The sequence below is a fragment of the Anolis sagrei genome, chromosome 6 (genome assembly GCF_037176765.1).
Source record: "Anolis sagrei isolate rAnoSag1 chromosome 6, rAnoSag1.mat, whole genome shotgun sequence".
NCBI classification, from domain to species: Eukaryota; Metazoa; Chordata; class Lepidosauria; order Squamata; family Dactyloidae; genus Anolis; species Anolis sagrei.
Window position 1 is genome coordinate 1,892,056 of NC_090026.1, and position 72,089 is coordinate 1,964,144.

The 72,089-nt window shown below is 45.7% G+C and overlaps 1 protein-coding gene across 1 annotated transcript; it reads right to left on the minus strand.

Annotated features, from left to right (window-relative positions):
- Positions 1–6,329: 6,329 nt before the first annotated feature.
- AGFG2 (ArfGAP with FG repeats 2) lies at positions 6,330–53,999 on the minus strand. Its single transcript, XM_060779802.2, has 12 exons — positions 53,736–53,999; positions 35,945–36,038; positions 31,806–31,921; positions 31,535–31,667; positions 27,866–28,001; positions 21,223–21,348; positions 20,441–20,543; positions 18,758–18,822; positions 9,890–9,976; positions 9,496–9,645; positions 9,319–9,404; positions 6,330–6,615 (listed from the first exon to the last, which is right to left on the minus strand). Exons 1-12 carry the CDS (start codon positions 53,936–53,938, stop codon positions 6,553–6,555), a joined length of 1,362 nt encoding a protein of 453 aa, XP_060635785.2. The 5' UTR covers positions 53,939–53,999; the 3' UTR covers positions 6,330–6,552.
- Positions 54,000–72,089: the final 18,090 nt, after the last annotated feature.

Here is a 72,089-nt window from a genome sequence, read left to right on the forward strand (position 1 = left end):
CTATACTATATTATTTATTTATTTATTTCGGTTACTTCTACCCCGCCCTTCTCACCCCGGAGGGGACTCAGGGCAGCGTACAAAGGCACAATTCGATGCCGGCATCACATAACAGTAGTATAAAACAACATAGCAGCAATTAACAGTTAGCAACAGTTTCTGCATTACAACAATAAAACCAATAAAAACCCCTTACACCTAATTAAACGGTCAGCGTTCGCCATCTCATAGTCCAATTTCCAATTCCACTTTGTCAGTCCTGTCAGTCCTAGTTGTCTGGTTGTCCTTATCTAGTTGTCAGATTGCCCAAAGGCCTGGTCCCACAACCACGTCTTTACTTTCCTCCTGAAGGAGAGGAGGGATGTTGATGCCCTAATTTCTCCCGGGAGTAAGTTCCACAGGTGAGGGGCCACCACCGAGAAGGCCCTGCTCCTCGTCCCCACCAACCTCACTTGTGATAGCGGTGGGGTCAAGAGCAGGGCCTCCCCAGATGATCTCAAACTCCGGGGTGGGACGTAGAGGGAGATCCGTTCGGAAAGATACACTGGACCGGAACCGTATAGGATTTTATAGGTCAAAACCAGCACTTTGAATTGTGCTCGGAACTGGATCGGCAGCCAGTGGAGCTGACACAGCAGGGGGGTGGTGTGCTCCCTGTATGACACTCTGGTGATCAATCTGGCTGCCGCTCGCTGGACCAGTTGAAGTTTCCGAACAGTCTTCAAGGGCAACCCCACGTAGAGTGCGTTGCAGTAGTCTATTCGGGGTGTAACAAGAGTGTGGACCACCGTGGCCAGATCAGACTTCCCAAGGTACGGGCGCAGCTGGCGCACAAGTTTTAATTGTGCAAAAGCTCTCCCGGCCACTGCTGAGACCTGAAGTTCCAGGCTCAGCGATGAGTCCAGGATCACACCTGTGCCTTCAGGGGAGTGTAACCCCATCCAGCACAGGTTGTAACCCTATGCCCTGTTCGGCCTTACGACTGACCAGCAGGACCTCTGTCTTGTCTGGATTCAGTTTCAATTTGTTAGCTCTCATCCAGTCCGACACAGCGGCCAAGCACCGGTTCAAGGTCTGGACCGCCTCCTTGGTGACATCTTGGCTCCTTGAGCGACTTCAAACCTCACTTGCAGACCCATTTAGTGGTCTTTTTGCAACCCAGGGCACCCATTTAAGCCCCCTCCAGCCCCATTGAGGAATGCTGGGTGTTGCAGTCCAAGGTTCGAATGAAGTCAGAATCAGAATAGAATGCAGGCTTCCTTATGTTGTTGGACTGCAGTTCCCATCATCCTCAGTGAGGAATACTGGGTGTTGCAGTCCAGGATTGGAATGCAACCAGAGAACAAGAAGAAATGTGATGCAACCTGCTACCTTTCTCTCTTTCTCTTTCTTTCTCTGTCTGTCTGTCTGTCTGTCTGTCGTTCCAGGAGTTCCCTCACGGGCCACCTTTCGGGCATCCTGGCAGGGCTGGTGTTCTCCTTCTTCTGGGGCCAGGGCTGAAGCAACCCAACGCCATTCTGCTTCCTTTCCCCCCTCAAAAATAAAACAAAAACAATACTGAATGCTGAGCAGTGAGTGGTCTCTGTTGCAGTGAAGGTTGTCTGGGATCTCCCCATAGACTTGCCCCACCACAAGTGGTCAAACTGCATTAATTCAACAGGCCTGGGCAAACTTCGGCCTTCTAGGTGCTTTGGACTTCACCTCCCTATTAGGAATTGTGGGAGTTGAAGTCCAAAACATCTGGAGAGTTTGTCTAGGCCTGTATAAAACAGTCAGAATGCAGTAAATATGACAAAACACCGTTGTTTACTCAAGGAACCCCCTGGTGCACCGCTGAGCTGGTTGACCTTAAGGTCGCAAGTTCAAATCCAGGAAGCCGCGTGAACTTCAGCTGTCAGCCCCAGCTTCTGCCAACCTAGCAGTTTGAAAATATGCAAATGTGAGTAGATCAATAGGTACTGCTCCGGCGGGAAGGTAACAGCACTCCATGCAGTCATGCCATTAGCCACATGACCTAGGAGGTGTCTATGGACAATGCCAGCTCTTCAGTTTAGAAATGGAGATGAGCACCAACCCCATAGTTGGACACAAATGGACTTAATGTCAGGGGATAACCTTTACCTATTATTATTATTATTATTATTATTATTATTATTAGCATTAGCATTGTATTGTCAAAGGCTTTCATGGCCGGAATCACTGGGTTGTTGTAGGTTTTTTCGGGCTATATGGCCATGTTCTAGAGGCATTTTCTCCTGACGTTTTGCCTGCATCTATGGCAAGCATCCAGGAGAAATGCCTCTAGAACATGGCCATATAGCCTGAAAAAAACCTATAACAACCCAGCATTATTATTATTAATAATAATAATTATTATTATTTCTTTCCACATGGAGAATGGAAAACCTTTACCCTATTATTATTAACTCCTGTTGTTAGCCCCAGCTTCTGCCAACCTAGCAGTTCGAAAACATGCAAATGTGAGTAGATCAATAGGTACCGCTCCGGCGGGAAGGTAACGGTGTTCCATGAAGTCATGCCATTGGCCACATGACCTAGGAGGTGTCTATGGACAATGCCGGCTCTTCGACTTAGAAATGGAGATGAGTCCCAACCCCAGAGTTGGACACGACTGGACTTAATGTCAGGAGAAAAACTTTACCTATTATTATTATTAGCATTAGCATTGTATTGTCAAAGGCTTTCATGGCTGGAATCACCAGGTTGTTGTAAGTTTTTTCGGGCTATATGACCATGTTCTAGAGGCATTTTCTTCTGACGTTTCACCTGAAAACCACATAACACCAGTGTTGCGGCATTTGCATTGGCTTCCAACTGATTACCGTGGTCTATATAAGATGCTAGTTCTGACCTTTAAAATTCTTTACGGCCAGGGCCCATCGTATCTTAGGGACCGCCTCTCCTCCTCCCATCATCGGAGGTCGCAACGACCATCCCAGCGCGACTTACTCTATATACAGGGATGTGTTATTGCCCCAACTCTATTCTCCATCTTCATCGCTATGATACTTCACCTTGTTGATGGGAAGCTTCTCACCAGAGTGGAAATAATCTATCGGACAGATGGCAGGCTATTCAACCTCAGCAGACTGAAAGCCAAAACCAAGGTTACAACAACATGTTATAGAACTCCAGTATGCTGATGACAACGTCGTCTGTGCGCATTCAGAAGATCTACAAGCCACTCTAAACACCTTCACAGAAGCATACGAGAAGCTCGGCCTGTCACTGAACATTGAGAAAACCAAGGTGCTGTTCCAGCAGTCAGCAGCCCATCCCTCCCCAATGCCAGTAATACAGCTTAATGGTGTCACATTAGAAAATGTGGACCATTTCCGCTCCCTTGGCAGCCACCTCTCCACCAAAGTCAACATCGATGCTGAAATACAACACCGCCTGAGCTCTGCAAGTGCAGCATTTTCCAGAATGAAGCAGAGAGTGTTTGAGGACCGGGACATCCGTAGGGATACCAAGGTGCTTGTCTATAGAGCTATTGTCCTCCCAACCCTGATATATGCTTTTGAGACGTGGACTGTCTACAGACGTCACATGCAGCTCCTGGAACGATTCCATCAGCGCTGCCTCCGGAAAATCCTGCAAATCTCCTGGGAAGACAAGCGGACAAACGTCAGCGTGCTGGAAGAAGCAAAGACCACCAGCATTGAAGCGATGGTCCTCCAACATCAACTCCGCTGGGCCGGCCACGTTGTCCGGATGCCTGACCACCGTCTCCCAAAGCAGTTGCTCTACTCCGAACTTAAGAACGGAAAACGGAACGTTGGTGGACAGGAAAAGGGATTTAAAGGTGGGCTCAAAGCCAACCTTAAAAACTCTGGCATAGACACTGAGAACTGGGAAGCCCTGGCCCTTGAGCGCTCCAGCTGGAGGTCAGCTGTGACCAGCAGTGCTGCAGAATTCGAGGAGGCACGAGTGGAGGGTGAAAGAGAGAAACGTGCCAAGAGGAAGGCGCGTCAAGCCAACCCCGACCGGGACCGCCTTCCACCTGGAAACCGATGCCCTCACTGCGGGAGAAGATGCAGGTCAAGAATAGGGCTCCACAGCCACATACGGACCCACAAGGAAATCCATAATGGAAGACCATCTTACTCGTCCAACGAGGGATCGCCTAAGTAAGTAAGTAAGTAAGTAATACCGGGCCCTAGAGAAGTGCCCTTGGAAAGGACCAGGCGCAGGTGGGCTTTCTCTCTTTCTGCCCCTGCCTTGTGAAATTCCTTGCCGCGCTAGATGAGAGCCATGCGTGACTTAGGACCTTTTACTCTCGCACTTAAGACCTGGCTCTTTACTAGAGCTTTTGATCTATTTTAATTTTATCAATATCTATATGTATGTATTTTTATCCTTTACAATTTAGCTTGTAAATCGTCTAGAGCAGTGGTTCTCAACCTTCCTAATGCCGTGACCCCTTAATACAGTTCCTTATGTGGTGGTGACCCCCAACCATAATATTGTTTTTGTTGCTACTTCATAACAGTCATTTTACTACTGTTATATATCATAATGTAAATATCTGATATGCAGGGTGCATTTTCGTTCGCTGGACCAAACTGGGCACAAATACCCAATACACCCAAATGTGAATGCTAGTGGGGTTGGGGGAGGATTGATTTTGTCATTTGGGAGTTGTAGTTGCTGGGATTTATAGTTCACTTATAATCAAAGAGCATTCTGAACTCCACCAGCAATGGATTTGAACCAAACTTGGCTCCCATGACCAATGGAAAACACTGGAAGGTTTGATGGGCATTGACCTTGAGTTTGGGAGTTGTAGTTCACCTATATCCAGAGAGCACTGTGGACTCATGCCATGGTGGATCTGGATCAAACTTGGCATTAATACTCAATATGCCCAAATGTGAACACTGGTGGAGTCTAGGGATCTTGACATTTGGGAGTTGTAGTTGCTGGGATTTATAGTTCATTACAATCAAAGAACATTCTGAACTCCACCAACGATAGAATTGGCTCAAACTTCCCACATGGAATCCCCATGACCATCAGAAAATACTGTGTTTTCTTATGGTCTTTGGTGACCCCTCTGACACCCCCTCGCGACCCCCTCGGGGGTCCCGACCCCCAGGTTGAGAAACACTGGTCTAGAGCATCTTGGATGGAGGGCGATTAATAAGTAATTAAATGATGATGATGATGATTCCGGCCACAAAAGCCTTCGACAATATATCTCTAGCACCATTTTTTGTGGCGCTTCAATGAAACCCGAAGCCAGAAATGTTGTTTTTCTCTCTCGAAGCTGCGAAAGGATTCCTCGAGACCCCTTTTATTTCAGCAACAGACTCTTGTCTCGCCATAAACACCGGCCTGTTTTGCCATCAAGAGGCGGGAGAGTTTGCCCCGAAACACGACCCAAGAAGAAGACTCAACAGACCACAATTGTTGTTGTTGTTTTTTTTAAATAGATTTGTTCTCATATAGATTATTTATAGACATCTCGAGTGCAACAAGTTCTGTGTTTATATATATATATATATAATATTGTGAGTATATAGATAATATATATATGTGTGTGTGTGTTTTTAAAAAAACTTAGTCCATATTTCTCTTGAAAATAGAAACTCCAGTTTTGCTTTGTTTTTTTTCCTGAAGGGAAGCATCCCTTCTTGCCTTAAAGGGAGAGATTTTTCCACGCGGAAAAGAAAGAAAAAGGGGGGAAAACCCACTTATAATGAGACTTATACAGATCGAGACGGGAAGAAAGACCCGGCCAAGGAAAAGGAAAAGCCTTGGAAGCCATTCAAGAAGAAGGATGTGCAAAAAAGGAATCACCATAATAATAGTAACAATTAAAAAAAGCAAAATCAAGGGGAATCAATCACTCTGTGGTTCTGTGCTCCCAAAAAATACAAATCGAAGACACAATGATCGCTTCTCTTTTTTTCGCCACCCGTTTCCAGAAATTGCAAAAAATTGACCTTTTGCAAAAAATAACATGGTTTTGGTTTCTTTTAAAGTGACAATAGATCTGGGAAGGGGAAGGAAACAGCCTTGCAAAAGAAGGAAGTTTGGAGGGAGACTGGGGTTGTTTTGGTGGTCTGTGTCCCCATGATTTTGGACAGCAGGCATGGGCCAACTTTGGCCCTCCCTCCAGGTGTTTTGGACTTCAACTCCCACAATTCCTAACGGCCGGTAGGCCGTTAGGAATTGTGGGAGTTGAAGTCCAAAACACCTGGAGGGAGGGCCAAAGTTGGCCCATGCTTGCTTTTGGAAGGTGCATCTCTTTAAGTGCAGGCAAAGAGGAAGGCTGTGCAAATTCAATGTTGTTGCCTTCCTCCTTTTCTCCCAAGCATTTGCTTCTAGGATCCCTTCTCTCTGCCTCCTTCCCGTAACCTCCTCCTCACCATGCAACGCGCCCTCGTCCGTTTTAAAGCACTGTGGGGAGCGTCCCCCGCCCTGCCCGGGCCACGCAGACCAGCGGAAGGGCAGGGCGTCCTCTCCGAAATGCGTTCAAAGTGCGACAGGGGTGAAGGGGAGGATGCCTCTCTTTCTCCGCCGGCGCTATAAGAAGGGGTTGGTGTGGGGATGCTTCGCCAGGGAGAACGGCGAGGGCGACATCGGGGTCTGCGGAGGGAAAGAAGAGACAGTCAGCAAAGGAAGAATGCAGAGTGTTGCAGATATAGGATGGGAGACACCGGGCTTGCAAACAGTCCCTGCAAATGAGATCTCTATGCTGGATGATGATAATAATAATAATAATAATAATAATTATTATTATTATTATTATTATTATTATTATTATTATTATTATTGAGGTCAAAGACCTAGAGATTTTGAATTGGAAGAGACCCCAAGGGCCATCCAGTCCAACTCCAAACTGGAAGACACCCAATCCTGTTGCGGTTTATCAGTCTAAGCAGAAGCTACCCAGTAGTCTTCCCAGCCTCAGCCCTCTAGTTGAATCACACAGAGTCAGAGTAAAAGGAAAAACAAAATTTACTCTTCAGTAGTCAGAGATAAATATGCCGCATTATCACGGGGTGTCTGCGCCCTACACCACTGGAGAAATGACACTGCTTAGCCGGTATTGCACCTCCTGACATCCGCCGGGAAGTAGCAGCCAATAGTGAAAGGACCAAGGCAGAGACATCCCCAGCTCATCCTCTGTTTGGGTATCAGCCAGCACGTCAACAACTTAAATCAAGAAATAGTTTTCTAAGATGTACAGAGACACTCGCTGGAACACCTCAGCAAGCAAGAGTCCAAAAGGGGCAGGCTCAAACCCAGCACCTCAATCCGTGGGTGATACCAGATGAGAGACTCCCCCCTGGGCACACGGATGACTGGGCGACTTGGAAGGCACTGAACAGACTGCGCTCTGGCACCACGAGATGCAGAGCCAACCTTCAGAAATGGGGCTACAAAGTTGAATCCACGACATGCGAGTGCGGAGAAGAGCAAACCACTGACCACCTGCTGCAATGCACCCTGAGCCCAGCCACATGCACAATGGAGGACCTTCTTTGCGGCAACACCAGAGGCACTCCAAATGGCCAGCTACTGGTCAAAGGACATTTAATCAGCTACCAAGTTTGCAAAATTTGTGGGTTTTTTTATCTGTTTGTTTGTTTGTTTTGTTCTGTTAGAAATGTAATACAATGTTCTGCTTGCTTATGACATGATAAATAAATAAAATAGAGTAAAAGGAAAAACAAAATTTACTCTTGAGTATTCAGAGATAAATATGCAGCTTTACAAAATAACCAGCCTTGAAAATAAACTTAGTCCATTGCAGCAAAATAACTCACACCAAAGTCCAATGCATTAAAATCATGCATTCACTGCTTCTTCATTGGTGCAAGGAGTCTTGTAGTAAATTGTTCAGGATCTTCAGCAAGTCCTGTAGTATAGAAGTCTCTTCCTGATCATCTGATCACCCTCTCTGAATACACTAGGAAACACTCCTCATGATATACTCCATGCAGGGAGTGGCTCAAGCTTAATTGCTTAATTGTGCAGGTGTTCTTCCTCAACACGCACCCATACAGGCAATGATCCTTGTAAAAACTTAGCATACATATGGACATCCTGTAATAAATCCCTCCTGATAGATGGCCACCCAGCATGTGCATAATAATAATAATAATAATAATAATAGGGTTGTTGTAGGTATAATAATAATAATTACCATTATTATTATTATTATTATTAGTAGTAGTAGTAGTAGTAGTATCCAGCATAGATATCTCGTTTGCTGAGACATACTGTGGTTTTTTGTAATAATAATAATAATAATAATTATAATAATAATTATAATTATTATTATTAAACCTACAACAACCCTATTATTATTATTATTATTATTATTATTATTATTATTATTATTATTATTATGCACATGCTGGGTGGCCATCTATCAGGAGGGATTGGGTGTCTTCCAGGAGGGAGTTCGACTGGGTGGCCCTTGGGGTCTCTTCCAACTCTAGGATTGTATGATTCAAAATCTCCAGGTCTCTGACCTCAAGGGTTGCCATTCTGGCAAACTAGATCTGCATAAAGAACCACAGAACAGCCCCTTGGGGACCCTCCAAAGCTGTTCTGCATTGCCTCCCTCTTCTTTTGGGGGGAACCACCCAGCCCAACTCCCTCCTGGAAGACACCCAATCCCTCCTGATAGATGGCCACCCAGCATGTGCATAATAATAATACTATAATAATAATAACAGGGTTATTGGGGGGGGGGGCGGGAACTGGCTGGTCCTTGTGGTCTCTTCCAACTCTAGGATTGTATGACTCAAAATCTCCAGGTCTCTGATCTCAAGGGTTGCCATTCTGGCAAATTAGATCTGCATAAAGAACCACAGAACAGCCCCTTGGAGACCCTCCAAAGCTGTTCTGCATTGCCTCCCTCTGCTTTTGGGGGGAACCACCCAGCCCAACTCCCTCCTGGAAGACACCCAATCCCTCCTGATAGATGGCCACCCAGCATGTGCATAATAATAATAATAATAATAATAATAATAATAATAATAATAATAATGATAATAATAATAATTGGGCTGTTGGGGGGCACTGGCTGGTCCTTGTGGTCTCTTCCAACTCTAGGATTGTATGACTCAAAATCTCCAGGTCTCTGACCTCAAGGGTTGCCATTCTGGCAAACTAGATCTGCATAAAGAGCCGCAGAACAGCCCCTTGGAGACCCTCCAAAGCCCCTCTGCATGGCCATTCCTTGCTTTTGGGAGGAACAGGCAGGATTAGAGCCAAAATGACCTGCAAAGGGCCTCGAAAGGGGGACAGAGTAGGTGGAGACGAAGGGGTGCTCACCACAAAAGGATTGGTGGAGATGCCAACCGGCTGTCCGAGCGGCCTCTGTCCGGCTTTGGGCACGGCGAATCCGCTGAAAGGCGACCCTGAGAAGAGGACAGCGGGGTAAACCAATAGACAAGGGGCGCCTTGTGGCCAGTGACCACTCATTTCCACAACCAAGGCTCTGTCTCTTACCGCCGCCGTTCTGCTGGGCCAGGACCGCTTGCGGAGGGAAGAGGGGGGGCTGCGGTTGAGGCTGCTGCTGCAACGGAGACCCAAAGACCCCCGAAAGCGGGGAGGAAGAGGAAGAGGAGAAGCTGCTGGGCGAGCCCACCACAAAGGCCCCTGCAAAGAGAAATCAGGGAGAGATTGGGGTGTGACAGCTATGTTGAAAGAAAAGGGAGTAGACTTGTTCTCAGGTGTTTTAGAGCAGGCATGGGCCAACTTGGGCCCTCCAGGTGTTTTGGACTTCAACTCCCACAATTCCTAACAGCCTATCGGCTGTTAGGAATTGTGGGAGTTGAAGTCCAAAACACCTGGAGGGCCCAAGTTGGCCCATGCCTGCTCCAACTGGGGAAAAAGGGCTTACCTGGGCCCAACCCATTGGTCTGGAAGGGATTCGTGGAAGGCAGCGTAGGCTGCGTGGCGGCAGATGCAGCAAAGGGGTTGGTGCAGGCTGAGAGGAGAGAGAGAGAGAGAAAGGGAATGGACACATGCCACATTCATATTTTGCAATATAAAAATGTTAGAAACACATCTAACCACATAAATAGTAATTTAAAAAAAGGAATCCTAAAACCAGCAAGCAGAGTAACGGCTACTTTCGGTCACAGACTATTTACGTGGCAATACCCAGCTGAGGATACACTGCTACAACAACAACAACAACAACAATTTATTTATTTATTTATTTATCGTGTCAGGAGCGAACCAAAACCGTTGTGTTGCATTAAAAACAAACAAACCAAACACACAGTTTGCAAACTTGGTATTCTATTAATAGAATAATAATAATAATAATAATAATCTATATAAATAAAAATGTAATGTTCGTTTGTGGGATTAACAGAACTCAAAAACCACTGGACGAATTGATACCAAAGCCTGGATCGGCTCTTATCTTTTATTGCAATCTACACTAAATACTATATACAGGAGCAGAGTAAAATACGTCCCTTCACTTTGCCATACATTGCTGGAAGCAACATGCATTCCTTATCAGATCTCCCGACATCCATCTCTGTCACAAGAACTTTAGAAAATTACGCTCTAGCAATGCACCACTGCTCTATGCGTTTAGTTTTTCATAGCTACATTACACAGTTTAAACCAAGGGTCCTCAAACTAAGGCCCAAGGGCCAGATACGGCCCTCCAAGGTCATTTACCCAGCCCTCGCTCAGGGTCAACCTAAGTCTGAAACAACAACAACAACAACAATCCTATGTCGTCAGCCAAAAGCAGGCCCACACTTCCCACTGAAACACTAATAAGTTTATATTTGTTAAAATTGTTCATTTTAATTATTGTATTGTTTTAAGTGTTTTTTGCACTACAAATAAGATATGTGCAGTGTGCATAGGAATTCATGTCTTTTGCAAATTATAATCCGGCCCTCCAATAGTTTGAGGGACTGTAACTTGTAACGCATAGAGCAGTGGTGTATTGCTAGAGCGTAATTTTCTAAAGTTCTTGTGACAGAGACGGATGTCAGGAGATATGATAAGCCAGGAATGCATGTTGTATTTTACTCTGCTCCTGTATATAGTATTTAGTGTAGACTGCAATAAAAGATAAGAGCCGCTCCAGGCTTTGGAGCTGACCAAGGTAGCACGCTTCATTATTTGTTTTTGTGCCTTTGAGTAGACGCTCAAGAGGTCAATAAATCAACAGGACTACTTGCAACGACAGTGTTCCCTCACTCATTGCAGGGGTTCCGTTTCAGGACCACCCACGAGAAGTGAAAATCTGCGAAGTAGGGACGTCATATTAACTTTCATATTTATACATTATTTCATACATTTTATATATTACTAGCTGGGACATGCGTTGCTGTAGCCCAGTCCGTGTATATGTGTTTTGTGTTGTATATATGCATATGTGTGGGTGTATATGTGTGTTTGTGTATATATGTGGTTTTGTGCATGTGTTGTAATGCATTTTTTGTTTTTTTGGCTTTTAAAGTATCTTCTGCTGTGATTTTCAGTGTTTTTATGAGTGATGGTCACTCACTGGCCTGATAGGTGTCTTGTGTCCAAATTTGGTGTCAATTCATCCAGTGGTTATGTTAATGCCACAAACGAACATTACATTTTTATTTATATAGATTTTCTTACCCGCCGCTTCCTTACCCGCCTCCCGCCCAACCCAAGGGCACCTGCCTGCCTCTCTGGCCTCCAGAGCAATGTAGGCAGCAGCAGGCAAGGGAGCCAGGCCTTTCCCGCCACGCCTCAGGCCACCCCACTTCTGGGGTCTATGAAGGCCAGGGAGGCAGGCCTTGCCCGCTGTGCCTCAGGCCACCACACTTCTGGGGTCTCTGGCTTCCACTGGATGTAAATATTTAATATTACATATTTTTTATTAATATTTTCAAAAACCCGCAAAACAGCAAGTCCGCTAAAAGTGAACTGTGAAGTAGCGATGGAACACTATACCTGCTTTATCTGAGCATGCTGGGTATTTTCTTTCCTGTTTCCTATCATAAGCTCATACAACAACAACAACAACATCAACAACTTTATTTTTGTACGCTGCCTCCATCTCCCCGAAGGGACTCAGGGTGACTTACATATGGCACAACATGTCAAGACAAAACATAAAATAAACACACAGTATAATTTGAAAGAGTAAAAACTACAGCATATAAAAACAGCAGTTTAAAGCTCATAACAACGCCCAGTGACCTATGGTGACAACTACTATCAGACATGGCCAAAATAAACAAGACAAGGGAATGGGATAGTGCAAATTGTAGCTAAGGAACAGGGCATGGGATCAAAGTGCAGCGCTGTGTCACTGACTGCAGACTATTGGGCCAGACCTTCTCAAAGGCTTGTTTAAACATCCAAGTCATCAGATCCCTACGGAAGGAGGGCAGTTCCAAAGCGGGGGCCTGCCTCATCTTCTGGGGAGGGTGTTCCAAAGTGGTGGGGCCACCACCGAGAAGGAAGGTCCTCTCCCTCATCCTCACCAATCGCGCTATATATAGCATTAGCCATTCCTTGCTATGCGTTGCTGTGGCTCAGTCTGTGTATATGATTTATGCATATATGTGTGTGTATATATTTTTGTATATGTGTATATATGTGTGTTTGTGTATATATGTGGTTTTGCGCATGCGTTGTAATTTTTTTGTTTTGTTTTTTGGCTTTTTTCATCTTTATGTAAGTGAGCACTTAAGGCGCCTGCCTTGTCTCCTACCGCATCAGCACTTTCGCCCTTTCTATCCCCTCCGTGCCACACTTTAGTTACTGCACTTTAGCCATTGCACTTTAGCTACTATAGCTACTGCACTTTAGATCTAGCACTTTATTTGTGCATTTATGAACTGCTCTAGTGGTGTGACCGGAACATCCAAAACCGCCGTGTATTGTTGTTATCCATGTGGTCCCCCATCCCCCTCTGTGTTCTATCCTTGTTACTATTGTTTAGTGTAAGGGACAGGGGAGGAGGGGGGTTGGACCCTGTAAATAAAAATGAGGTGGGGCGGGGGGTGGAGGGGAAGAAAGGAGATTGGAAAAGACCGGAAAGTCAAACAACGAACAAAGTGAAGCGGGGGGCGTAAACCTCTCCCAGCTTTGTCCTCCAGGCTTCTCCGTGCAACACCAACCAAGAGCCGGAGGACGGGGAGGCGGGGTCGCAGTGGTCTATAGAGATTCCATCCATCTGACCAGGAGCCCCATCCCGCAGACCACAAATTCTGAATGCGTCCACCTGAGGGTGGGTGACCGGGACAGAATAGGGATTCTTGTAGTGTACCGTCCACCTCGCTGCACTACAGTCTCCCTGCCTGAGCTAGCGGGGGTGGTCTCGAGCCTGGTGGTGGAGTCCCAACGGCTCCTTGTGCTGGGGGACTTCAACATCCATGCCGAGGCGACCCTCACAGGAGCGGCTCAGGACTTCATGTCTGCCATGGCAACCATGGGGCTGTCCCAGCAAATAACTGGCCCCACCCACTGTGCTGGACACACATTGGACTTGGTTTTCTGCCAGGGATGGGAGCAGGGTGGCGGTGTGGAGGAGTTGTCTATCTCTCCGTTGCCATGGACCGACCACTTCCTGATCAGATTCAGGCTCACTGCGCCCCCTAACCTCCGCAAGGGTGGAGGACCCATTAAGATGGTCCGCCCCAGGAGGCTTATGGATCCGAATGGATTCCTGACGGCTCTTGGGGATTTTCCCGCCACCTCGGTAGGTGACCATGTCGAGGCCTTGGTTGCTCTCTGGAATGGGGAGATGACCAGGGCAATTGACAGGATCGCTCCGGAACGTCCCCTCTCAAGTAACCGAGCTAAACCGGCTCCTTGGTTCACTGAGGAGCTGGCAGCGATGAAGCGAAGGAAGAGGGAACTAGAGAGCGTGTGGCGCTCGGACCCAAGCGAGCCAAATCGAGCACGGTTTGTGTCCTTTCTAAGGGCATATGCCGCGGCAATAAAAGCCGCAAAGAAAACTTTCTTTGCGGCTACTATTGCGTCTGCAAAAAACCGTCCGGCGGAGTTGTTTCGGATTGTCAGAGGTCTTTTAACTCCCCCTACCTCAGGTGGGAGCCCTGACAATTCGGCCACGCGCTGTGAAGCATTTGCTCGGTTCTTTGCAGACAAAGTCGCTTTGATCCGTTCTGGGCTGGACGCCACATTAAATGCAGTCTCTGTGGATGTGACACAAGCACCTGCTTGTCCTATTTTGATGGATTCTTTTCAGTTTGTGAAACCCGAGGATGTGGACAAGATACTTGGAGGAATGAGGCCTACCACGTCCATCCTAGACCCCTGCCCATCCTGGCTTCTGAAAGAGGCCAGAGGGGGATTGGCTGAGTGGGTAAAGGTGGTGGTTAATGCCTCCCTCCGGGAAGGCACGATTCCAGCGAGCCTAAAACAGGCTATCATAAAGCCGCTGTTGAAGAAACCATCACTAGACCCCACTAAATTTGACAACTTTCGGCCTGTTTCCAATCTTCCCTTCTTGGGCAAAGTCATGGAAAGCGTGGTGGCCTCACAACTCCAGGTATTCTTGAGAGACACGGATTATCTGGATCCGGCACAGTCTGGTTTCAGACCGGGACATGGTACTGAGACAGTCTTGGTCGCCTTAGTGGATGATCTCCGCCGGGAGCTAGACAGGGGGAGTGTGTCCCTGTTGGTGCTTCTGGACCTCTCAGCGGCCTTCGATACCGTCGACCACGGTATTCTTCTGGGACGCCTTGCAGAGATGGGCCTTGGGGGCACTGCTCTGCAGTGGCTCCGGTCATTTCTGGAGGGCCGTACCCAGAAGGTGTTATTGGGGGACTCCTGCTCAACACCACAGCCTTTGACCTGTGGTGTTCCTCAGGGCTCCATACTGTCCCCCATGCTGTTTAACATCTACATGAAGCCGTTGGGTGAGATCATCCGGAGTTTCAGGGTGCGGTGTCACCTGTACGCAGATGACGTCCAACTCTGTCACTCCTTCCCACCTGCTACTAAGGAAGCTGTCGAAGTCCTGAACCGGTGCCTGGCCGCTGTGACGGTCTGGATGAGGGCGAACAAACTGAAATTAAATCCAGACAAGACAGAGGTACTCCTGGTCAGTCGCAAGGCCGAACAGGGTATAGGGTTACAGCCTGTGCTGGACGGGGTCGCACTCCCCTTGAAGGCGCAGGTTCGCAGCTTGGGTGTGACCCTGGACTCATCGCTGAGCCTGGATCCCCAGGTTTCAGCGGTGACCAGGGGAGCATTTGCACAGCTTCGGCTCGTGCGCCAGCTGCGCCCGTATCTTGGGAAGTCTGACTTGGCCACGGTGGTACACGCTTTGGTCACATCCCGCCTCGACTACTGCAACGCTCTCTACGTGGGGCTGCCCTTGAAGACGGCCCGGAAGCTCCAGCTAGTCCAGCGCGCGGCAGCCATGTTATTAACCGGAGCGGGACGCAGGGAGCGCACAACGCCCTTGCTGTCCCAGCTCCACTGGCTGCCGATCAGCTACCGGGCCCAATTCAAGGTGCTGGTGCTAACCTACAAAGCCCTAAACGGTTCCGGCCCAAAATACCTTGAGTACCGCATCTCGGCCTACGAGCCCACGGGGACCTTGAGATCATCCGGGGAGGCCCTTCTCTCGGTCCCGCCTGCCTCACAGGCATGCTTGGCGGGGACTAGAGAACGGGCCTTCTTGGTGGTGGCCCCCCGGCTGTGGAACTCCCTCCCTGCTGAAATTAGACAGGCGCCTTCCCTCATGGCCTTCCGCAAGGGCCTGAAGACCTGGCTCTTCGAAAAAGCCTTCAATTAAGTGCTATGCTTTGGAATGACCACCGGATTGGACTAGGACTATGAGATTGATTATGACCCAAACAGGACGAAGCGGATTTTTAGCTTAATTATCTGTGTGTCGGTAAGATGTATGTTATGGCCTTGAATCTACTGTAATTGTTGTCTTTATGTTCTATGTTCTGTACACCGCCACGAGTCGCCTCCGGGCTGAGAGTGGCGGTTAACAAATGCAAATAATAAATAAAATAATAATAATCTTTTCTGCAGTGTTTTTGGTGTTTTTATGAGTGATGGTCACTCGTTGGCCTGATAGGTGTCTTGTGTCCAAATTTGGTGTCAATTCGTCCAGTGGTTTTTGAGTTATGTTAATCCCACAAACATTACATTTTTATTTATACTAGCTATCCCCTGCCACACATTGCTGTGGCCCAGTCTGGTGATCGGGAAAATAAAGTAATGAGAAAGTGTTGGTTTCTAATATATGTAATTTCTTTCTGCTTGTGGGTCAACAGTATTTCTTGCTGTTTCTTGGTCAGTGTTGATGTGGAGAGTGTCTGGTTTGCCTACTTGGGAACATGCAACATATCATTGTCCTTCTTTAGGGGTCCCTTTCAAATCTATGATACTATATCTCTCTGTGCGTGAATCATATGTATCTACATCTATGGCTGGATGGCTCTTTGTCAGGAGGGCTTTGATTACATTTTCTTGCCCTGGTGAAGGGAGTTGGACTGGATGGCCTTAATTATTTTCTGTTGGTCAGGGGGATTCTGTGTGGGAAGTTTGCCCCAATTCTATTGTTGGTGGGGTTCAGAATGCTCTTTGATTGTAGGTGAACTATACATCCCAGTAACAACAACTCCCAATTGTCAAGGTCTATTTCCCTAAACTCCATCTGTGTTCATATTTGGGCATATGGAATATTCGTGCCAAGTTTGGTCCAGATCCATCATTGTTTGAGTCCACAGTGTCCTCTGGATGTAGGTGAACTATAACTCTCAAACTCAAGGTCAATGCCCACCAAACCCTTCCAGTATTTTCTGTTGGTCATGGGAGTCCTGTGTGCTAATTTATTTTTATTTATATAAGATAGCATTATCTACACCAGGAATGGGCCAACTTCAACCCTTGTCCGGTTGTTTTGGACTTCAACTCCCACAATTCCTAACGTGCCTGGGCTACACTGGACTCTGCTACAGATACCAAATAGTCTTTCTTCACTGTGTGCCTCCAAGGGCAAAGAGAGAGCACTGAGGTGGACACTTCAGAAGCTGTGTAGCTACTCAATTCAATTCAATGTTATTTAATGCTGAGGAATCTTTCGCATACAGAACAAGTAAATACATATAAACCCAATTATAAGGCACCAAAAAAGGTGATATTAAAAATACTACATAAACTAGTTCTTGCATAGTTAGAAACCAAGTAAAATTCAATATGGAGTCCTGTGTGGTTTCCGGGCTGTATGGCTGCATTCGAGCGGCACTTCCTCCTGCACCTGTGGCTGGCATCTTCAGAGGATCTGATGGTGGTCAAGCAAGTGGAGTATATAGCTCCATGGAAGCTCCAGGGAGGGAAAAAGAACCAACGTCTATTACCCAAGTGTGAAGAGTGCAATCAGCAAGCCTGCTTTGCAAGTGTTGGAGTGGGATCCAGGCGAACAACACTCCCAAGGGGACAAAGGCTGGCAACTTCCAGGCAGATGCCCTTGCCACTGACCATGCAATCTTCTCAGTTTACTTACCTAGGCAATCCCTCGTAATCCAAGGATGATGGTCCTCCAAGTTCGGTGTCCTGGTGGTGGGTCCATAGGTCACTGTGGAGCCCTCTTCTTGACCTGCATCTTCTCCCGCAGTGAGGGCATTGGTTTCCAGTTGGAAGGCAGTCCTGGTTGGGGTTGGCTTGAGGCGCCTTCCTCTTGGCACATTCATCCCTTTCTCCCTCCATTTGTGCCTCTTCAAATTCTGCAGCACTGCTGGTCACAGCTGACCTCAAGCTAGAGTGCTCAAGGGCCAGGGCTTCCCAGTTCTCAGTGTCTATGCCAGAGTTTTAAAGCTTGGCTTTGAGCCCATCTTTCAATCTCTTTTCCTGCCCAAAAACATTCTGTTTTCCGTTCTTGAGTTTGGAATAGAGCAACTGCTTTGGGAGACGGTGGTTGGGCATCCAGACAACGTGGCCGGTCCAGCGGAGTTGATGGCGGAGGACCACTTCAATAATAATAATAATAATAATAATAATAATACTTTATTTATACCCCGCTACCATCTCCCCAAGAGATCCGGTGCGGCTTACATGAGGCCGAGCCCACAATACATCAATATAAGCAATAACAACAACAGTAAAACAAAAAAGCAATATACAATGACAATGCTGGTGGTCTTTGCTCCTTCTTCCAGCACGCTGACATTTCCCCGCCTGTCTTCCCAAGAGATTTGCAGGATTTTTTGGAGGCAGCGCTGACGGAATCGTTCCAGGAGTTGCATGTGACGTCTGTAGACAGTCCACGTTTCACAGGCTTATAACAGGGTTGGGAGGACAATAGCACCTTGGTTTCACTACGAATGTCCTCAAACACTCTTCTCAGTTACACACATGCTAATGGATGGATCCCATTCCAACACTTGCAAACCAGGCTTGCTAACTGCACCCTTCACGCTAGGTCAACAGACATTGGTTCTTTTTCTCACCCTGGATGTCCCACAGGTATCTCTACTCCACTTGCTCTCCCACCACCAGATCCTCTGAAGATGCTGGCAAAATGAAAAAAGGAGAAAATGCTGCTCGAACACATTGGCCATACAGCCCAGAAACCACACAAGACTCCAGTGATTCCGGCCGTGCAAATCTTCGACAATCCAAAATTCAGTATATTCTTGAAGACTGAAAGAAGAGAACAGTGAATATAAGCAACCACAAAATAGTTTGTTAAAATAATCCCCAGCACAGTCAATTACAATGTTGGTTATGAATCTTGTCCAGATTGTGTGTGGTTACTCACCTGCGTAGGCGGGGGCCGGGCTCTGCGGGGGCAAGACGGGAGACTGGCTCAGGGGCCCAAAGACACTGCCAAAGAGAACACATCACTTTAGCAGCTGGGAAAAACAGGCCTCCTCCTCCTCACACAAATGGCACAATTATTATTATACACAGCAAGATTAGTGCACAGCAAACAAGATCACTCTGCTGGCTTTTGTATGGATCACACGTAGGACACAAGTGTCTAGGACTATGTGATGTATTGATGAATAATGTGTGCAGATCCAAGTAGGGTGGGCTTTTGCAGCTGACAGATGGTAATTTTGTGAGCATCCATTGTTTTCAAGTGCAGGTACTGCACCCGGTGTGCCAATCACCACTGGGACCCCCTTGACTGGCTTGAGTCATAGCCTTTGCAGTTCGATCTTTAAATCCTCATATCGTGTCAGCTTTTCCAGTTGTTTTCTCTTCAATTCTGCTGTCGCCTGGAATTGCAACATCGACAATCCACACTTTGTTTTCCCCCACAATTGTGAGGTCAGGAGTCTTGTGCTTCCAAGACTTGTTAGTCTGAATCTGGAAGCCCCAGAGTAATTTGATGTGCTCATTCTCTGTAACTTTTTCCAGCTTGTGATCCCACCCGTTCTTTGTCGCAGGCAGATGGTGTTTGTGGGACAAGTTCCAATGAGCAACGGTGTTGTGCCTCTGCTTGGAGTCTGTCCACGATCTTCTTGCAGCAGCTGAGGATGGGATCTATTGTTTCATCTGCTTCCTTGCAGAGTCTACATTTGGGATCTGTCGTTGACTTTTCAATTATGGCTTTGATGGCCTTGGTTCGAATGGTTTGTTCTTGGGCTGCCAGAATCGGGCCCTCCTTTGTCTCCTTTTTCAGAGTTTTCTGTTTGTCAATTTGGCTCTCAATTTTTCCCAGGAACTGTCCAAGGAGAGAGAGCCTTCTTTGGCCAGTTTCCTCTTCTGCTCTGGATTGTGTTTTTATGGTATTCCCTCTTTGTCTTTTGCACTTGAAGCAGTTTTGTCCTATTGACTTGTTTATTTATTATTTACAGTATTTGCATACCACTTTTCTCACCCCGAGGGGGACTCAAAGCGGTTTACACATAAGTAATGGCAAAATTAAATGCCAGTACAAACAATTCCAATTATACACTACAATTAGAGACAAATCAAGTTAAAAACAGTACATCCACAAGCAATAAAACAATCATTAAAACATTAAGACTTCCCTCAATGTTGGTTCTTGGCTACCTTTCACATAATCTGCCAGCGCATGTTTCTCTTCTTCTATTATTATTATTTATTTACTTTACTTATATACCGCTGTTCTCAGCCCGGGGGCGACTTCTACCATTGGTTTCACTTACAGACACCCTCTAATGATGATGATGATGATGATGTTTATTTACATCTAAGCTTTCTCTCCACGAGGAGACTCAAAGCGGCTTATACTACAAGAATTTCAATACAACTTAAAATATACCAATATGCAACCATTTGAATAGAATTAAACATCATTAATATTAAAAACAATTCTCTTAAAATCTATTAAAATATTCAAAACTTTAAAAAGTTTGGCAGACCCTCACTTTGTTCTTTAAAAGGCTGTCTGAATGAAAGGCTGCTGTGCTCTGCCATTCAGAGGAAGAACATCACGCCAATCAAAGCGAAAGACAGAGCAAGGCCATACCTGCTTGGAACTCCGCCCATTCTGAAGGCTCCGCCCATGTCCGGAATGCTGACCCCTGGTTGGCTGGCTGGAGAGGCCGGGAATCCGCCCAGGTGAGTGCCCCCTGTAACGATTGCCATGTGAGCAAATTGACAGGCAGATAAAATCTCTGCTTCACTAATACAGGTATGGGCAGATTTTGGCCCTCCAGGTGTTTTGGACTCCAACTCCCAGAATTCCTAACAGCCTCAGGCCCCTTCCTTTTCCCCCTCAGCCGCTTAAGCGGCTGAGGGGGAAAAGGAAGGGGCCTGAGGCTGTTAGGAATTCTGGGAGTTGGAGTCCAAAACACCTGGCAGGCCAAAGTTTGCCCACACCTGCACTAAAAGGTTACTCCAAGGAACTCAGCAACCAAATTCTGAAGACAACATTAACTGCAGATGAGATGGAATGCTGCTTCTGAAATGATGCACCCAGAAAGCAACGCTCTTTGGGGTCCCAGTTTGGGTTGGATGACAATTCCCAGAACTCTCTTGCTCAGAGGGTTGGTCTTGGTCTTGTAGTCCCCAAAAAGTAACTTTCCCAAGCTCTGTGGGCAGTAAGCACCCCCCAACTCCCCTCCCCAGGATTTGAGCTCTACTAAGAAGGAAAGCAAGAGACTTTGGGACTCTTTGGTCAGTCCCTGGTTTGGGATTCCTCTTTGGAAAGAAAGCCATCCCCGAGGCGTCCTTTCTGCTCACTGCGGACTCTCCCTTTGGGGACAGGTAGGAGAAAGGGGGAAAGGGCTGCCCCAGGGATGACGTTACCTGCATGCAGAGGAGGACTCTGGAAAGGGCTGTGGCTGGAGGCCAGCGCGTCCCCAAAAGCTGAGGCCATGGGACTCCCACCAAAGGCATCGAAAGTGGTGAAGGTGGGGTGGCCTGGCACTGGGCCTGAGAGAGAAAAGGGGGAAATGGGCAGGTTACTCTAGTAATGTGTTTGTTTATAATCCCGTTGCTGATTTATTGTATGTATGTTCTGCTATGCAGCTTCCTTTCCTTCCTCTATGTTTTCCTAAGACGTTGTGGGAGGGCTGCAGACCACGCAATCCAAATGACAACAAGCCTCCTCCAGTAATGTGTTTGTTTATAATCCTGTTGCTGACTTATTGTATGTATGTTCTGCTATGCAGCTTCCTTTCCTTGCTCTATGTTTTCCTAAGACGTTGTGGGAGGGGCTGCAGACCACGCAATCCAAATGACAACCTTCTTCAAGCCTCCTCTAGTAATTTGTGCATAATCCCGTTGCTGACTTATTGTATGTATGTTCTGCTATGCAGCTTCCTTTCCTTGCTCTATGTTTTCCTAAGACGTTGTGGGAGGGGTTGCAGACCACGCAATCCAAATGACAACCTTCTTCAAGCCTCCTCTAGCAATGTGTTTGTTTATAATCCCGTTGCTGACTTATTGTATGTATGTTCTGCTATGCAGCTCCCTTTCCTTGCTCTATGTTTTCCTAAGACGTTGTGGGAGGGGTTGCAGACCACACAATCCAAATAACAACAAGCCTCCTCTAGTAATGTGTTTGTTTATAATCCCGTTGCTGACTTATTGTATGTATGTTCTGCTATGCAGCTTCCTTTCCTTGCTCTATGTTTTCCTAAGACGTTGTGGGAGGGGTTGCAGACCACGCAATCCAAATGACAACAAGCCTCCTCTAGTAATGTGTTTGTTTATAATCCCGTTGCTGACTTATTGTATGTATGTTCTGCTATGCAGCTTCCTTTCCTTGCTCTATGTTTTCCTAAGACGTTGTGGGAGGGGTTGCAGACCACGCAATCCAAATGACAACAAGCCTCCTCTAGTAATGTGTTTGTTTATAATCCCGTTGCTGACTTATTGTATGTATGTTCTGCTATGCAGCTTCCTTTCCTTGCTCTATGTTTTCCTAAGACGTTGTGGGAGGGGTTGCAGACCACGCAATCCAAATGACAACCTTCTTCAAGCCTCCTCTAGCAATGTGTTTGTTTATAATCCCGTTGCTGACTTATTGTATGTATGTTCTGCTATGCAGCTCCCTTTCCTTGCTCTATGTTTTCCTAAGATGTTGTGGGAGGGGTTGCAGACCACACAATCCAAATAACAACAAGCCTCCTCTAGTAATGTGTTTGTTTATAATCCCGTTGCTGACTTATTGTATGTATGTTCTGCTATGCAGCTTCCTTTCCTTGCTCTATGTTTTCCTAAGACGTTGTGGGAGGGGTTGTAGACCACGCGATCTAAATGACAACAAGCCTCCTCTAGTAATGTGTTTGTTTATAATCCCGTTGCTGACTTATTGTATGTATGTTCTGCTATGCAGCTTCCTTTCCTTGCTCTATGTTTTCCTAAGACGTTGTGGGAGGGGTTGCAGACCACGCAATCCAAATGACAACAAGCCTCCTCTAGTAATGTGTTTGTTTATAATCCCGTTGCTGATTTATTGTATGTATGTTCTGCTATGCAGCTTCCTTTCCTTGCTCTATGTTTTCCTAAGACGTTGTGGGAGGGGTTGCAGACCACACAATCCAAATGACAACAAGTCTCCTCTAGTAATGTGTTTGTTTATAATCCCATGGCTGACTTATTGTATGTATGTTCTGCTATGCAGCTCCCTTTCCTTGCTCTATGTTTTCCTAAGACGTTGTGGGAGGGGCTGCAGACCACGCGATCCAAAGGACAACCTTTTTCAAGCCTCCTCTAGTAATTTGTTTATAATCCCATTGCTGATTTATTGTATGCATGTTCTGCTATGCAGCTTCCTTTCCTTGCTCTATGTTTTTCTAAGTGCAATCCGCTCTGAGAAGAGCACACAGCACAGACTCCATTAGACTTTGGGATTGCTCCGATCACAGGCTTGCAAACACTTTCCTACTGTTTATTGTGTGAGAGATGTTCTGGCTGCAATGGCATAGAAACGATCTCCAACATATCTGGAACGGACTGATAAGTTGTGTACTGGTGTATTTATTATTTGTTTACTTCATTGCGACCCCGCCTTTCTTGACCCCGGAGGGGACTCAAAAGGCAGCTTACAAATCCGGCAAAAATTTAACGCCGCACAGATAAACAATACAATAATAGAATCCTAGAGTTGGAGGAGACCTCGTGGGCCATCCAGTCCAACCCCATTCTGCCAAGAAGCAGGAATATTTCATTCAAAGCACCCCTGACAGATGGTCATCCAGCCTCCGTTTAAAAGCTTCCAAAGAAGGAGCCTAAAACACCTCTCATCAAAATATAAAACAATCTAAATATTGTTTGTTGTTCATTCGTTCAGTCGTCTCCGACTCTTCGTGACCTCATGGACCAGCCCACGCCAGAGCTCCCTGTCAGCCGTTACCACCCCCAGCTCCCTCAAGGTCAGTCCAGTCACTTCAAGGATGCCATCCATCCATCTTGCCCTTGGTCGGCCCCTCTTCCTTTTGCCTTCCACTTTCCCCAGCATAATTGTCTTCTCTAGGCTTTCCTGTCTCCTCATGATGTGACCAAAGTACTTCCACTTTGTCTCTAGTATCTTTCCCTCCAGTGAGCAGTCGGGCTTTATTTCCTGGAGGATGGACTGGTTGGATCTTCTCGCAGTCCAAGGCACTCTCAGCACTTTCCTCCAACACCACAGCTCAAAAGCATCGATCTTCCTTCGCTCAGCCTTCCCGAAGGTCCAGCTCTCACATCCGTAGGTGACTACAGGGAAGACCATGGCTTGGACTAGGCAATGGATCTTGGTTGCCAGTCTGATGTCTCTACTCTTTACTTTTTTATGGAGACTGGACATTGCTCTCTTCCCAAGAAGTAAGCGTCTTCTGATTTCCTGGCCACAGTCTGCATCTGCAGTCATCTTTGCACCTAGAAATACAAAGTCTGTCACGGCCTCCACGGTTTCTCCCTCTATTTCCCCGTTGTCAATCATTCTTGTTGCCATAATCTTGGTTTTTTTGATGTTTAGCTGCAACCCAGCTTTTGCGCTTTCTTCTTTCACCTTGGTGAGAAGGCTCCTCAGCTCCTCCTCGCTTTCGGCCATCAGAGTGGTGTCATCTGCATATCTGAGGTTGTGAATGTTTCTTCCAGCCATTTTCACCCCAGCTTTGCATTCATCCAGCCCCGCATAATAATAATAATAATAATAATAATAATAATAATAATAATATAATCTTTATTTATGCCCTGCCACCATCTCCCCGATGGGGACTCGGAGCGGCTTACATGAGGCCAAGCCCAAACAACAATTACAATAAAGAAAAAAAAACCAAAACACAAATTGAAAATGCGAACAATAAACAATAGCATCATATTAACATAAAACATATGCATACATAACAATGTAAAAATTACAATAAGCACAGACACAATAATAATGGGCAGGCTACATGTAATGATTAAAAGACAAACTGATTAAAACTAATTAAAAACTCGGGCGAGATAAAGAAGAGAAGCAGGTCGTTTGCAGAGGGGTTGTGGAAGCAGGCTTTATAAGAAACTAAAATGCATATCTATCTATCAATCAGACGAAAAACCATCCAAAATGCCGAGTCATGATCTCATATCCATAATCGTTTTCCAAAAATCCATAGACCATTATTCAAGCTGTTAAAACAACAACAACAACAACAACAACTTTAGGGGACTCGGGGAGGCTTACAAGGGACACGCCCAAGATTACAATTAAAACACACATGTAAAACACTTTAACCAATTAAAACATCAGATAAAACAAAAAAAACAACAGAATTGAAAGCAATATAAAACAATACGGCCGAAAGGAACATAGCCAAGGTACAGATTCATGCAATATATTTTTACAGGAGCGCAGGAAAGTTTTTAGTTAAAAATCTCATTCTCTAGTATGCTGAACACATGAAGGTTGTGAGAAAAAAACAAATACGTTATTTATTTATTTTTCACCAAAGTCTACTTTATTTTGTCTCCTGAATGCATAATATAAAACAAGTTATTTTATGGGAGAGTACATATATTTCTGGGCACTGAAAAACACTTATGAAGCTCTGCTGTTTTTTTCCTAACAGATCAGAGATAATCGGTTGTTCAGTCTAACAACTGAAGCCAATTGCATTGTGTAATTACATTTGGGTGTGTATACCACTTGAGGAGAATTTTGGCTCTTCTCTAAAAGGTTATGAATACAATTTTCTAAAAGGTTACGATCATGCTTTTCAAAAAGTTAACTATGTTTAAATATGTGAAAGGGTGTCCGTAGAATTGTAGAGTTGGAAGGGACCCAAGTGGTCATCCAGTCCAACATATTCTGCCAGGAGGGAAGGCATAAAAAACCAAATGCTGCCCAGGCCGTGTGGGTCACTGTAGCCAAAAAATTTATTTATTATTTATTATTTATTTGATTCACTTATACCCCGCCCTTCTCACCCCGAGGGGGACTCAGGGCGGCTTACAGGGAGGGCACAATTAGATGCCCAAACATACAACAATTAATCCAAACAATATCACAATTCAACAATCAAATTAAAACATCAATACATCAATACATCATAAAAACATAAAACCTAAAACCTTCTCATGTCAGAGTCCATATGTCAGAGCCGTACATCCGTTCTATTCCAATTATCTTTGTCTATCGCCAGGTCCTTGAGTTAATTGTCAGAGTGACCAAAAGCTTGGTCCCACATCCAGGTCTTTAGTTTTTTCCTAAATGCTAGGAGGGAAGAAGCCGATCTAATCTCCCCGGGGAGTGAATTCCACAGGCGGGAATCAAAAATCCTCTTTGATCGCCATGAACGGAACTCCGGAAGGGTCAAACTTGAGAAACTGCAAGGAGACCTCTTGGAACAGTAGGACTCAGAATCAAGTTTCCAGTAACTGTCACAATTATTAAATCTATATAAATAAAAATGTAATGTCCGTTTGTGGGATTAACAGAACTCAAAAACCACTGGACGAACTGACACCAAATTTGGACACAAGACACCTAACAACCCAATGTATGTCCTTCACTCAAAAAAATTCATTTTGTCATTTGGGAGTTGTAGTTGCTGGGATTTATAGTTCACCTACAATCAACGAGCATTCTGAACCCACCAACGATGGAATTGAACCAAACTTGGCTCACAGTTCTCCCATGACCAACAGAAAATACTGGAAGGGTTTGATAGGCAGTGTCCTTAGGTTTTGGAGTTGTAGTTCACCTACATCCAGAGAGCACTGTGGACTCAAACAATGATGGATCTGGACCAAACTCTACACAAATACTCAATATGCCCAAATATGACTGTTGGAGTTTGGGGAAAATAGAATCTTGACATTTGGGAGTTGTAGTTGCTGGGATTTATAGTTCACCTACAATCACAGAGCATTCTGAACCCCACCAACAATAGAATTGGGCCAAACCTCCCACACAGAATCCCCATCACCACCAGAGTGGGCTACAGCAACACGTGGCAGGGGATGGCTAGTATATATATATATTAAAAATATATGTGTTTGCAGAAATTTTATAGTATTTGTGTGTTTTTTTATTGTGCTGTGATCCACCTTGAACCCTGGGGAGAATTGGATATGAAATAAAATTGTTGTTGTTGTTTGTGTGTTTTTTATTGTGCTGTGATCCACCTTGAACCCTGGGGAGAATTGGATATGAAATAAAATTGTTGTTGTTGTTGTTGTTGTTGTTGTTGTTATTAAGTGCTGGCGTTGGCCTTTAAAGCCCTAAACGGTTCCGGCCCAAGCTACCTATCTGACCGCATCTCTGCCTATGAACCCACCAGGACTTTGAGATCTTCCGGGGAGACCCTGCTCTCGATCCCGCCTGCTTCTCAAGCTCGGCTGGCGGGGACGAGAGATAGGGCCTTCTCGGTGGTGGCTCCTCGGCTGTGGAACGCCCTTCCTACGGACATTAGACTAGCACCATCTCTAATGGTATTCCGCAAAAAGGTGAAGACCTGGATGTTTGTGCAGGCGTTTGAGTAATTTAGTGCAATCTGGGAATGGAACATAGGAATGGAACAATGGACGACGAACCTGGACTACGCTTGGATGACGAGAAGATTGGGTACGGTTGTGTTTTGTAATAATTGTGCATTGTAATTGCTTATTGGTAATTTATGGATAATGTGTTAAGTCAATTGTTCTATGTTGTATGGAACCACTGCTGTTTCTACTGTTTTTACTGTTTGTGAACCGCCGTGAGTCGCCTTCGGGCTTGAGATACAGCCGTATAGAAGCAAAGTAAGTAAATAAATAAATAAATAAATAAAATTATATTAAATGTTGCTGACCAGTTCCTCTACCAGTTAGGGCAGACATGGGCCAACTTTGGCCCTCCCTCCAGGTGTTTGGACTTCAACTCCCACAATTCCTAGCCACCAATAGGCCCATGCCTTAGTTAGGGAGACCCCTCTCGGCTGAGACCCACCCTCCCTTTGGCTCAAGCAAACACCCGCAAGAATGGAGGTGTACTCACTCCCGAAGGCAGGGAAGGCTGTGAAGGCAGGTCCGGGCTGAGGGGCCGCAAAGGGGTCTCCTCCGATGTCGGCCAGGAGGTCCACGCTGGCTTTCTTGGCCGGGGGAGGGGCCTGAGGCTGGGCCTTCTCTGGGGCCTGGAAAAAAAACCTCTGTTGTTCGTACAACATTTTTGGGGAGAAGGTGGTTAAAGAAACAAACAAAACAATTACTAAAAAAAAAAGGTTAAGAAAAACCCAGAAATGTGTCCTTTAGGATTGTTTAGAGAAGGGGTCCTCAAACTAAGGCCCGGGGGCCGGATGCAGCCTTCCAAGGTCATTTACCCAGCCCTCACTCAGGGCCAACCTACGTCTGAAACGACGTGAAAGCACACAACAATAATTTATTTATTTATTTATTTATTTATTTTATTTACTGCATTTGTTGACCGCCGTTCTCAGCCCTAGGGCGACTCACGGCGGTGTACAACATATAAAAAGACAATTTACAATGAAAGCAATACCATAAACAACAATAACAACATCACTATTAATAATACCATTACACTAAATCATTCGCGACGTTTCATCATAGAATCACAATCCAATCTCGTTATCCATATTCCGTTCCACTCATCATTGCCAATTTGTTGTAGCACTTAGTCAAACGCCTTCTCAAACAACCACGTCTTTAGTCTCTTGCGGAATGTCATAAGGGAGGGCGCCTGTCTGATGTCTACAGGGAGGGTGTTCCACAGCCGGGGGGCCACCACCGAGAAGGCCCTATCCCTCGTGCCTGTGTGGCAGGCGTGCCTGTGAGGCAGGCGGGATCGAGAGAAGGGCCTCCCCAGACGATCTAACAACAACAACAACTATCTCATCAGCCAAAAGCAGGCCCACACTTCCCATTGAAATACTAATAAGTTTATATTTGTTAACGTTGTTCCTCGTTTTAATTATTTTATTGTTTTTAAGTGTTTTTACACTACAAATAAGATACTTGCAGCGTGCATAGGAATTCATTCATGGTTTTTTTTTCAAATTATAACCCGGCCCTCCAACAGTTTGAGGGACTGTGACCTGGCCCTCTGTTTAAAAAGGTTGTGGACCCCTGGTTTAGAGGAGAAAGATTCAGCAAAGGAGAGGAAGAAATGTGCCAATTAATGTGCCAACTGTGCGATTAATAATAGCGAAATCTTGGAATAAGGAGTTACTTATATAAAAGACTGGAGAGAAAAACGATTGGAGTACTTGCTGATGACACGATAAATAAAATTCCTAACAGTCCATCCTCCAGGAAAGAAAGCCCGGCTGCTCACTGGAAGGAAGGATACTAGAGACAAAGTGGAAGTCCTTTGGCCACATCATGAGGAGACAGCAAAGCCTAGAGAAGGGAATGATGCTGGGGAAAGTGGAAGGAAAAAGGAAGAGGGGCCGACCAAGGGCAAGGTGGATGGATGGCATCCTTGAAGTGACTGGACTGACCTTGAAGGAGCTGGGGGTGGTGACGGCCGACAGGGAGCTCTGGCGTGGGATGGTCCATGAGGTCACGAAGAGTCGGAGACGACTGAACGAATGAACAACAACAACAGCCCATGCCTGGTCTATTACCTGCTCACAAACTTTTCTTTTTTAAAATAGTTTTTATTGAGTTTTCTAAAGTACATCGAAAGAGGGAGAATAATTCAAGGAGATAGAAAAGTAGGAAGTTTTAAAAGAGAGAGAGAGAGAGAAAAAAGAAAAAAAGATGAAAAAATATAGATAAAAAAATTAAAAAATTAAAATTAAAAAAATTAAAAACAATTGAAAAAATTGAAAAAAAAAAGGTTGGACTTCCTTCTGATTCTGCCCGTCTAGTCCCCTCTTTAATCTATGTCTTGTATATGATTCCGATTTATATCTTCTTTATTTCCACAGCACCGTTATAAGTTCTTATATCTCATTTCAATATAGTCATCTTTTGTTGTTCATTCGTTCAGTCGTCTCCGACTCTTCGTGACCTCATGGACCAGCCCACGCCAGAGCTCCCTGTCGGCCGTTACCACCCCCAGCTCCCTCAAGGTCAGTCCAGTCACTTCAAGGATGCCATCCATCCACCTTGCCCTTGGTCGGCCCCTCTTCCTTTTGCCTTCCACTTTCCCCAGCATCATTCCCTTCTCCAGGCTTTGCTGTCTCCTCATGACGTGGCCAAAGGACTTCAACTTTGTCTCTAGTCTCCTTCCCTCCAATGAGCAGCCGGGCTTTATTTCCTGGAGGATGGACTGGTTGGATCTTCTCGCAGTCCAAGGCACTCTCAGGACTTTCCTCCAACACCACAGCTCAAAAGCATCGATCTTCCTTGGCTCAGCCTTCCCGAAGGTCCATCTCTCACATCCGTAGGTGACTACAGGGAAGACCATGGCTTGGACTAGGCGGATCTTTGGTCATCTATTATTGACCAATCTGTCTGTTTTGGTGGAGTACCAGTATTCTTTTTTAGTAAAAAAGTTAATGTGTCCATATCCTTAATTTCATTCAACTTACTTATCCAGTGGAGTTTGTCTGGTATTTCTTTCTGCTTCCAGAATTTCGCAAAAATAATTCTAGCGGCCGTAGTCATATAGGTAAACAGGATGTCTTCATTTGAGTCTAATTTTATATCCATGTCTACAATTCCCAATAGGTAGTATTCAGCTTTCCTTGGGAATTTCTTTTTAAGTATTGTCTGAATTTCTTCGTGAATACCTTTCCAGAATTTCTGAGTTTCTACACAAGTCCACCATAAATGGAAAAATGGAAAAAGCTACCCTCATGCTCACAACATTTCCAACATAAACTTTTCTATTTATTACGCACTTCATAAAAAAAATGAAGCCAAGGTAAATATTATACAGACACTTAAGAAAAATGTGTTTGTGGTTAAAGTTAAAGATATAGAGGGATGGAAGGGGAGGGAGGGGGAGAAAAGTGAAAATAATAACATTCTAGGGCAGGCATGGGCAAACTTTGTCCCTCCAAGTGTTTTGGACTTCAACTCCCACAATTCCTAACCCCCCTTGTTTGGGTATCAGCCAGCATGTCAATGACTTAAATCAAGAAATAGTTTTCTTAGATCTACAGAGACATTCGCTGGAACACCTCAGCAAGCGAGAGTCCAAAAGTGGCAGGCTCAAACCCAGAACCTCAACCCATGGGTGATACCAGATGAGAGACTCTCCCCTGGGCACAAAGAAGACTGGGTGACTTGGAAGGCGCTGAACAGACTGCGCTCTGGCACCACGAGATGCAGAGCCAACCTCAAGAAATGGGGCTACAGGGTGGAATCCTCGGCATGCGAGTGCGGAGAAGAGCCAACCACTGACCACCTGCTGCAATGCAACCTGAGCCCTGCCACATGATGCACAAGGGAGGACCTTCTTGCGGCAACACCAGAGGCACTCCAAGGGGCCAGATACCTCTCAAAGGACATTTAATCCACTACCAAGTTTGAAAAATTTGTATTTTTTATCTGTTTGGTTTTTTTTTTTTGTTCTGCATGGGGGCTTGCCTAATATCTCTGGGGAGTGAGTTCCAGAGCTGGTGGGCCACCACAGAGAAAGCCCTCTCTCTCGTCCCTACGAGTTGCGCTTGAAATGCAGGCGGGAGCGAGAGAAGAGCCTCTCCGGAAGATCGAAGTGCATCACACTGTTGGCTCAGTCGAATTGGTGCCCTACCTGGGAAAGCTTGGCTGCTGCTGAGGTTGCGAAGGAGGAAGTCCCCGAATCACCCATCAGCGCCTTCGCCTCTGCGGTGGAGCTCTGGGAAGAGAGGGAGGCCAGGCCTTTGGCTTGCTCCGGGGAGACATACCTGCAGGAGAAGGCAGAGAATGAGGAGGAGAGGAGGATGGCTGGTCTCCCACCCACCAAAAGGACTCCCCCCACCCCCCCCACCCCCCCGCGCTCCGGCCTTTCCAACCCTTCCGTCCCGCTCTCTTCCTGCCCTCACCATCTCTTCTTCTCGTATTTCTCCTGCAGGAACTCCTTCACTTTCTGGGGGTCCTGGGAGTCCGGCAGCAGAGACGTCCGAGGGTCAAAGGTGCCCAACCAGATCTTGCGACAGGCCTGAAGGGAGGAAAAGGAAGGGTGAACTCTGGACCTCCTCCAGGTGTTTTGGATTTCCAGCTCCCACAATTCCCAACAGCCAGTATTTGCCCATGCCTGAACTACATTGCAGAATTAATTCTCATGCTATGGTATCTCTGAGATTTGTAACCTCCCCTGCCAACAAGTGGTGGTGCCTCATGATGAAACTGTATTATTGTCGCACCTCAGGATAGATTCACTTTGCTCAGAACACCACACACACCAAGGCTGTAGGTTTTGTAGTTTATTAAAGAAACAGCAAAGTCTTAAAACACAAAAGTAAAGTTGCAAAAGTTCAATAGCCAAACAGGGTCTTAAATGCAAAGGCAGAGTTTCCAAAGTCCAAAGGCAAATAACATGAAGCGTATTCCACAAGCATTGAACAAACAGGATTCCATGGCAGCATGACAGAGTCCCAAGAAGCCAAGATACACATCAAAGTCCAAGAAGCCAAAAGCATTGCCCAAAAGCCCAGGCAATCCAAAGAAGTTATCAGGGTGTTCGCTGAAGTTACACTGACAAAAGGTTGCCTTCAATCAGCTCACTAAATCAAGAAATAGTTTTCTAAGACCTACAGAGACACTCGTTGGAACACCTCAGCAAGCGAGAGTCCAAAAGTGGCAGGCTCAAACCCAGAACCTCAACCCATGGCTGATACCAAATGAGAGACTCCCCCCTGGGCACACAGAAGACGGGGCGACTTGGAAGGCGCTGAACAGACTGCGCTCTGGCACCACGAGATGCAGAGCCAACCTTCAGAAATGGGGCCACAAAGTGGAATCCACGACATGCGAGTGTGGAGAAGAGCAAACCACTGACCACCTGCTGCAATGCACCCTGAGCCCTGCCACATGCACAAGGGAGGACCTCTTGCGGCAACACCAGAGGCACTCCAAGGGGCCAGATACTGGTCAAAGGACATTGAAAAGAATGCCAAGCTTGCAAACTGTGTTTTTTATCTGTTTGTTTGTTTTGTTCTCTTAGAAACGTAATAAAATGGTATGGTTGCTGGTGACATGATAAATAAATAATTAAATAGCTCACTAAATATACTTTCCCAGCATGAAAGCATTCCTTTGACCTCTAACCTCTCTCTTTTTTGCAAGCCTTATACTACGGCGAACCCTGAATTGCAAGCGATCCTCCCTATCTAAATCTGCAGAGCCTCCAAGGTCGAATAACTCATTATCCCAGAGCTGGGAATCGGCAGCCTGAGAATCAGCAGGCAGAGAGCTCAAAGGCTGGCTCGCCTCCTCCACCTGCACCTGTGAAGTTTCACTAAGATCAGAAACATCTTCTAAGACAACATCCCTTCCCCTGGGAAACTGTAACTCCTCGTCTTCAGCATCAACATTGTCTGTATCAACAATAGGAACATGTTCAGGAATCTGAAACCCATCATCCTCTTCCTGCTCTTCCTGAGGCTCCAGTTGAGCCACAACAGTTATTATTATTATTTTCTGCTTTTTCTCTCCACAAGGAAGCCCAAAGCATGCATTGCATTTGCATAACACTGTCATCTTAGTGCTGAATAGAAGCCAAAGGGGAAGCTGCACCAGGAGCTGTGAGAGGAGCTCCTATTTGAAGGATGTCACCTGTAATTTAACTGTCACAGGTCAATGCTATGTAATGTATTGTCAAAGGCTTTCATGGCCGGAATCACTGGGTTGTTTTAAGTTTTTCGGGCTATATGGCCATGTTCCAGAAGCATTCTCTCCTGATGTTTCGCCTGCATCTATGGTAAGCATCCTCAGAGGTGGCAAGGTCTGTTGGAAACTAGGAAAACTGGTTTTATATATGAGGGGTATTTTTTAAGTAAGGTCTGTTTTGTTGTAGACACTAGTAGTTCGCGCGCATACCGCAACGGGCGCGTGTGTCGTGTACCGGCACGCCTCAGGAACACCTGTGCTCAGTTTCCGCTCCGTATCTCACCTGTACGGTTCTGTTCTGTGCTTTCAAAATGTTTAAGACTATCAACTCACCCGCCGCATGTGGTTCGCTCAGTGATACGGTTTTTGTTAGCAAGGAACCTGCCTGCTGCAGAAATTCATCGGTGGGTGAGTTGATAATCTTAAACATTTTTAAAGCACAGAACAGAACCGTACCGGTGAGCTACAGAGCGGAAACTGAGCACAGCTGTTCCCGATGCATGCCGGTACATGACGCATGCGCTCGTTGCGGTATGCGCACGAACTACTAGTGTCTACAACAAAACGGACCTTACTTAAAAAATACCCCTCATATCTGGAAACATTCATACCTCCCTCCAACAGACAAAAGTTCTTTCTCCCACCCTCAACTTCCCACAAATATATAAGCCCAGTTTTCCTAGTTTCCAACAAATCTAACAGCCTCTGAGGATGTCTGCCATAGATACAGGTGAAACGTCAGGAGAGAATGCTTCTAGAACATGGCCAGACAGCCCAAAAAATACACAACAACCCAATGCTATGTAATCTTGGGATTTGCACTTTGGTGAGGCATCAGCATCCTTTGGCAGAGATGGATCAAGGCCTTGTAAAACTGCTCCCTAGCACTGAACAAAGGCACTTAAAGCGGATTCATTCTACATAATGGCCATATTAGAAAGAGTTAATTACATCCATCAGTAAATACTTTTTTGTTGGCTTCAGGGTTGTGAAAACTGAGCTGCACATGAGATTCAATGGCGCATTAAGACTCGAGTAAATAGAGCTCAGTACTGCATATACTCGAGTATAAGCCTAGTTTTTCAACCCCTTTTTTAGGCTGAAAAAGCTCCCCTCGGCTTATACTCAAGGAAAGGTTATTTATTAATTTACTCTGTTATTAGTATTATTTGTATTTCATGTATTATTTTATTTCCTTTATTATTATTACATTTACAGTATTTTACCTTATTATTGTTAATTTTTATTATTTTACACTATTTATGATTATTATTACATTTATTATTTTACTTTATTATTGCATTTATTACTTTACTCTATTGTTACATTTATTATTCTATTCTATTATTACTGTTATTATTGCATTTCCATTATTTTACTTTATTATTATTATTACATTTATTATTTTACTCTCTTTATTATTGTTGGAAGGATACCTAAGTACATTCACCTTGAAGGTAAGAATAATGATTTAATCAGAGTTGGGCAGTCTTATCTCAAATTACAGTTTTATGTAAATATTCAAAAACATTTCACCTCCTGATCATAGAATCATAGAATCCTAGAATCAAAGAGTTGGAAGAGACCTCCTGGGCCATCATCCAGTCCAACCCCATTCTGACAAGAAGCAGGAAAGTTGCATTCAAATCACCCCTGACAGATGGCCATCCAGCCTCTGTTTGAAAGCCTCCAAAGAAGGAGCCTCCACCACACTCCGGGGCAGAGAGTTCCACTGCTGAACGGCTCTCACAGTCAGGAAGTTCGTCCTTGTGTTCAGGTGGACTCTCCTTCCTCTCTTGTAGTTTGAAGCCATTGTTCCCTTGCGTCCTACTCTCCAAGGAAGCAGAAAACAAGCGTGCTCCCTCCTCCTCCCTGTGGCTTCCTCTCACATATTTATACATGGCTATCATATCTCCTCTCAGCCTTCTCTTCTTCAGGCTAAACATGCCCAGCTCCTCAAGCCGCTCCTCATAGGGCTTGTTCTCCAGACCCTTGATCATTTGAGTCGCCCTCCTCTGGACACACTCCAACTTGTCAATATCTCTCTTGAATTGTGGTGCCCAGAATTGGACACAATATTTTTGCCTCATATAATTGATGCCTCAATTAATGTAATTTTATTGGTATCGGTTTTTATTTTGAAATTTACCCGTAGCGGCTGCATTTCCCACCCTCGGCTTATACTCGAGTCAATATGTTTCCCCAGTTTTTTGTCGTAAAATTAGGTGCCTCGGCTTATAGTCGGCTCGGCTTATACTTGAGTATATACGGTAAATAAAGCGTGCCAGGAAAAGCTCCCAGCGTGGACTACACCTCCCAGACTTCCCCCTGGCAACCTTCAGGTCCCACTCACCTCATTCCCACGGGTCTGGAGGAACTGGATCTCGCTCTCCGTGAAGGTTGTCATGGAGATGGACTTGACCCGGTGAGGAGGGTTCAGGCCTCGTCTGCAGGAAGGAGAAGAGAGAGTGAGAAGCAGGCAAGAGTTACACGGCCCCAGACGGGAGAATTCATGAGCCAAAGCTGTTGTCAGGAAAGGAAAAGAAGGAGGAGGAGGCCGAAACGCCAAAAATAAACCCTGCCAAGGAAAGTAGGCTGCAGTCTGTGATTCGAGGCTGCGTCAAGAGGAGTCTAGTCTCGGGATCAAGGGAAGTCATTGTCCCCTTCTTTTCTGCTTTGGTCAGACCTCACCTGGAATGACTCTGGACCCAGGTCTGGGCAAAGCTAAGGCTGATCTGGCTGGGGTGGTCCATGCCTTAGTCACCTCTAGACTGGACTACTGCAATGCGCTCTACGTGGGGCTACCCTTGAAAACGGCCCGGAAACTCCAATTGGTCCAGCGGGCAGCAGCTAGAATGTTAACTGGGGCCCATTACAGAGAGAGGTCAACCCTCCTGTTTAAGGAGCTCCACTGGCTGCCGTTTATTTTCCGAGCCCAATTTAAGGTGCACGTGCTTACCTACAAAGCCCTGAACGGTTTGGGACCATCATACTTGCGTGACCGCATTGCTGTCTACGAACCCACACGCTCACTTCGGTCATCTGGAGAGGCCCTGCTCGTGATCCCGCCCGCGTCACAAGCACGCTTGGTGGGGACACGGGACAGCGCCTTCTCCGTGGTGGCCCCCCGCCTCTGGAACGCCCTCCCGAAAGACCTCAGACAAGCCCCTACACTGGCAGTCTACAGAAAGAATCTGAAAACCTGGCTGTTCAAATGTGCCTTCTCAGACTAGGAACCCCAGGACCAAATCCCAGAAGCACTTTAGTCAGAACCAAGACCACTGCACACTGCACATCGCACTTATATTATAATCTATATCCCTCCGACACATCAGCACTTTTAATCCTGTACCCCTACTCCGGCCGGCCCAGTTTTTAACAATGTTTTGTTGTATTGCTATTGTATTGTTTTTCTGCTTAATCTGTTTTTATTTGCTAGGTATTGTATTGTTGTATTGTGTGGGCTTCGGCCTGTTGTAAGCCGCATCGAATCCTTCGGGAGATGCTAGCGGGGTAAAAATAAAGTTATAATAATAATAATAATAATAATAATAAAGCAAGTCAAGGAGGTCGTGAACAGGATGGGAGGTGTCTCCTGAGGAGAGTGACCACATAGTCAAAGGTTTGGAAGCCAAGCCTCATGAAGACCTGGGTATGATTAGCCTGGAGAACATGGAGAGGAGATATAATAATAATAATAATAATAATAATAATAATAATTTATACCCTGCCACCATCTCCCAGATGGGGACTCGGGGCGGCTTACATGAGGCCAAGCCCAAACAACAAATTACAACAGAGTAAAACCGAAAACGCAACCCGAAGACGTAAACAATAAACAACAATGAACCAACCTGGACACAGCATATTATTTGAGAACACAGAAATGCTGGGCCAATCTCACAACCACCATGTCAGACTACACAGAGAAACCATTAAAATCCACAAGAAGCAAGGAGAAAGCAAGAAGAAAGGAGGAAACCATGAAAAGGAACAAAATGTGAGAGGAAGCCACAGGGAGGAGGAGGGAGTGAACTTGTTTTCTGCTTCCCTGGAGACTAGGACGCAATGGAACAATGGCTTCAAACTACAAGAGAGGAGATTCCATCTGAACATGAGGAAGAACTTCCTGACTGTGAGAGCCATTCAGCAGTGGAACTCTCTGCCCCAGACTGTGGTGGAGGCTCCTTCTTTGGAAGCTTTTAAACAGGCTGGATGGCCATCTGTCAGGGGTGCTTTGAATGCAATATTCCTGCTTCTTGGCAGAACGGGGTTGGACTGGATGATGGCCCAGGAGGTCTCTTCCCACTCTTTGATTCTATGATTCTATGACTCCCAGAATAAGGAAACTCCCAGCAATATGTCCTTTAATGCACTTTATTAGTGATCTAGGATTGTCTGCACGCCCTATCCCTCTCCAAAAATTCTATCCTAGTTATATTTCACCTGGTCATGCTCAGCATTATTTTCTAAATTTTTAATTAGTATTGTCGAAGGCTTTCATGGCCGGAATCACTCAGTTCTTGTGGGTTTTTTCGGGCTATATGGCCATGTTCTAGAGGCATTTCTCCTGACGTTTCGCCTGCATCTATGGCAGGCATCCTCAGAGGGTGAGGTCTGGAGCTGGGAAAAAGGGGGTTTATATATCTGTGGAAAGACCAGGGTGAGACAAAAGGCTACTGTAAGATGGGCTAGGTGTGAATCTTTTCAATTGACCACCTTGATTAGCATACAATGGGCTGACTGTGCCTGGAGCAAACTCTTAATGAAAGGTGATTAGATGTCCCTGCCTGTTTTTCTCTCTGTTGTTTTAATTTTAGAATTTTTTAAAACTGGTAGCCAAATTTTGTTCATTTTCATGGTTTCTTCCTTTCTGTTGAAATTGTCCACATGTTTGTGGATTTCAATGGCTTCTCTGTGTAGTCTGACATGGTGGTTGTGAGAGTGGTCCAGCATTTTTGTGTTCTCAAATAGAATGCTGTGTCCAGGTTGGTTCATCAGGTGCTCTGCTATGGCTGATTTCTCTGGTTGGAGTAGTCTGCAGTGCCTTTCATGGCCATATAGCCCTTTTAATTAGTACATTTGGCCCAGCCATAGGTTTTTAAACATCATTGTGTTATTGTTAATGTTTACTGCTTATTTTCTGTTTATGAGTTTTATTTATTGTTTTGTATTACTGTTGTTATTGTTTTTACTGTTGTATTGTGGGCTCGGCCTCATGTAAGCCGCACCGAGTCCCTTGGGGAGATGGTAGCGGGGTACAAATAAAGTATTATTATTATTATTATTATTATTGTATTATTATTATTATTATTATTATTATTATTATTATTATGAAGAAGAAGAAGACCTGGGTATGATTAGCTTGGAGAACATGGAGAGGAGATATGACTGCCATGTTTTATATTTTTATTATCTATCTATCTATCTATCTATCTATCTATCTATCTATCTAAAAATGCTCTGTGCATAATGAGAGCCTTAAAAACAAAAGAACCAATGAACGAAATCACACCAAATATGGCAACAAAACGTCTCACAACACAAGGAGTGACCATCACTCAAAAAATTATGATGTTGTCATTTCTGAGTTGTAGTTGCTGGGATTTATAGTTCACCTACAATCAAAGAGCATTCTGAACTCCACCAATGATGGAATTGAACCAAACATGGTACACAGAACTCCCATGACCAACAGAAAATACTGGAAGGGTTTAGTGGACACAAGACACCTACTAATCCAAAGACTGACCATTACTAAAAAAAAAACTAATTTTGTGTTTTGGGAGTTGTAGTTGCTGGGGTTTATAATTAACCTACAATCAAAGAGAATTCTGAACTCCACCAATGATGGAATTGAATCAAACTTGGCACACAGAACTCCCTTGACCAACAGAAAATACTGGAAGGGTTTAGTGGGCATTGACCTTGAGTTTGGGAGTTGTAGTTCACCTACATCCAGAGAACGCTGTGGACTCAAACGATGATGGATCTGGACCAAACTTGGCACAAGCACTCGATACGCCCAAATATGAACACAGATGGAGTTTGACATTTGGGAGTTGTAGTCACTGGGATTTATAGTTTACCTACAATCAAAGAGTGTTCCGAATCCCACCGACGACAGAATTGGGGCAAACTTCCCTCACAGAATCCCCCTGACCAACAGAAAATACTTAAGGCCATCCAATCCGACTCCCTTCATCAGGGCAAGAAAACATAATCAAAGCTCTCCTCACAAAGAGCCATCCAGCCATAGATATAGATAGATATGATTCACACACAGAGAGATATAGTATCATAGATTTGAAAGGGACGCCTGAAGAAGGACAATTATATGTTGCATGTTCCAGAGTAGGCAAACCAGACACTCTCCACATCAACACTGACCAAGAAACAGCAAGAAATACTGTTTATCCACAAACATAAAGAAATTACATATATTAGAAAGCAACACTTTCTCATTACTTTATTTTTCATATCAACAGACTGGGCCACAGCAATGCGTGGCAGCAGACAGCTAGTTTGTTTATAAAAGAGGTAAAGGTTTCCCCTTGATATGATATCTAGTTGTGCCTGACCCTGGGGGTGGTGCTCATCTCCATTTCTAAGCTGAAGAGCCAGCGTTGTCAGTAGACACCTCCAAGGTCATGTGGCCAGCATGACTGCATGAAGCACTGTTACCTTTCCACCGACGCAGTACCTACTGATCTACTCTCATTTGTATGTTTTCAAACTGCTAGGTTGGCAGAAGCTGGGCCTAACAGCAGGAGCTCACCCTGCTCCCCAGATTCAAACCACCAACCTTCTGGTCAGCAAGTTCTGCAGCTCAGCTAGCCATTTAATCTGCTATGTCAACAGGGCCCCCAATATTTGTTTGTTCCGTAGATGCCTTCAAGGTCATGATGCCAGTGTGACTGCATGAAGCACCATTACCTTCCCACCGAAGCGGCACCTATTGATCTACTCACATATGCTTGTTTTCAAACTGCTAGGTTGGCAGAAGCTGGGCCTAACAGCAAGAGCTCACCCTGCTCCCCAGATTTGAACGACCGCCTTTCTGGTCAGCAAGTTCTGTGATCTACTCCCATTTGCATGTTTTCAAACTGCTAGGTTGGCAGAAGCTGAGCCTAGCAGCAGGAGCTCACCCTGCTCCTCGGATTTGAACCACCGCCTTTCTGGTCAGTAAGTTCTGCAGCTCAGGTAGCCGGTTAATCTGCTGGGTCAACAGGGGCCCCATATTTGTTAACACCCCATTTTCTCTCTCCCCAATGAGACTCAAAGCTGCTTTAAATATCTGACATGACATCACGCTCAGCTTGTTTTCTCCCGCTTGAGAAACTAGGGCACAAGAGAGCAACTGATTCAAATGGCAGGAAGAGAGATTCTACGTAAACAATAGGAGAGAACTTCCTGAAGGCAAGAGCCATTTGGCAGTGGAAAACATTGCCTTGGAATCCAATGGAGCCTCCTTCCCTCTCTGGAGGTTAAGCAGAAGCTGAATGGCTATCTGTTGAGAGGGCTTTGGTGTGTCCTCCTGTCTGTCAGAATGGGGTTGAACTGGACCACCTTTTGGGTCCCTTTCTAACACAAAGATTCTTCTATGGGTTGTTGTAGGTTTTTCCGGGCTATATGGCCATGTTCTAGAGGCATTCTCTCCTGACGTTTTGCCTGCATCTATGGCAAGCATCCTCAGAGGTAGTGAGGTCTGTTGGAAGTAGGAAAATGGGTTTATATATCTGTGGAATGACCAGGGTGGGACAAAGGACTCTTGTCTGCTGGAGCTAGGTGGGAATGTTTCAACTGACCTCCTTGATTAGCATATAATGGCCTGACAGTGCCTCGAGAAAACTGTGTCACAATTTAAGAGAGATATTGACAAGCTGGAATGTGTCCAAAGCAGGGTGACTAAAATAATCAAGGGTCTAGAGCCCAAACCCTATGAGGAGCAGCTTAAAGAGCTTGGCATGTTTAGCCTGAAGAAGAGAAGGCTGAGAGGAGACACAATGAAGGGCATGTATAAATATGTGAGAGGAAGTCATAGGGAGGAGGAGGGAGCAGGCTTCCTTTCTGCTGCCCTGGAGCCATGGCTTCAAACTACAAAAAAGGATATTCCACCTGAACACGAGGAAGAACTTCCTGACTGTGAGAGCCGTTCAGCAGTGGAACTCTCTGTCCTGGAGTGTGGTGGAGGCTCCTTCTTTGGAGGCTTTGAAACAGAGGCTGGATGGCCATCTGTCGGGGGTGCTCTGAATGCGATTTCCCTGCTTCTTGGCAGAATGGGGTTGGACTGGATGGCCTACGAGGTGTCTTCTAACTCTAGGATTCTATTCCATTGTAGGAATTGTTTACATGTTGTAGTTACACCGATTAAGGTTGATGAGGGATGTCGAGGAACGGGTGGTGTTTTGGAGAGCGTGCTGCAGAATTGCTGTTGTGAGGAGTAAGAAGAAGCTGCACAGTTTTGTATTTACTTTGCATACCGCTGCAAGGAAGGAGAAAGACGAGTCTTCCTGCTTATTTGGGAAAGAACAAAAGCCTCTGTGTGTTTTGTTGTGTGAGTAGAAGACTACCATGGTGCTCTGGAATACCTGGTTCCTTAATCAGAACTTTGAGAGTCCCTTCTGCAAGAACAGGAATATTATGACTAGGTTTCTTACTCTCTGGTTCCAGAAAACTGCTTTGTGTTAATAGGAGAGAGAATGGGACCTCGGTGGCTGTATCTTAAGTTGGGATATTTACTTATTTACGACATTTATATGCCACCCTTCTCACCCCGAAGGGGACTCAGAGTGGCTTACAAGACACACACGCACACACAATATATGATATTATTAGTAAAGGTATCATCCGGGCGTCCCCTGGGCAACGTCCTTGCAGACGGCCAATTCTCTCACACCAGAAGCGACTTGCAGTTTCTCAGTTCGCTCCTGACATGACAAATAATAATAATAATACTAATAAATAAAGGTAAAGGTTTTTCCCTGAGATTAAATCCAGTCATTTCCGGCTCTGGGGTGGTGGTGCTCATCTCCATTTCTAAGCTGAAGAGCCAGCGTTGTCCGTAGACACCTCCAAGGTCATGTGGCCAGCATGACTGCATGGAGCACTGTTACATTTCCACCAGAGCGGTACCTATTGATCTACTCACATTTGCATGTTTTCAAACTGCTAGGTTGGCCGGAGCTGGGGCTAATTAGCATAGTACAATATCAGTATTAAATATTACTATATTGTACTATGCTATTATATTGTAATATTATTAGTAATATTACATGCAATATAATTACATGCATCAGGATTGTGGCGCAGCTGGCTGAGTGTCAGCTGCATTAAAATCACTCTGACCAAAAGGTCATGAGTTCGAAGCCAGCCCATGTTGGAGTGGGTTTCCAACCAATTGTGTGTAGCCTGTTGTCGACCTTTGCAACCCGAAAGACAGTTGCATCTGTCAAGTAGGAAAATTAGGTACCACCTTAAAGTGTGGGGAGGCTAAATTAACTGATTTAGGAGGCCATAAAGAAGACTCAAGCAAAGCATTCCAGCGGGGAAGCATGCAGGGAATGCGGAAAGTGCTTCATCAGCATCGCAGATGGACAATTAAAGCAACAGCTCCCCTGGTGGCCAGAAAAAGTTAAATAGCCTCTGTGTATGTCTGTATATGTTGTATGTTAAAATTGGCATTGAATGTTTGCCATATATGTGTACACTGTAATCTGCCCTGAGTCCTCTGCGGAGTGAGGAGAAGGGCCGAATATAAAAGCTGTAAATAAAATAAAATAATAAATAAATATATACTTATTTGTTGTTCATTCGTTCAGTCGTCTCCGACTCTTCGTGACCTCATGGACCAGCCCACGCCAGAGCTCCCTGTCGGCCGTTACCACCCTCAGCTCCCTCAAGGTCAGTCCAGTCACTTCAAGGATGCCATCCATCCATCTTGCCCTTGGTCGACCCCTCTTCCTTTTGCCTTCCACTTTCCCCAGCATAATTGTCTTCTCTAGGCTTTCCTGTCTCCTCATGATGTGGCCAAAGTACTTCAACTTTGTCTCTAGTATCTTTCCCTCCAGTGAGCAGCCGGGCTTTATTTCCTGGAGGATGGACTGGTTGGATCTTCTCGCAGTCCAAGGCACTCTCAACACTTTCCTCCAACACCACAGCTCAAAAGCATCGATCTTCCTTCGCTCAGCCTTCCCTAAGGTCCAGCTCTCACATCCGTAGGTGACTACAGGGAAGACCATGGCTTGGACTAGGCGGATCTTTGTTGCCAGTCTGATGTCTCTACTCTTTACTATTTTATCGAGACTGGCCATTGCTCTCCTCCCAAGAAGGAAGCGTCTTCTGATTTCCTGGCCACAGTCTGCATCTGCACTCATCTTTGCACCTAGAAATACAAAGTCTGTCACGGCCTCCACGGTTTCTCCCTCTATTTCCCAGTTGTCAATCATTCTTGTTGCCATAATCTTGGTTTTTTTGACATTTAGCTGCAACCCGGCTTTTGCGCTTTCTTCTTTCACCTTGATTAGAAGGCTCCTCAGCTCCTCCTCGCTTTCGGCCATCAGAGTGGTGTCATCTGCATATCTGAGGTTGTTAATGTTTCTTCCAGCAATTTTCACCCCAGCTTTGCATTCATCCAACATAATATTATTAGTAGTATTATATTGCATTACATTATAATACTATAATTATAACATTATTATAGTTGAACAGCAAATGGCAAACCCTATTAATTCAAGGCAAGGTGTATAGCATCCCATGTCCTCTAGACAATATGGAGACACAATAAGGCTCATTCCTTGGGGCAACCCAGGTAAGGCAACCCGGCCGCACAACAACGCTGCCACCTCCCTTTGGGCCCCTCCGTCCGGTCGTGCCCTCCTTCCCGACCCCTCCGATCCGCTGACACCAGGGGTTTTCCCCTGCTCCCTTGGCGGGTGCTGTTAATTATTAAAAAGACTGGGAATCAAATATTCAGAGCAGGACTCAAGGGAGGCGCTGACACCAGAGTGACCCCATGGCTGTCACCGGAGCCAAGAGCGAGACAGAGAAAGAGAGAGGTTGGCAAAGGCAAGGACAGAGAGACAAGACGAGGAAGGAGAAGTGCTCCATCCGTCCCTGGTGCACTTCCAGATTTTATATCATAGTTTGCTCCAGGATTTTGTTTTAAACCTTGTTGCAAGCTGCTTTGGGTCCCACATTTGGGGGCAAACGTGGCGCTCTGTTATTAGGGCCAAGGAAGTTCTCAGCATTTACTGGCAAGTTGCTCAACGGCATGATGCAGCAGCTAGAGAAGCCAACACAATTTTGGCTGCATCGAAAGGAGTCTAATGTCCTGGTCGAAGGAAGCCATGTTATCTCGCTATTCAGCTTTGGCCAGACTTCACCAGGAATAATAATCTTCTGTCCAGTTCAGGGCAAAGCAATTCAAGCAGGAAATGATGGAAATGATGGGAGATGTCCAGAGAAGGGTCACCAAAATGGCCAAAGGTGGGGAAGGGCCATCTGGTCCACCCCATTCTGCTATTTGTAAGACACCATCTAAGCCAGGTATGGGCCAACTTTAGCCCTCCAGGTGTTTTGGACTTAGGATCATAGAATCCTAGAGTTGGAAGAGACTTCCTGGGCCTTCATCCAGTCCAACCCCATTCTGCTAAGAAGCAGGAATATTGCATTCAAATCACCCCTGATAGATGGCCATCCAACGTCTGCTTAAAAGCTTCCAAAGAAGGATGCTCCACCACACTCCAGGGCAGAGAGTTCCACTGATGAATGGCTCTCACAGTCAAGAAGTTCTTCCTCATGTTCAGATGGAATCTCCTCTCTTGTAGTTCAAACTTTCTTGTAGTTTAAAGTCTGAGAGTTTGGGTTTGATTTGCTGTCACAAAAGAGGATCAGTGGGCCTGACAGGCAGCAGACCTCAATTATCAGGTGAAACCTGGGCGACATTGCGTCCTAATCTCTATGGAAGCAGAAAACAAGCTTGCTCCCTCCTCCCTGTGGCTTCCTCTCACATATTTATACATGGCTATCATATCTCCTCTCAGCCTTCTCTTCTTCAGGCTAAACATGCCCAGCTCCTTAAGCCACTCCTCATAAGGCTTGTTTTCCAGACCCTTGATCATTTGAGTTGCCCTCTTCTGGACACATTCCAACTTGTCAATATCTCCCTTGAATTGTGGTGCCCAGAATTGGACACAATATTCCAGGTGTGGTCTAACCAAGGCGGAATAGAGCATGGGGAGCATGACTTCCCTGGATCTAGACACTAGGCTCCTCTTGAGGCAGGCCAAAATCCCATTGGCTTTTTTTGCCACCACATCACATTGTTGGCTCATGTTTACTTGTTGTCCACAAGGACTCCAAGATCTTTTTCACACGTACTTCAACTCCCACAATTCCTAACAACCATTGCAGTCCAAAGCACCTGTAGGGAGGGCTGAAGTTAGCCCAAGACGGGCTTAAATAGTGTCTCACAAATAGCAGAATGGGGTTGGACTAGATCAGGGGTCCCCAAACTCCAAGGTCATTTACCTGGCCCTCGCTCAGAGTCAACCTAAGTCTGAAACGACTTGAAAGCACACAACAACAACAACTATCCTATCTCATCAGCCAAAAGCAGGCCCACACTTCCCACTGAAATACTAATAAGTTTATATTTGTTAAAATTGTTCTTCGTTTAAATTATTGTATTGTATTGTTTTTAATTGGGGTTTTTTGCACTACAAATAAGATATGTGCAGTGTGCATAGGAATTCATTCATGTTTTTTTCAAATTATAATCCGGCCCTGCAACTGTTTGAGGGATTGTGACCCGGCCCTCTGTTTAAAAGGTTTGAGGATCCCGGGACTGGATAGTCACTGGGAGACCTTTCCAAATTCTAGGATTTTGAAACACTCAGCTACGCCACTGGGACTGTGGCGCAGCTGGCTGAGTGTCAGCTGCATTAAGATCACTTCTGACCCAAAGGTCATGAGTTCAAAGCCAGCCCAGGTCAGAGTGAGCTTCCGACCAATTGTGTAGCTTGTTGTCAACCTTTGCAACCCGAAAGACAGTTGCATCTGTCAAATAGGAAAATTTGGTACCACCTATGTGTGGGGAGGCTAATTGAACTAATTTACGAGGCCATAAAAAAGACTCCAGCAAAGCAAATTGGGAGGGATAGCCAATACTCCAGAGGACAGGAGCAGGATTCAAAACGATCTGGACAGATTAGAGAGATGATGGGCCAAAACTAACACAATGAAGTTCAACAGGGACAAATGCAAGATACTCCACTTTGGCAGGAAAAACGAAATGCAAAGATACGGAATGGGGTATACCTGGCTTGAGAGCAGTACGTGTGAAAAAGATCTTGGAGTCCTCGTGGACAACAAGTTAAACATGAGCCAGGAATGTGATGTGGCAGAAAAAAAAGCCAATGGGATTTTGGCCTGCATCAAGATGAGCCTAGTGTCTAGATCCAGGGAAGTCCTGCTCCCCATGCTCTATTTCACTTTGGTTAGACCACATCTGGAATCACATTGTGTCCAATTCTGGGCACCACAATTCAAGAGAGATATTGACAAGCTGGAATGTGTCCAGAGGAGGGCGACTAAAATGATCAAGGGTCTGGAGAACAAGCCCTATGAGGAGCGGCTTAAGGAGCTGGGCATGTTTAGCCTGAAGAAGAGAAGGCTGAGAGGAGATATGATAGCCATGTACAAATATGTGAGAGGAAGCCACAGGGAGGAGGAGGGAGCAAGCTTGTTTTCTGCTTCCTTGGAGACTAGGACGCAATGGAGGAATGGCGTCAGACTACAAGAGAGGAGATTCCATCTGAACATTAGGAAGAACTTCCTGACTGTGAGAGCTGTTCAGCAGTGGAACTCTCTGCCCTGCAGTGTGGTGAAGGCTCCTTCTTTGGAAGCTTTTAAGCAGAGGCTGGATGGCCATCTGTCAGGGGTGATTTAAATGCAATATTACTGCTTCTTGGCAGGGGGTTGGACAGGATGGCCCATGAGGTCTCTTCCAACTCTTTGATTCTATGATTCTATGCGGGGAAGGGCCTGCTTTTGGCTGATGAGATAGGATAGTTGTTGTTGTTGTGTTCTTTCAAGTCGTTTCAGACTTAGGTTGACTCTGAGCGAGGGCCAGGTAAATGACCTTGGAGTTTGGGGACCCCTGATCTAGTCCAACCCCATTCTGCTATTTGTGAGACACTATTTAAGCCCGTCTTGGGCTAACTTCAGCCCTCCCTACAGGTGCTTTGGACTGCAATGGTTGTTAGGAATTGTGGGAGTTGAAGTACGTGTGAAAAAGATCTTGGAGTCCTTGTGGACAACAAGTAAACATGAGCCAACAATGTGATGTGGTGGCAAAAAAAGCCAATGGGATTTTGGCCTGCCTCAAGAGGAGCCTAGTGTCTAGATCTAGGGAAGTCATGCTCCCCATGCTCTATTCTGCCTTGGTTAGACCACTTTACCTGGAATATTGTGTCCAATTCTGGGCACCACAATTCAAGGGAGATATTGACAAGCTGGAATGTGTCCAGAGGAGGGTGACTCAAATGTTCAAGGGTCTGGAGAACAAGCCCTATGAGGAGCAGCTTAAAGAGCTGGGCATGTTTAGCCTGAAGAAGAGAAGGCTGAGAGGAGATATGATAGCCATGTATAAATATGTGAGAGGAAGCCACAGGGAGGAGGAGGGAGCAAGCTTGTTTACTGCTTCCCTGGAGACTAGGACGTGAAACAATGGCTTCAAACTACAAGGAAGTTTGAACATGAGGAAGAACTTCTTGACTGTGAGAGCCATTCAGCAGTGGAACTCTCTGCCCCGGAGTGTGATGGAGGTTCCTTCTTTGGAAGCTTTTAAACAAAGGCTGGATGGCCATCTGTCAGGGGTACTTTGAATGTGTCTTTCCTGCTTCTGACTGTGAGAGCCGTTCAGCAGTGGAACTCTCTGCCCCGGAGTGTGGTGGAGGTTCCTTCTTTGGAAGCTTTTAAACAGAGGCTGGATGGCCATCTGTCGGGGGTGCTTTGAATGTGTCTTTCCTGCTTCTGACTGTGAGAGCCGTTCAGCAGTGGAACTCTCTTCCCCGGAGTGTGGTGGAGGCTCATTCTTTGGAGGCTTTTAAACAGAGGCTGGATGACCATCTGTCGGGGGTGCTTTGAATGTGTCTTTCCTGCTTCTGACTGTGAGAGCCGTTCAGCAGTGGAACTCTCTTCCCCGGAGTGTGGTGGAGGCTCATTCTTTGGAGGCTTTTAAACAGAGGCTGGATGACCATCTGTCAGGGGTGCTTTGAATGTGTCTTTCCTGCTTCTGACTGTGAGAGCCGTTCAGCAGTGGAACTCTCTTCCCCGGAGTGTGGTGGAGGCTCATTCTTTGGAGGCTTTTAAACAGAGGCTGGATGGCCATCTGTTGGGGGTGCTTTGAATGTGTCTTTCCTGCTTCTGACTGTGAGAGTCGTTCAGCAGTGGAACTCTCTGCCCCGGAGTGTGGTGGAGGCTCCTTCTTTGGAAGCTTTTAAGCAGAGGCTGGATGGCCATTTGTCAGGGGTGATTTAAATGCAATATTCCTGCTTCTTGGCAGAATGGGGTTGGACTGGATGATGGCCCAGGAGGTCTCTTCCAACTCTTTGATTCTATGATTCTATGCGGGGAAGGGCGGAATATAAATACTGTCAATAAATAAATAAATAGGATTCTATGGTCCTATGCTAGTCCTCTGAATGAGAGACACCCCCCTCCCCAAAAGCGCCCCCTGGTTATTCCTATCTTTGCTGAAGTCTGGCAAAGTCATGACTTTGGCTTCGTTGGATGGAATCAATACATCTGTAAAGCAATCGGCCTTGGGCGTTTCTCAGCATCCTCATCTCATGGTGGATTCAAAGCATGACAGCTGCAACCGAGTCCCCTTGGCTTCTTCCTCTGAGACTTCAGGCTTGATTTGCTTTTGCAAAAGAGGATCAGTTGGCCTGAAAGGCAGCAGACCTGAATTATCAGGTGAAACCTGGGCGACAGGTTGAATTCGGAACATACAAGGGAATTAAACTGAAGCTTCCAATTTGCATTTGCTCCCCAATCTACCAGTTAAAGCTCCGAGGCCCAATTTCTTGCCAGTAAATACTGAGAACTTTCTTGGCCCTAATAACAAAGCGCCACATTTTATGGAATAATAATATATGGACTAATAATAATTTGGGTAAAAGACTAATAATTTTATGGTTATTATTAGTGCATAAAATTATGAGTAGTTGTCCAAATTTCTTATTATTAGTCCATATATTATTATTATTCCATACCATTATTATTCCATATTATTAGTCCTTAAAATTATTACTCCATTATAATTATTAGTCAATAAAATTATTAATTAGCCCACAATTATTATTAGTCCATAAAATTATTAGTCGTTGTCCCAAATTATTAGTAGTCCATATATTATTATTCCAAAAAATTATTATTACACCATAAAATTATTATTAGTCCATAATATTATTAGTCAATAAAATTAATTAGCCATTGATTAGTTATTATTAGTCCATATATTATTATTAGTCCATAAAATTATTAGTAGTTGTCCAAACTTCTTATTATTATTCCATATTATTATTTAGTCAATAAAATTATTAATTAGCCCACACAATTATTATCAGTCCATATATTATTATTAGTCCATAAAATTATTATCAGTAGTATTACTCCATTGAAATTATCATGTCCATAAAATTATTATTAATCCATAATTATGTCCACAATAATTATTAGTCCTTTAAAATTATTATTATTAGTCCATAAAATTATTTAGTCCATAAGATTATTATTATTCGTCCATCAAATCATTAGTAAATAAAATTAATTAGTCATTGGTAGGTTATTATGAGTCCATATATTATTATGAATCCATAAAATTATTAGTAGTTGTCCAAAATTCTTATTATTACTCCATATATTATTATTAGTCCATAAAATTATTAATTAGCCCACACAATTATTATCAGTCCATATATCATTATTAGTCCATTAAAATTAATATTATTAGTCCATAAAATTATTAGTCAATAAAATTAATTAGCCATTGACTAGTTATTAGTCCATATATTATTATTAGTCCATAAAATTATTAGTAGTTGTCCAAAATTATTATTATTAGTCCATAAAGGTAAAGGTTGTCCCCTGACATTAAGTCCAGTCATGTCTGACTCTGTGGGGTGGTGCTCATTTCCATTTCTAAGCCGAAGAGCCAGCGTTGTCCGTAGACACCTCCAAGGTCATGTGGCCAATGGCATGACTGCATGGAGCGCCGTTACCTTCCCACCGGAGCGGTATCTATTAATCTACTCACATTTGCATGTTTTCGAACTGCTAGGTTGGCAGAAACTAGGGCTGACTAGTCCATTGGAATTATTATTAGTATTAGTCCATTATGATTATTATTATTATTATGTCCATAAAATTATTAGTCCTTTGGAATTATTATTAGTATTAGTCCATTATTATTATTATTATTATTATTATTATTATGTCCATAAAATTATTAGTCCTTTGGAATTATTATTAGTATTAGTCCATTATTGTTATGATGTCCATAAAATTATTAGTCCATTATTATTATTATGTCCATAATAATTATTAGTCCATTATCATTATTAGACGACATGTTAGACGACATGATCACATCGGTCGCGCCAATCCCTGAGGAATACGAACATTTTATTGAAATAGTGAAAACCTGCTCACGGGCCTCCATACCGAGAGGCTGCAGAACCCACTACCTCCAGGGCATTACTCCTGAAACAGCTGCCTTGTTGGAAAACTACTACAGGCTCCACAACGAAGACCCATTCAGTGAGCAGACTCTTCAGGCAGCGCAGAGCATTGTGTCCTCCATCTCTGAAGCCAAGAAAGAACAGTGGATCAAGGTGATCACAGAGGTCGACATAGGCAGGAGCAGCCAGAAGGCGTGGAGGCTGCTGAGACGGCTGAGCAACGATCCCTCACAAACTAATACCCATGCCAACATAAAGGCAGATCAGATAGCACACCAACTCTTGAAGAATGGGAAACCCAACCTTGCCACCAAAGTAGGAAAGAAACCAATAGCCAGACAACCAGAGATTGAGAACAACAACCTCCATGAACCCTTTACATCTACTGAATTGGACATGGCTCTCAACAAATGTAAGAATGGCAAAGCAGCTGGCTTGGATGATCTACGGATGGAACAAATCAAGAACTTTGGTCCAAAAGCAAGGCACTGGCTGCTGGAGCTGATGAACAACTGCACTGCATCCTGTCAGATCCCCAAAATCTGGAGGAAAGCAAGAGTCATCGCCATCTTGAAGCCAGGCAAAGACCGTAATGACCCAAAAAGCTACAGACCAATCTCCCTGTTGTGCCACCTCTACAAAGTTCTGGAGAGACTTATTTTGCATAGAATTATGGAAAATATAGACCCCTGTCTGATCCCACAGCAAGCTGGCTTCAGGAAAGGCAAAAGCTGCACATCGCAAGTGCTGAACCTGACTCAGCACATAGAAGATGGCTTTGAAAGGCAGCAGATCACAGGAGCTGTCTTCATAGACTTGTCAGCAGCCTATGATACTGTGAACCACCGCCTCCTCCTGAGAAAAATGTATAATATCACAAAGGACTACCACCTCACCCGCCTCATAGGAAACCTGCTACAAAACAGGAGTTTTTTTGTTGAGTTCCAGGGCCAGAGAAGCAGATGGCGGAAACAGAAGAATGGCCTGCCTCAGGGGAGCGTGCTCGCTCCATCCATGTTCAACATCTACACAAATGACCAGCCACTGCCAGAAGGGACAGAGAGTTTCATCTATGCTGATGATCGTGCCATTACTGCTCAAGCAGGGAGCTTTGAGATGGTAGAACAGAAGCTCTCCGAAGCTCTAGGTGCTCTTACTGCCTATTACAGGGAAAACCAGCTGATCCCTAATCCATCTAAAACACAGACATGCGCCTTTCACCTTAAGAACAGAGAAGCATCCCGAGCTCTGAGGATTACCTGGGAAGGAATCCCACTGGAGCATTGCAGCGCACCCAAATACCTGGGAGTCACTTTGGACCGTGCTCTGACCTACAAGAAGCACTGCCTGAACATCAAACAAAAAGTGGGCGCTAGAAACAACATCATACGAAAGCTGACTGGCACAACCTGGGGATCACAACCAGACACAGTGAAGACATCTGCCCTTGCGCTATGCTACTCTGCTGCTGAGTATGCATGCCCAGTGTGGAACACATCTCATCACACTAAAACAGTGGATGTGGCTCTTAATGAGACATGCCGCATTATCACGGGGTGTCTGCGCCCCACACCACTGGAGAAATTATACTGCTTAGCCGGTATTGCACCACCTGACATCCGCCGGGAAGTAGCAGCCAATAGTGAAAGGACCAAGGCAGAGACATCTCCAGCTCATCCCCTGTTTGGGTATCAGCCAGCATGTCAACGACTTAAATCAAGACATAGTTTTCTTAGATCTACAGAGACACTCGCTGGAACACCCCAGCAAGCGAGAGTCCAAAAGTGGCAGGCCCAAACCCAGCACCTCAATTCATGGGTGATACCAGATGAGAGACTCCCTCCTGGGCACTCAGAAGACTGGGCGACTTGGAAGGCGCTGAACAGATTGCGCTCTGGCACCACGAGATGCAGAGCCAATCTTAAGAAATGGGGCTACAGGGTGGAATCCTCGGCATGCGAGTGCGGAGAAGAACAAACCACTGACCACCTGCTGCAATGCACCCTGAGCCCTGCCACATGCACGATGGAGGACCTTCTTGCGGCAACCCCAGAGGCACTCCAAGTGGCCAGATACTGGTCAAAGGACATTTAACCAAATACCAAATTTACAAAATCTGTGTGGGTTTTTTTTCTTTCCTTTTTTTTTCTTTTTCTTTTTAATCTTTGTGTTTGTTTTGCTCTGTTAGAATTGTAATACAATGGTTGCTGATGACACGATAAATAAATCATTATTCTTATTATGAGTCCATGAAAGGATTCCACTGGGAGCCCCCTTCTTTCTCCCAAGCCCCGCCCCTTGTTTTCCCTATGCAAATCAGGCCCCGCCCCCTGCGGCGAAGAGAGGCCTGTACGCCCCGCCCCCTTCCCGAGGCCCCGCCCCCTGCCTGCCACTCACAGGGCGCCGGAGCAGGTGGTGCAGACGAAGCTCCCGATGGTGATGTCCACGTAGGTGACTCCGCGCTGCCCGCACTCGAAGCAGAGGCGGCTGGCCGGCGCGGCGCTGACCAGCTCCCTCACCCGGCGGGACCACACCTCCGCCTCCGAGTCCCGCGGGGAGCCCGGCTTCCTGGCCCCGCTCCCGGACGCGCCCGCCGCCATCCGCCCCGCACCGCCGCCCCTCACCGACTGACGCCGCTGCCCACCGCGCCTCTGCGCATGCGCCGCTCCCCCTCGCCGCCCCCGCTCCCCTGCCCCCGCCTTGCGACACGCCGCGCAGGCGCACTGCGCTCCGCCGCGCGTGCTGGAAAGTTACGCAAGGACGTCGCGTGGGGCAGCAGAGCGCATGCGCGGCCTGTCGCCTCGGGCCTCTTTCAGTTTAGCCTCCCCTCCAGCTATTTAGAAGGCATCCCGTTTGGCAGCAGAGCGCATGCGCGTCGTGTCGCCTCAAGCTCTGAGTGGAGTCGCTCGAAGCGCATGCGCAGTCCCCTCCAGCTATTTAGGAAGAAGCACATGCGCGCTGTGTCGCCCCAGGCTCTTCTCGCTGCGCATGCGCAGTCCCCTCCAGCTATTTAAGAAGGAATTATTAGTCCATATATTATTATATATATATTTATATATATTATTTATTTATTTATTTATTTAATGCATTTGTTAACCGCCATTCTCAGCCCTTTAGGGCGACTCATGGCGGTGTACAACACATATAAAAAGGCAATTTACAAAAAGGCAATTACAACAACATCTTAACAATACAACAATTACAAAGTTACACTAAATAATCCGCTTCGTCTCATAGTAGAATCATAACCAATCTCATATTCCTTGTTCCATTATTATTATATTATTATATATTATTATATTATATTATATTATTATTATTATATTATTATATATTATATATTAGTCCATATATTATTATATTATTAGTCCATATATTATTATAACATTATTACTATTCCATAAAATTATTATTACTCCATTATAATTATTAGTCAATACAATTATTAATTAGTCCACAGTTATTATTAGTCCATAAAATTATCACTAGTTGTCCAAATTTCTTATTATTAGTCCATTGTTGTTGTTGTTCATTCCTTCAGTTGTCTCCGACTCTTCGTGACCTCATGGACCAGCCCACACCAGAGCTCCCTGTCGGCCGTCACCACCCCCAGCTCCTTCAAGGTCAGTCCAGTCCCTTCAAGGATGCCATCCATCCATCTTGCCCTTGGTCGGCCCCTCTTCCTTATGCCTTCCACTTTCCCCAGCATCATTCCCTTCTCTAGGCTTTGCTGTCTCCTCATGATGTGGCCAAAGGACTTCCACTTTGCCTCTAGTCTCCTTCCCTCCAGTGAGCAGTCGGGCTTTCTTTCCTGGAGGATGGACTGGTTGGATCTTCTCGCAGTCCAAGGCACTCTCAGAACTTTCCTCCAACACCACAGCTCAAAAGCATCGATCTTCCTTCGCTCAGCCTTCCCTGAGGTCCAGCTCTCACATCCGTAGGTTACTACAGGGAAGACCATGGCTTATTATTAGTCCATATATTATTATTATTCCATAACATAGGAGCCCCCAGTGGCGCAGTGGGTTAAGCCCCTGTGTCCGCAGGACTGAAGACCGACAGGTTGCAGGTTCGAATCTGGGGAGAGGCAGATGAGCTCCCTCTATCAGCTCCAGCTCCTCATGCGGGGACATGAGAGAAGCCTCCCATAAGGATGATAAAAAACATCAAATCATCCGGGCGTCCCATGGGCAACGTCCGGCCAATTCTCTCACACCAGAAGCAACTTGCAGTTTCTGAAGTTGCTCCTGACACGAAAAAAAATCCATAACATTATTATTCCATAAATTATTACTCCATTATAATTGGTCAATACAATTATTAATTTGCCCACACAGTTATTTTTAGTCCATAAAATTATCAGTAGTTGTCCAAATTTCTTATTATTAGTCCATATATTATTATTATTCCATAACATTATTATTCCATATGTTTAGTCCATAAAATTATTACTCCATTATAATTAGTCAATACAATTATTAATTAGCCCACACAGTTATTATTAATCCATAAAATTATCAGTAGTTGTCCAAAATTCTTATTATTATTCCATATATTATTATTCTATAACATTATTATTCCATATTATGATTAGTCCATATATTATTACTCCATTATAATTATTAGTCAATACAATTATTAATTAGCCCAGTTATTATTAATCCATAAAATTATCAGTAGTTGTCCAAAATACTTATTAGTCCATATATTATTATTATTCCATAACATTATTATTATTAGTCCATAAATTATTACTCCATTATAATTATTACTCAATAAAATTATTAATTAGCCTACACAGTTATTATTAGTCCATAAAATTATCTGTCCAAAATTCTTATTATTACTCCATATACTATTATTATTATTCCATAACATTATTCCATATTAATATTATTAGTCCATAAAATTATTAGTCAATAAAATTATTAATCAGCCCACACAGTTGTTATTAGTCCATAAAATTACCAGTAGTTGTCCAAAATTTTCATTATTAGTCCATATATTATGATTATTTCATAACATTATTATTCCATATTATTATTATTATTAGTCCATAAAATTATTTCTCCATAAAATTATTAGTTAATAAAATTATTAATTAGCCCACGCAATTATTATTAGTCCATAACATTTTCTACAACCTACAATTATCCAAAACCTACAACCCTGAGAAGGAATTGTTTGTGGCAGCAGAGCGCATGCGCTCCCTCTTGCCTCGGGCTCTGAGTTGAGTCTCTTCCTGCGCATGCGTAGTCCCCTCCAGCTATTTGAAAAGAAGCGCATGCGCGCCGTGTCGCCTCAGGCTCTTGAGTGGGCTCCTCTTGCTGCGCATGCGTGGTCCCTTCCAGCTATTTGTGGCAGCAGAGCGCATGCGCTCCCTCTTGCCTCGGACTCTGAGTTGAGTCTCCTTTCACAGCGCATGCGCGGTCGCCTCCAGCTATTTAGAAAGAAGTGCATCGTGTCCCCTCTGGGTGCGCATGCGTGGTTCGCTTCCCGCTCTTTTACCTCAGCCTGAAGCATTTCCCGCCCAAACTGGAATGGCCTCTTTTACCTCAGAAAGGACCTCATGAGACCATTCTAATGCCTTTTAAAGTATCTATCCTCCATATCCTCATAAGATTTCGAGGCAGGTAGTAGTTGGCCACTTAGGGTTTCAAACTATGACATGATGGCAACAGTCTTGGACAGCAATGGCTCCCAAAGCGACCCATTTAAAGTGGAATCGGGTGTCAAACAGGGATGATGTGTTATTGCCCCAACATTATTCTCCATCTTCATCGCTATGATACTTCATCTTGTTGATGGGAAGATTCCCACCGGAGTGGAAATCATCTATCGGACAAGCTATTTAACCTCAGCAGACTGAAAGCCAAAACCAAGGTCACAACAACATCTGTTATAGAACTCCAGTATGCTGATGACAATGTCGTCTGTGCGCATTCAGAAGAAGATCTACAAACCACTCTAAACACCTTTGCAGAAGCATACGAGAAGCTTGGCCTGTCATTGAACATCAAGAAAACCAAGGTGCTGTTCCAGCAGTCACCGGCTAATTCCTCTCCAATGCCAGAGATACAACTTAATGGTGTAACATTAGAAAATGTTGACCATTTCCGCTTCCTTGGCAGCCACCTCTCCACCAAAGTCAATATTGACACCGAAATACAACACCGCCTGAGCTCTGTGAGTGCAGCATTTTTCCGAATGAAGCAGAGAGTGTTTGAGGACCGGGACATCCGTAGGGAGACCAAGGTGCTTGTCTATAAAACTATTGTCCTCCCACCCAGTCACCCTAGGTGGACTGTCTACAAATGTCACACTCAACTCCTGGAACAATTCCATCAGCGCTGCCTCCGGAAAATCCTGCAAATCTCCTGGGAACGCAAGAGGACAAATGTCAGCGTGCTGGAAGAAGCAAAACCAACAACATTGAAGCGATGGTCCTCCACCATCAACTCCGCTGGACTGGCCACGTTGTCCAGATGCCCGGCCACCGTCTCCCAAAGCAGTTGATCTACTCCGAACTCAAGAAGGGAAAACGGAATGTTTTTGGGCAGGAAAAGAGATTGAAAGATGGGCTCAAAGCCAACCTTAAAAGCTCTGGCATAGACTCTGAGAACTGGGAAGCCCTGGCCCTTGAGCGCTCCAGCTGGAGGTCAGCTGTGACCAGCAGTGCTGCAGAATTTGAAGGGGAACGAATGGAGAATGAAAGAGAGAAACGTGCCAAGAGGAAGGCATGTGAAGCCAACCCCAACCGGGACCGCCTTCCACCTGGAAACCAATGCCTTCACTGCTGGAGAACATGCAGGTCAAGAATATTAGAGAAGCGGGTGAGAAATTAAATAATATCCTTACAGCTCGAGGCGGGATACAGCAGCATTGAAACAAGAGATGAAACACTATCAAAAGACATACAGCAAGATTCACAGATTTAAAATACAAATTAAAATCCACTGTCAGCAAAAAAAAAAAAAAAAGCCAATGGGATTTTGGCCTGCATTAATAGGAGCCTAGTGTCTAGATCTAGGGAAGTCGTGCTCCCCCTCTATTCTGCTTTGGTTAGACCACTTTACCTGGAACATTGTGTCCAATTCTGGGCACCACAATTCAAGAGAGATATTGACAAGCTGGCATGTGTCCAGAGGAGGGCGACTAAAATGATCAAGAGTCTGAAGATCAAGCCCTATGAGGAGCGGCTTAAGGAGCTGGACATGTTTAGCCTGAAGAAGAGAAGGCTGAGAGGAGATATGATAGCCATGGATAAATATGTGAGAGAAAGCCACAGGGAGGAGGGAGCAACCTTTTTTTCGGCTTCCCTGGAGACCAGGACAAGGAACAATGGTTTCAAACTATAAGAGAGGAGATTGAACATGAGGAAGAACTTCCTGACTGTGAGAGCCATTCAGCAGTGGAACTCTCTGCCCCGGAGTGTGATGGAGGCTCCTTCTTTGGAAGCTTTTAAACAGAGGCTGGATGGCCACCTGTCAGGGTTGCTTTGATTGCAATATTCCTGCTTCTTGGCAGAATGGGGTTGGACTGGATGATGGCCCAGGAGGTCTCTTCCAACTCTAGGATTCTAGGATTCCGCGTCCTAGTCTCCAGGGCAGCAGAAAACAAGCTTGCTCCCTCCTCCTTGTGGCTTCCTCTCACGTATTTATACATGGCTATCATATCTCCTTTCAGCCTTCTCTTTTTCAGGCTAAACATGCCCAGCTCCTTAAGTCGCTCCTCATAGGGCTTGTTCTCCAGACCCTTGATCATTTGAGTCGCCCTCTTCCTCTGGACACATTCCAGCTTGTCAATATCTCTCTTGAATTGTGGTGCCCAGAATTGGACACAATATTCCAGGTGTGGTCTAACCAAAGCGGAATAGAGCATGGGGAGCATGACTTCCCTAGATCTAGACACTCGGCTCCTCTTGATGCAGGCCAAAATCCCATTGGCTTTTTTTGGCCACCACATCACATTGTTGGCTCATGTTTAACTTGTTGTCCACAAGGACTCCAAGATCTTTTTCACACATACTGCTCTCGAGCCAGGCCTCATCGTCCCCCATTCTGTCTCTTTGCATTTCGTTTTTCCTGCCAAAGTGGAGTCTCTTGCATTTGTCCCTGTTGAACTTCATTTTGTTAGTTTTGGCCCATCATCTCTCTAATCTGTCAAGGTCGTTTTGAATCCTGCTCATGTCCTCTGGAGTCTTGGCTCTCCCAATTTGGAGTCGTCTGCAAACTTAATGATCATGCCTTTGACAATCCACTTCAGGATGCTTGCAACCCAGGGACAGCCTGTACAGCAGAATCCAACAAGTAGAAAGCGCATTGAATTGTGCTTCAGATAAAGATGAAGGGACTTTTCAAGCCAAAAAGCGGGAGATTTTGGAAAGGGCCAGAGGAGGAAGCCCATCAGAGGCATGGCAGGAAAGAAGAAAACGTTGCCAGTTGCTCTGGCTTTTACAATGAGAATCTGATCTTTTGAAAAGATGGGCCTGGTTGTGTTTAATGATGACTCCATCTCTTGTGTGGACGGCTAGGCGCCCTTTGTCCTCCCAACTGGCTCCGTCGCACAATAGCCTTCGTCTGAGTCGGAAGTGCATGAATCACCTCCAGGCACCGCTCTTGTGGTGCCTTTTCTCTGCTGTTTCCCCTAAAAAGGAGAACCCCGTCGCCCTGAGCGACAGCCAATGCGCGGCCAGTGCAAACAGGCAAGCAGGCAGGCATCAATTATACATTTCTGCAGTGGCTCCTCGAGAGTTCAAAGCAGCTTGTAACGTTTAGAGGAAAATGCCCAAAGTTCCTTGTGATGGAACATGGCACTGAACGCAGCCATGGATCCCTCCGGTGCGGGGACGCCGTTGCACTCAGCCAGCATGACAGCTAGGAGCAAAGTAAGTGCAAGCGGTGCGAGAAGTGCGTCTGCAGGGATTACTCACTCGCTCTGTGTACATGGATGTAGCCTCCTCTGCCTGGCTCTTTCCCATCTTCCTTCATTGCATCGTGAAGAACAACCACCCCGTAGTTCTCTGGAAACATGCACTTTTCTGTGCCTGACCAAAGCATTCTGGGCAGAGGGTGAATGCGCACCTTCTTCAGGAGAGTAAATCTATGTCCAATTTCCCTTTCAGGTCCCCACAAGCCAGTGCCTCCCTCCACACAGGTGCAAATATCTGCAGTCCGTCCCTGAAGCGCTCAGCGAATGATGTCCTGTCACTTCTTGTTGGCATTTTGAGAAGGACTGCCAAGGCAAAGGGATCTAGAGGCACTCCCTGAGTTACAAACATCTCTCTTACAAATGACTCATAGTTAAGAACAAGGGTGGGACAACAGAAAGTGGGAGAAATCTACCTCTTGGAAGGAAAATCCGCTCCTGGGAGAGTTATTATCACGGGGAAAGGGGGTCTCCAATTAAGATTTATCCCCAATCCTTGTTTCCACAACAAGGCAAATTTCTCAAAATCCAGTTCTCACAGAGACAGAAAGAAAGGCGAAATCTGGGGCACAGGCAGCAAAGGAAACAACATGGGGGTGTTTACCTTTCTCTATTCGATCCAACGCTAATATACCGTATATTCTGGCGTATAAGACTACTTTTTAACCCAAGAAAATCTTCTCAAAAGTCAGGGGTCGTCTTATACGCGGGAGTCGTCTTATATGCTGCAGTTGTTGGGGTTCAGCCTCTGTGTGAACCTGAGCCCCAATCTCTGTGTTAACCTGATTCTCTGATTGTATTTCCAACTGAGCAAGCCACTGAACATGTATCTCTCCCTGATAGTGTTGAACCTGTTGTTGATGCTGAGGTCAGTGGCGGGGAAAGCGAAACTAACCAGCCTGATGAAAATGTTTTGGAATCCAGCCGTGATAGCTCTTCAGAGGAAATCACACCTGGGTTTTTTAATGAGGACCGAAGGGAACAGATAGCTAGAGACAGGAGTGATTCACAGTTTCTACGAAGGTCAAGTAGATTACAGGAGAGACAGGCCCAGGCTTCAAAATCAAGGGGCGTTTTAAGAAATAGTTTTTTTGGTTTAAGGGGCCTCTCCCCGGTTGTCTGGTTAAATCAAACAACGTTTTAGACTGTGGCTGTGCCTTGGCAGATTTCCTGCGTTTCCATGGCCGGTATTCCCAGAAGCTTCTAGTTTTCAAGTACACGGTTAGTGAGATGCTAACAGGTTCCCGGTTTTTGTATTGTGACTTTTGGAATTTTGCTCAAGTTCAGAGATTTTCCTGACTGCTGTGTTTCTATTGTGGCTTTTTGACTTTGCGTTTACCTTTCTTTTGTAACCAACTTTTTATCAATAAAAAGGATTGTTTTCCCCCACAGTCCAGTGTGGTGGATTTAATCTTATGGTCTCATTTCCTGATCTGGGATGCAACAGGAGTAACCTCATACATGGGGGTCATCTTATATGTGGGAGTAGTCTTATAAGCCGGGAGTCGTCTTATAGAGCGAGTGCTGAATCTGTGGTTGCCGCATATGGTGGGGGGAGCTCAAAAATGGCAGTGGCCACGTCCCTGCCATATTCAGTGACTGTATGAAAGCATTAAGGGCGACACTGTAGAAGTACGATAGAAGAAAATCCATTTATCAGGATTCGTGGACATAATGCTGTCCCAATGGTGAGGTGAAGGGGCGCCTCACCGGGAAGCTGTAAGTGAAGGGCGGAGCAAGCTGCAGGCGTCCGGGGCGCCTGGAGTATGGAAAAAACAGATAGAGCGGCTCTGGGCCCACACAAACACCCCTCTTTTACCTGTCTGGCCTGCCCTTGTATCCTATTCCCGTCCCTCCTCCTCTGCCTCTCAGATCTTGCTCCTGAAGACTGTAGTGAAGCGGTGCTGGGTGTGCATGTGCCAGATCTGAGAGGCAGAGAAGGAGGTACAGTAATAGGAAAATTACCATATTGAAATCAAATCTGATGCTTTTAAATTTTTTATTTGGTGTGTGTTGGAAGAGGGGTAGTCTTATACGGTGAGTATATTCCAAACTATATTTTAACTGGAAAAGTTGGGGGTCGTCTTATATGCCCAGTCGTCTTATATGCCGGAATATACAGGTACATATATTTTTGGCTGGAGTTACTTAAAAAATGATCCTTTTCTGACTTACACATAAAATTCAATGAAAGAACAAACCTACAGAATTCAGAACTGATCTCATTCGTAACTTGGAGACTGCCTGTCTATTTTTTGTTGGGATAACTGGACGAATTACAAGATTGTAGTCTGTTTTTGTGAATGTATTGTTATCTCTGTTCACATGTTTGAGGAATTTATATCTGAGAAAGAGAACTCCAGACAGCAAAAATTGAAATGCCAGGTAATGCCTTCCAAAGAGAGGATGCCCCCAGGCAACAGAGGCCAGGCTACCTCTATGTGGATACCCTCTGATTGATTTTGCAGCTGCATGGCTACTCAGTGCTGTTCAAGATTGTTAACTGCAACATTGACACTTGCTTCAAACAGACAATGGTTCTTTCTCCCACTCTACACACTCTACTTGCATCACTGTCAACACAACCTCTGAGATACCAGTAATCACAGAAGCAGGTGGAATGTCAGGAAGGAATGCTGCTGGAACATGGCCATACAACCTGAAAAACACATAACCACCCAGCTAAAGTGTTTCTTCCTTGGAAGAAGAACATCAGAGAAGAAAATCCATGTGGCCGAAACAAGCGAAACTTAAGTGTCCCTTCTTTGGAAGAGGGGACAATTCATGTGGCCGAAACAAGCTGAAATGTCCCTTCTTTTAGAGCAGCGGCATCCTGGGGTTTTATTAAAAGAATGGCATCTTTCTGGTTCAGCCAGTCTTATATTTGAACAATGACATTTGTTTATGGTTGGAAAATAATCTCACGACTTATACTCAGCAATTTATGGTGTTTGGAATCGGTTTGACTTCATGGAGAGGGAAAAAACCCAGTTGGCAGCCTGAGAATGGCTTGGAGTTGGGTTGCACCGCCACCACCGGCTTCCTTTCTTCATGGCAAATGCCTAGTGTGAGTGCTTTCTCATAACACAAAAGGAGGGAGTAGGCGAGGAAGGGGTTCTTCTTTAGCACATCACACTTGCGTTAGAAATAGATCTTCCTCCGCCTCCCCAACCTGTGTTAGTTTTGCAGCAGGAGGGGCCCTGCCATCCTGAGTGTCATTGCCCTGCTTGCACTCTCACTCACACGCTCTGGCCACGTGCTCAGGAAAAGATGGGGAGGGATTGCCTGTTTGGGCCAGGCCTTCTCTTAGGTTCTTGATTTAAACCCCAAAGTCTCTTATGTGGTGCTAGTGCAGTGTTTCTCACTCCGGGGGTCGGGACTCCACAGGAGTCCCGAGGGGATTTCAGAGGGGTTGCCAAAGACCATCAGAAAACAGTATTTTCTGTTGGTCGTGGGGGTTCTGTGTGGGAATTTTCCCCTAATTCTATTGTTGGTGGGGTTCAGAATGCTCTCTGATTGTAGGTGAACTATACATCCCAGCAACTACAACTCCCAGATGTCAAGGTCTATTTCCCCCAAACTCCACCAGTGTTCACATTTGGGCAGATTGAGTATTCATGCCAAGTTTGGTCCGAATGTCGCTTGCGTCCACTGTGCTGTCTGGATGTAGGTGAACTACAACTCCAGAACTCAAGGTCAATGCCCACCAAACCCTTCCAGTATTTTCTGTTGGTCATGGGAGGTCTGTGTGCCAAGTTTGGTTCAGTTCCATCGCTGGTGGAGTTCAGAATGCCCTTTGATTTTAGGTTAACTATAAATCCCAGCAACTACAACTCCCAAATGACAAACTCAACCCCCCCCCCCCCCAGTCCTACCAGCATTCAAATTTGGGCATGTTGAGTATTTGTGCCCAATTTGGTCCAGTGAATGTAAATACAGCCTTCATATAAGATATTTACATGACGATTCATAACAGGAGCAAAATTCCAGTTATGAAGTAGCAACAAAAATAATTTGATGGTTGGGGGTCACCACAACATGAAGAACTGTATTAAGGGGTTGCGGCATTAGGAAGGTTGAGAAATACTGTGCTAGTATCATAAGAAGAACTGTTTTTGTCTTTTGCAGAAAACATCAACAAAGACACCTTATGCTCACTTAAAGAATGCTACCATTGGAAGGAGGAATGATGACATCCCAAGCCACTGGCCAGAGCTGGTTCTGGGTATCTGTGGGAAATGGTGAGTGCATAGACTCTGGGGAGTTGGGATTGTATTTACCAAGGGCGGTAAACACAAACAGTGAAAGATTGCCTTGCAAATAGCCATTCACAAGACTGTTTTAGAATTGTAATGCTGGCATCTTTGAACTGCTCAGCAGGCTGATGCTGTATTGTAGTTTTGGGCTTGGCCTTATGTTAGCTGCCCCAAGTCCCCCTCAGGGAGATGGTGGTGGGGTATAAATAAAGTTTATTATTATTTATTATTAAGTGCTATGATAATGATTGAAGAACAAAAACTTCATCCCTGGTGATTAAAGCTCTTTGCAGTATATTTTAATGCAGCCAGATAGGCCAATGATAGAGTATTCGTATAGGTTTCTCTTTTTGTGAGTCAAGCATAATCATGGCTCCGAAACTGGAACAGAATTAGTCCTGGAATGATCCTAGAACGGTAAAGGTTTTAGAAAGTGATGTCAATGTAGATATTTTGTGTATGTGCCAGGAGTGACTTGAGAAACTGCAAATCGCTTCTGGCGTGAGATAATTGGCTGTCTTCAAGGATGCTCAGGGGATGCCCAGATGTTTTGATGTTTTACCAACCTTGTGGGAAGCTTCTATCATGTCCCCACGTGGGGAGCTGAAGCTGAAAGAGGGAACTCAACCCACTCTCTCCCGGATTTAAACCGCTGACCTCTCGGTCAGCAGTCCCACCAGGGGCTCCATGTAGATAAAGGAGGGAGTCAATGTATCCGTGGGTACTCTTGAATCGGTCCCCATTTTTTCATCAGATATCTCTGAGCTTGAGCAAGGAATTTTGTAGTAGGGATACCAGGACTCAGAGTTTAGAGGGTAACTGCTCATGTCTTACTCATTGTACAAATGTTTGGAGGTAACCTGATACTGAAATCATGGAGGAATTTAAAAGGGTCTGGCCCTGTAGGAGAGACCCTGTGGACCCACCAAAGAGGGCTCGCTACAATGGTGAGCAAAGAGAAATCAAATTTAAAAGGTTTTTCCTAAATTCCCAAAAGAAATCTCACCAAAGTTGAAGGAAGCGCCACCGAGATGATTTATTGCGATTCAGCTGAAAAGGATGCAAAGCAGCAATATTTCGCCAAGCTGAGCATGCATGAGTACAAATAAATGCCATTTTTATAGAAAAACAAAGTTGCCTGGTTTGAATCTCCTGCTCCCCGCTCTCCGCTTGGCTTGAAGGTGATTGGCTGGCGCTTCAACAGCTGGGAACAAGCTTGGCCACCCCTCGAGTGCCTGGGCCAATCACAAGGCTTTTGCTGCGTGCCTGGGCCAATCACAGGGCTTTGGCCGCCTTGGCGCTTCGGCGAATCAGGAGAGAGGGAGACGGGACAAGGGAATACAATGCATTCTTGGGTGGATTATGGAAATTCAGGAAATGTCCAAGGGGCTGGCGAGTCCTAAAAAGGCCTTCAAGCTAGCCTTCTATTGTCCTTTGAGTGGTTCTAATAAACATTGAGGTTGGCAATACCGCCATAATCCAGATTTTCTACCATACCAAGACAGAGGAACAATGGGGGAAACTTGGGTGGATGTTGTAGTGAGAGAGATTGAATAGGTGACGGGGCGGGAGGAGGTGGTGGTTTCTCAGTAATAAATGTGCTACCTTCTGCTATATATGAAGCATAGGGCATAAAACCTTGATGAAATGTACACACTATCTAACATGGGAAGGGGCCTTGTTGTTGTTAGTGTCTTGGCAAATTGACCAAGGCTTAACCCTTATTATCCAGTCTGGTGTCCTTGTCCCTTAGCAAAACTATAAGTTAGTATCTTTTATGGGCGGGGGGGGGTGGGGTCATGTTCGACTTCAATACCAACAGACCCATTAAATGTAGATGTGTCCTCCAGCCTCTTTGGTGTCCACTGTCCACCTTTGAGAACAAGACCATTCTAGTGCTTCCTCCTTCTTGAAGAGAGCCTCAAATGGCTCCAGTGGTTTGCTGAGGAGCTGAGGGCGTCGAGGTCCAGGAGGCGCCTGCATCTCCTGAAAGGCTGCGAGGCACATGACCCAGTTCGTTAGTTGGGCCAAGAATGCATTTGCATCCCAACCACAACCCATTTATCAAGCAGAACCTAAACATGAGCCAGATCTACCAGCTCTGTTTTTCAGAGGTTCGCCTGGTGCAACACGTATCACACTACAAATCGCCCTTTGTCGCAGGGCTTGGCAAATTCAGTGAGACGGGGAAACTCTTCTTTCTTAGGACTTTCCTTGGGCTGCCAAAAACGCTAAGCACAAAAGGCATCTTGCTCAGGTCAGTGGTTCCCAGGGTTCGTGGTGTTAAGGCTTACTCTCGGCCCCCTTTCTGCCCCACATGGAAGAGACCTCCCCCCTCCTTGGGCAGATCCTGGTGGCCCCACCGTCTGCCTTGCTGTCTGCTGAGCCTGTCCTCCTCCGCCTCTGTCTGATTCACTCTGGACTGGCAAGATTTTCAGTGTACGCTGGGCGTATAAATAAATGAGAAAGACACATCCCCGAGCACTTTGCGAAGCCTAAACTCTTTATGACTTATTCATGCGGCACGTGGCTGGCTTCCTCACACACACATGCTGTCATGAGACTTCTGGAGACCTGTGAGCAAGGGAGCGCAGCGCCTCTGTGTAGCTTTGGTGCGGAAAGGAGCGGGGATGAGGTGGTTATGCATAACTCATGTGACTCAGAAGCCTGCCTGATGCGAGAAGAGGAATGTGCTGCCTGCCTCAAGAGCTCCCCGTTACTGGAACCGCTCACTTCCAGGTCCCGTCTGCACCTATTGATATTCCTTAGGAGTTGGTTGAGCAAAGAGTCACATCCACCTCAGCAGCACACCGTGTTCTTGCAAATCTGGAGACATGACATTGCTCTCTGTGTGCCCCATGCAAGAGAGGGCACGCCGTCTGAGCCGAGGCAGCCATCACCGACCGATAAAGCAGCCGGGCACCAATTTGCAAGAAAATAGTCTTCAGATGATTCAACAGTCCTCTCACCAAACCCTTTTGCTGCATAAGTTGCAACATGTTTGGGAAGAAGGAAGGAAGGCCTTTTGCCTCTACCTACTACAGGGCAGGCTTTGACCAGTGTCCAAAAACTGTACTGATCCCAGAAGTTTCCCAAAAGGCAAAGCATGCATGGGAGTTTCCAATCAGAGTCCTGTTCCAATCAGGACCCTCTTTCTACCCTAGAGGAGAGGTGCTTCGCTGCACTGCTTGGGCCTGCATGCCACACATGTTCCAAGGCAAAGAAGGCAAGTTCTCCTTCTTACTCTAGAGGAGGTGCTTGGCTGCAGGCAAACACCCACCCTTTCTGGGCCTGCACGCCATACATGTATGCACTCTCTTTCTAAGGCAAGAAGGCAAGTTCTCATTCTTATTCTAAAGAAGGTGCTTGGCTGCAGGCACACACGCACACACATTCTTTCCAAGGCAAGGAGGCAACAGGCAAGTTCTCATTCTTACTCTAGAGGAGGTGCTTGGCTGCAGGCACACACGCACACACATTTTTCCAAGGCAAGGAGGCAATGGGCAAGTTCTCATTCTTAGTCTAGAGGAGGTGCTTGGCTGCAGGTGCACACACACACACTTTCCAAGGCAAGGAGGCAACAGGCAAGTTCTCATTCTTACTCTAGAGGAGGTGCTTGGCTGCAGGCGCGCACACACACACTTTCCAAGGCAAGGAGGCAACAGACAAGTTTTTATTCTTACTCTAGAGGGGGTGCTTGGCTGCAGGCACACACACACACATTCTTTCCAAGGCAAGGAGGCAACAGGCAAGTTCTCATTCTTACTCTAGAGGAGGTGCTTGGCTGCAGTCGCGCGCACACACACACTTTCCAAGGCAAAGAGGCAACAGACAAGTTTTTATTCTTACTCTAGAGGGGGTGCTTGGCTGCAGGCACACACGCACACACATTCTTTCCAAGGCAAGGAGGCAACAGGCAAGTTCTCATTCTTACTCTAGAGGAGGTGCTTGGCTGCAGGCGCGCACACACACACACTTTCCAAGGCAAGGAGGCAACAGACAAGTTCTTATTCTTACTCTAGAGGAGGTGCTTGGCTGCAGGCACACATGCACACACATTCTTTCCAAGGCAAGGAGGCAACAGACAAGTTCTCATTCTTACTCTAGAGGAGGTGCTTGGCTGCAGGCACACACGCACACACACACACATTCTTTCCAAGGCAAGGAGGCAACAGGCAAGTTCTCATTCTTACTCTAGAGGAGGTGCTTGGCTGCAGGCGCGCACACACACACACTTTCCAAGGCAAGGAGGCAACAGACAAGTTCTCATTCTTACTCTAGAGGAGGTGCTTGGCTGCAGGCGCGCGCACACACACACTTTCCAAGGCAAGGAGGCAACAGACAAGTTCTCATTCTTATTCTAGAGGAGGTGCTTGGCTGCAGGCACACATGCACACACATTCTTTCCAAGGCAAGGAAGCAACAGGCAAGTTCTCATTCTTACTCTAGAGGAGGTGCTTGGCTGCAGGCACACACGTACACACACACACATTCTTTCCAAGGCAAGGAGGCAACAGGTAAGTTCTTATTCTTACTCTAGAGGAGGTGCTTGGCTGCAGGCGCGCACACACACACACTTTCCAAGGCAAGGAGGCAACAGACAAGTTCTTATTCTTACTCTAGAGGAGGTGCTTGGCTGCAGGCGCGCACACACACACACTTTCCAAGGCAAGGAGGCAACAGACAAGTTCTTATTCTTACTCTAGAGGAGGTGCTTGGCTGCAGGCACACACGCACACACATTCTTTCCAAGGCAAGGAGGCAACAGACAAGTTCTCATTCTTACTCTAGAGGAGGTGCTTGGCTGCAGGCACACACGCACACACACACACATTCTTTCCAAGGCAAGGAGGCAACAGGCAGGTTCTCATTCTTACTCTAGAAGAGGTGCTTGGCTGCAGGCGCGCACACACACACACTTTCCAAGGCAAGGAGGCAACAGACAAGTTCTCATTCTTACTCTAGAGGAGGTGCTTGGCTGCAGGCGCGCACACACACACACTTTCCAAGGCAAGGAGGCAACAGACAAGTTCTCATTCTTATTCTAGAGGAGGTGCTTGGCTGCAGGCACACATGCACACACATTCTTTCCAAGGCAAGGAAGCAACAGGCAAGTTCTCATTCTTACTCTAGAGGAGGTGCTTGGCTGCAGGCACACACGTACACACACACACATTCTTTCCAAGGCAAGGAGGCAACAGGTAAGTTCTTATTCTTACTCTAGAGGAGGTGCTTGGCTGCAGGCGCGCACACACACACACTTTCCAAGGCAAGGAGGCAACAGACAAGTTCTTATTCTTACTCTAGAGGAGGTGCTTGGCTGCAGGCGCGCACACACACACACTTTCCAAGGCAAGGAGGCAACAGACAAGTTCTTATTCTTACTCTAGAGGAGGTGCTTGGCTGCAGGCACACACGCACACACATTCTTTCCAAGGCAAGGAGGCAACAGACAAGTTCTCATTCTTACTCTAGAGGAGGTGCTTGGCTGCAGGCGCGCACACACACACACTTTCCAAGGCAAGGAGGCAACAGGCAGGTTCTCATTCTTACTCTAGAAGAGGTGCTTGGCTGCAGGCGCGCACACACACACACTTTCCAAGGCAAGGAGGCAACAGACAAGTTCTCATTCTTATTCTAGAGGAGGTGCTTGGCTGCAGGCACACACGCACACACATTCTTTCCAAGGCAAGGAAGCAACAGGCAAGTTCTCATTCTTACTCTAGAGGAGGTGCTTGGCTGCAGGCACACACGCACACACACACACATTCTTTCCAAGGCAAGGAGGCAACAGGTAAGTTCTTATTCTTACTCTAGAGGAGGTGCTTGGCTGCAGGTACACACGCACCCACATTTTTCCAAGGCAAGGAGGCAATGGGCAAGTTCTCATTCTTACTCTAGAGGAGGTGCTTGGCTGCAGGAACACACACATTCTTTCCAAGGCAAGGAAGCAACAGGCAAGTTCTCATTCTTACTCTAGAGGAGGCGCTTGGCTGCAGGCAGGTGTCTGCACTTTCTGGGCCTTTATGCCACACACACAAACACTCTTTCTAAGGTAAGGAGGCATGGAGTGTCACATGCTCATGAAAAGCAAGTGAGAAACTGAGATCGGCTCCCGCTTGCTTTCGTGCCGAGCTGATTTTCGTACCAGGAGGGGGCTGCTCATTACGTGCTCCCAAAGGTAACGAAAGTAACAAAAGAATTGATGAAACAAAGGAAAACGTTTCTGCGCACAATTCTACAAAACAGTAAGGATACAGATAAACAAGTTTCTAGAGGAGGCTTGTAGAAGGCTGACATTTCCGACCCTTTTCTCTCTCCTGCTCCCTTCTCATCTGCCTGGGAGTTTAAGAAAGAGCCTCAGATGTCTTGACATCCTTTAATGCGTTTGTTCTGTCCACGCCCAAGGCAACAGATCTTTTGCGTATGTGCGGAAGGGAGCACACATTTTAAAAGAAAACTCTTGTACCCTGGCAAGCGATACACGTGGTGCCCTGAGCCCTCCACATCTGCAGGTGGACGGAGGGTCAGCTCTGGAAGTAAATTTAGAAAGGAATTTACTCCAAAGGTTGGAGAGACAGCAATTATTCCGTGTGTTTGTAAATCAGAACGGTTGCTAAGTGCATACTTGGTGCACTGAGGCAATCCCTTTGGGAAGATGATTCTGAGAAGACCCTCCTATCTCATATACAAGACGACAAGAACGGACTTGTTTCCATTTACACTCTGGTTCTGGCTGCATGTTTATCAGAGTGACAGCTTTGCTTATCGCTACTCGGTGACTGTTTCAGGCAGGAGGTTGATAAGGATGATCAAAGGTTGAAATTTCTCCACCCGGTGTTTGTGATCCCCCTTTACTTTTCCATTTGGCTGCCCTCTCTTATCTGTACCTGCCCCAGACATCTGCAAGGTATATGAATCACCTCACTCTGGTACTTCCAAAATTCATCCAAGCCGAAAAAGTTTTGGCAGATGTGGAGACGGGATCTGCAGCACGAAACCGGTCATGTTCCCCTCCCATGATTTTCTAAGCGGCATGTTTTCATCACAGGGGAAGAGAGGCACAGCCTGGAATGCAGAAGCCCGTGCATCTCAGACTTCAAGCCTGGTGCAATCTCCAACCAAGAACGATCCTCCCCGAGGGTTCCTTTGTGTGCGCCTTTTCTGCCCCCACAGCCTCCGAGGCAGAGGGATGATGTGCTTGTGCCATGCTGAGCAGGCAAATGGGAACATGAGCAGTGATTAACTTTGTCAGGGGAAGCAGGCGGCACCAGCATCTCCCTCCGCCTGATCCCAGTTGAGGGCAGAAGGCCAGAGCCTGCTCCCAGTTTCCATCCCCAACCTCAGGAATGCATGAAATACAGGCAAGAGTGCCTCTGAGCATATCCCCTCCCTACAACACACATCTCTTTCCAGTCTCACCGAGCAAAATTGAGTGTATATCTTCTACGTTTGAGGCTGTTTGGAAAGGAAGGGACTTAGTCGCTCCCAAACTGCCCAAAATTAATTCAGAACTTCATACATTGAAGCAGGGAAGTGTTCGGTAGAGTAGGTTTATCATAGAGCT

Coding starts and splice junctions, on each gene's coding strand:
- AGFG2 (XM_060779802.2), bottom strand. CDS start 53,938: ATGGCGGCGGGCGCGTCCGGGAGCGGGGCCAGGAAGCCGGGCTCCCCG. Junction 9,977..18,757: donor CCCGGCCCCCGCCTACGCAG/GTGAGTAACCAC, acceptor CTCTCCTCTCAG/CCTGCACCAACCCCTTTGCT. Junction 9,405..9,495: donor GGCCCAGCAGAACGGCGGCG/GTAAGAGACAGA, acceptor TCCTCTTCTCAG/GGTCGCCTTTCAGCGGATTC.